The following is a 72,089-nucleotide window of genomic DNA, read 5'->3' as shown; positions in this document are numbered from 1 at the left end:
CTCCATGTTATCAATTTAGTGGCCCACAGAGGTGTGGGTCCTTGAAACACAGGGCGAGGGTTTAGGTTTGGGTTTTGTGCAGCTGGGGGTAGGTTGTTGACTTCTGGCTCCGAGTCGGAACTATCGGAAAAGCCCTCAGCATGGTGATCATCCAAAGGGATTGGGTGATCATCTTCTGGCTCTGCCTCTAGCCAACCCGCATTGCCTTGGTTCGGGAAGTACGGATCGCCATGGTGAAATCCAGCCATTTTAATCTACGCGAGAAAAGGGATATAAGAAATAGCTAAATAGACGAACTAACTAAGATAATTACAGTAAGATCAAATACCCATATGGTATTCCTTTATGGTTGTGTTGGTAAGTTTTTAGACTTGTTGCCACTTCACAACCATTCTTGGGCATATGCTAATCACTCCTTGGACCAGCATAGTTGATCAGGCTATGCTATTCCCAAGACTGACTATATATCCCCAGGCTCACTTGTGATGTTCAACAATCGTAATACTTTTGTTCTTGTCGTTGTGACACTGGTTTTAGTATGAATGCAGGCACGTATACTTTGTTAAATATTTTATTATTTAAAAGTATATCTCTTAGACAGAGTGTTTTACTCCCATGTATTTATAGTTAGCATATCTTTTATGGGTTGATATACTATATTCACTATAAACAATGCTCTGATACCAATTTGTCACACCCCAAAACCTCGAACGGCGGAAACGTTCAAGGGTGGAGGACGTCATGTACAGTATCACAACAGTGTAATATAATAAACAAGTAACAACATCATCCATTGCATTATAAGTAAAGTTTTATACATGTGTGTTCTTTATATGTAATAAGACACCAAAAATATACAATCAAAATAAAAGACGAGACTTGACTGCTCTGTCTTCTCAAAACCTGGCCTCCGTACCTGTCTACTGGCGACCTGAGAATACAAGTTATTTTGAAAGCGAGTATCAGCTTTAAAGCTGGTGAGTTCATAAGTATATAAGTGTCATTGCTTTGTTTGTGAAAACCTACTATGAATGCCATGAAAACCTTTAAGTGAAAATGTTGAGGTAAGTATGAAATCCCTAGAAAAACCCTTATTTTCTATAAGTATGAATTGTAGTCTTCTACCAAGACTCGAATGTTTTGTATAAATGAAGTGTAGTCTTCTACCAAGACTCGAATGTTTTGTATGTATGATGTGTAGTCTTCTACCAAGACTCGAATGTTTTGTATGAATGAAGTGTAGTCTTCTACCAAGACTCGAATGTTTTGTATGTATGATGTGTAGTCTTCTACCAAGACTCGAATGTTTTGTATGTATGATGTGTAGTCTTCTACCAAGACTCGAATGTTTTGTATGAATGAAGTGTCCCTGTATAGAATTCATGTAGGTGTGTTCATGTAACAAGTAAGTATATGTAAACATATTCATGTATCATACAATCCTAAGTACGTGTACTCATGTATCATGTAAGGCATTAGTATAGACTCATGAATGAACTGACTCTTGTTTGATATCTTCTAACTATCCCTATGATAGCTAACTGGAAAGTATGTGATTGATCAAGTAGGTTTTTGAAAGATATCTAAGAGCTTTGAACGATAATTTAAAGTGACTTGAAGTCATTATACAATTCAAAACTAATACTTCTGTTGTCCAAGTATTTTAAGATAGAAAACCATTCCACGTGACTCCCTTTGAAATATGTGAAATCTACTGAGTGAAAACACAGTTATAAAATACATGAAACTGATTTAATAACATGTTTGTTTCTACTTGTATTCCCCCCCCCCCCCATTAAAGCATTTAAAATCCTTTAAAACATTGATTACGGGGTATGAACTCACCTGTAGTTGGTGATTGGAATGAACTGAACGGTATCGGATTGCTAGGTGTCAAGCGAGGACTTGTGCACGCACTACGATCCTAATGAACATATAATCACACATATATGCACTCAATTAGACACAAAAGACTAATTGATAATGTTTAAGACATCCTAGACATAGATAACACTTTATGTAAGTGTTTTAAGCCATAAGGACTTCATCTAAGCTATTGTGGGACAGGGTACTTGAGTTTAGGGTTTCCAAAGGACCCTACAAGAGAGTTTACTCTCCATAATCCATCACACATGGAGTTTATGGTTGTAAACTCCAAAACATGTGTGTTTGGTGTGTTTTGAAGTCCAATATGCTTTCTAGAATTATTCTAACCTAGTGGCTATGTTCTTGGAAGGGTTTAAGGCCTAGAAGTACTCCAAATAGGAGTTTACGGCCTCAAGGACATTTCCCCTTGGAGTTTACGGCCGTAAACTCCCTTGGGGTGATTCCTTGGTTGTTTTTAAGCCTCTTGTACTAGTGGGATGTGTTCTAGATTTTTAATCCTAGCATATGAAGGCATTAGGCACCACTTAGTGCCCTTTTTAGGAGTTTACGGCCCAAGAACAATGTCTTGGCCGTAAACTCACTTGTTTAAGTGATTTTGGTGTGGTTTGGTCCTTCCATTTAGTGGGTAGAATTTCTTGTAAATGGCTAGGGCCTTAGGTGTCATGAAAACACCCTTTGTGACCATTTACATGGAGTTTACGGCCTAGGAGAGTTCTGGGTCGTAAACTCACTTTCATTTGAGTTATTTGATGTGTTTAAGACCTTAAGCTACTTGGGAGAACAACCTAGATGCAAGCCTTAAAGTCCTTAAGTCCTTAAATCACCATTTAGGGCTATGATATGGAGTTTACGTCCTAAGAGAGTTCTGGGCCGTAAACTCCCAATCTTGGGTGGTTTTGTGTGTGATTTCATGTCCCTAATAAGTTTACCTAATGCTCTAAGGCCTTATCCTAGCACCAATGTCGGTTTTGGCTTTGATTCGGGAGTTTACCGCCCAAGAACACCTTGGGGAGTAAACTCCTAGATCTCATGATTTAGCCCACTAAATCATGTTATAAGCATCTAATAAGTATTGAAACACATTTAGTAAAGTAGACTCACAATATGGGATGAAAACCCGAAGATCCGTCAGAGAGAATATGGCTTTTCTCTATTTGGAATTGTGAAAAATGAATTAAATAAATTCAGAAAACTATTTATAGTCCTGAAATATTTTGACAGAAATTATTTTTATTCCTGATATTGGACTGTAACATTATGAAACTTGAAATGTCCAAATTTCACAAACTCAGGAGCATCCACTCTCCTGATATCTCCTAAAGTGTAAACCCTAATGTACACAAACTTGTTCAGAAAAGTATGAAAATCACTGAAATTGGACTGACTTCTATTGAATAGATATTGTTCGTACGAATGGAAATTTCGGGTTGTCACAGCTTGCTTACCATATACATATCTCGTGATACTTGACATGACGTCCTCCACCCCTGAATGTTTCCGCCGTTCCGGTTTTGGGGTGTGACACTTTAGATCCACCATAAGGGATGCTTGTCGCTTCTACGTGACTTTTACAGATGATTATAGCAGATATGGATATATCTACTTAATCAAGCAAAAGTCGGAAACCTTTGAAAAGTTCAAAGAGTTTAAGAATGAAGTGAAGAATCAGCTGGGCAGGAAAATCAAGATGCTTCGGTCAGACCGAGGAGGAGAGTACCTAAGCCTTGAGTTTCACGACTATCTAAAGGAATGCAGAATTGTTTCGCAATTGACGCCTCCGAGGACGCCACAATTGAATGGTGTGGCTGAGAGACGTAATCGAACCTTGTTTGACATGGTTCGTTCTATGATGAGTCGGACTTCGTTACCAATAGCTTTCTGGGGGTATGCCTTAGAGACTGCCGCCCATATCCTTAACTTAGTTCCCACCAAGAAGGTTACCAAGACTCCTCACGAGATGTGGACAGGGAAAGCTCCCTCGTTGGCACATATTAAGGTTTGGGGTTGTGAGGCTTTTGTAAGACGAGAGACTCACGACAAACTCGAACCTCGTAGTGAGAAATGTTACTTCATCGGCTATCCGCAGAATTCTTTTGGCTATCTTTTCTACAGACCGAGTGACAATGTTGTCCTCGTTGTTAGAAGAGGAGTTTTCCGAGAAAGGGAATTGATAAGCCAAGAAGACAGTGGGAGGCAAATTGAACTTGAAGAGATTCAAGATCAAAGCGATGAAGGAACCTCTGACACTGGCACTCAACTTGAGGAGGAAACTCCTGTTGAACCTATTAACGAGTCCTTACCTCTTCAACGTTCCACTAGGGCTAGTGTTCCACCCCAATTGTATGGATTTCATATTACTACTAAAGGGGATACATTTATTAGTTATAGTACACTAGTAAATTTGGACGAACCTATAAGCTACAAGGAAGCCATGGCAGGCCCGGAGTCTGCGAAATGGAAAGAGGCGATGGACAGCGAGATTCAGTCCAGGTACGACAACCAAGTTTGGAATTTGGTTGATCATGTACCGGGTCGTAAGACATTCGGTTGCAAGTGGATCTTCAAGAAGAAGACAGACATGGATGGGAAAGTGCATACTTATAAAGCAAGATTGGTTGCGAAGGGCTTTACTCAAACTCCCGGAGTTGACTATGATGAGACCTTCTTTCCAGTTGTGAAAATAAAGTCTATTAGGGTAATGCTTGCAGTAGCGGTGTTTCATGATTATGAAATATGGCAGATAAACATGAAAACTGCTTTCCTTAATGGAAAGTTGGCTGAGGATGTTTATACGAATCAGCCAGAGGGTTTTTTCGATGCAAAGCATCCAAATAGAGTATGCAAGCTTGAGAAATCCATTTATGGATTGAAACAAGTGTCTCGTAGATGTAATATTTGTTTTGAAGAGAAAGTTAAAGAGTTTGGCTTTCTGGGAAGCAAAGATGAATCTTGTGTATATGTCAAAGCCAGTGGGAGTATAGTGAGCTTCCTCGTATTGTATGTCGACGACATACTACTTATAGGAAACAATGTCCCAACCTTGCAGGAGGTCAAGTCCTGGCTTGGGAAATGTTTCGCTATGAAGGACCTTGGAGAGGCTGCTTATATTCTGGGAATAAGGATAGTAAGAAACAGGGAAAAGAGACTGATAGGACTCAGTCAAGATACATACTTGGACAAGGTACTAAAGCGTTTTAGTATGGAAAATTCCAAGAAAGGGGGGTTGCCAATCCAAAACAATACCAAGCTGAGTAAGACTCAAAGCCCGAGTACAGAGAGAGAGATAACTGATATGAGCTGATTACCTTACGCTTCCACAGTAGGCTCTATCATGTATGCTATGACTTGTACTTACCCTGATGTGGCCTTCGCTTTGAGCATGGTCAGCAGATATCAAGGGAACCCTGGTAGAGCCCATTGGATTGCAGTTAAGAATATTCTTAAGTACCTACGAAGGACCTAGGAATGGTTTCTAGTCCTCGGTGGGAGTGATGAATTAAAGGTACGAGGGTACAGTGACGCTAGTTTTCAGAAGGCTGGGTCTTTACCCTAAATGGAGGAGCAGTGACATGGAAAAGTTCCAAGCAAGAGACCGTAGCTGATTCAACGTGCGAATCAGAGTACATTGCGGCAAGCGAAGCGTCAAAGGAGGCTATATGGTTGAAGAACTTCATTGGAGACCTTGGAGTTATGCCATCCATAAAGGAGCCGATGGAAATTTTCTGTGATAATGAAGGAGTGGTTGCCTTGACCAAGGAACCAAGAGATCATGATAGATGTAACACTGTAAATTTCAAAACAATTTTTCGCATTTTATAAAAACATAATTCATTTATTATTCATAAAAACATCATTGTTTGAAACTCAAATTCATAGCATATAACAATCCCGAGATCTCATAATATAAGAATCCCGTGTGTGTACTGATCAGGCCGGTGCCTTCCCGCGATCCTCACTAGTACCTGAAACAAATAACACCAAACACTGTAAGCACAAAGCTTAGTGAGTTCCCCAAAATACCATATATAACACATATTAGCCACTCGAGGCTATAACTCTTTGGGTCCGTGCACCCAACTCTATGAACCCTCAGGCTCTATCTCTGTGAACCTTCTGGTTTTAACTCTGTAGCATGCACAACATAAATCACATAGAATAATGCAGTGCAACACATAACACATATATAGCATACAATACTGTATCACATAACTCTAATTACCTACTCAAGGTAAAGTATAGTGAGAAGACTCACCTCGCGTATCTCAGTAACTCGTAAATCCCGGAAATCACTAGTGCTCGATCTCCCGAGCTATAGTCCTCCTATAACACAAGTATATCTCTAATTAACACTATCCCAACTATGGTTGACTAATTCTACCAATTCAACACCGATCAACTTTGGTTAATGGTCAACGGTCAACCCAACTCGCCGAGTCTGGCGTGGACTCACCGAGTCCCTACGGGGACCCGATTCCTCTGAATCCCTTCCGACTCACCGAGTCACTCACCCAACTCGGTTACTCAACCCCTGGTTCGAAAAGACGGAACAACTCACTCCAACTCGTCGAGTCTGCCTATGGACTCGACGAGTGCATTCCATGCACAACCCCCAAACGACCTTCTGAGGTCAGATCTGTTCCACTAACTCATAGATCCAGTCTTTCCAAGCTTATTTATCACGTAAAGTTTATGTCTTGGCGCTCATATCACACCTATTGACTCATAAATGGTGTTTTAACCTCAAATACAATGATCCCAAACCAAAACCTCCATAGACTCATATAAAGCCTGGACAAAGAGGCACTCTGGACCTCCATGGGTCCAAATCCAGAACCTAACTCGCTAAGGGACCATGGGAGCACTAGATCTAGTCACAAAAGGGCTCAATAAGCCCTAAATCGACATGAACATCACCACAACAGAAAATGGTTCGAAAATAGTACCTCAAACGTGATGTTCTGGACCTCAGATCTTCAGGAAGTTAACCATCTTGCTTCCTCTTGGCTATAGCTTCCTTTCCCTTGCTAGACAACACCTCCAAGGTCGACAATGGCTCCTTCTCTCACTCCAAACGCTCAAGCTCACTAGGGTTTCGCTCTGGGGGCTGGTGAGCACAAATGACGGCCATAAGGCCCTTTAAATAGGTCCCAAACCGGAGAAATTAGGGTTTCATTAAACAGCACGGACTCGCCGAGTCCACCAATGCGACTCGTCGAGTTCGGTCATTAATCCGGGTGAGAAATCGCGTCTCTACTCGGCGAGTCTATGCACCAACTCGCCGAGTTCTTCCACAAAACTTGAAATAAAATGAATAGATAGAATACCTGAAATTCTGGATGTTACAGTAGATCTCGACATATCGACAGAAAATACCATTTTATCAGAGATCGGGTAGAAGAGGGACTCCTCGTTGTGAAGAGGGTATCATCAGAAGAAAACCCAGCAGATCCCCTTAAGAAGGGACTGAGTAGGGTCAAACACTTGCAGCACGCTAGGAGCATTGGACTGAAGAATGATATAAGTTTGGATTAGATAGGAAACATGTAATAGATAGTTTGTACTTGACATTTGATGAATAAATAAAATAGTGTTATTTATGAGTAAAGCTACTATCTTATGTTGGTTATTTATCTATTGTTTCAATATTGCATGTTTTGACTTCCTGAATGATAGGATTATTCAAACAGTCCACAGTCGGTCATATTTTAGAAGTAGATATGAATGAAGACTGTCATGAATTTTTTGTAGATTGTCTAAAAGGTTTTGGGCACAACAAAGGTTTGCTGCAAAGTTCATGAGTGCTTATGAATATGATTTGAGCATTGGAATAAACCCGCATTTGCTGGTATCACTTCGTGGTGTTTTACCTTAAGTGATCGCAAAGCGATAATATCATATAGTCTTAAAACTTAGAGATATGGTTGTTGTTTACTGGTTGGTTATGCATTGATGATGTGTAAACGCATCAGTAACTTGATGTTATAAAACACATTGTTGTGCATGATTCAATTTGTGAATAATAGATGCATATGAGTCGAAGTTAATCTATTACTTTTATTCCATGAAAATAAGAGTGATACCTTGGCCACTTGATGATTTGGTTTGACTTATGTGCCGGGCCCGGTCAGAATGAAGTTGATGTGTTCAACTAAATTCTATGTTAAAAAAATCGGAAATCGAGGAACAAATGTTGGACAATAAGCATTGTCAGCATGATATCTAGAACGGAGGATTATACAATCCCTTATCTGAAGGACAAGTTGATGACAGTTGACAGTGAAGTATAAGAGCTACGATTGCTAATCGGATTCTGAAGTCATATGTGAGATATAGTTACTAGACTTATCCAAGTGGGAGACTGTTGGAATAGTGTCTAAGCTCGTAACTATATTTGGTATGTACTTGACCCAGTTGTGCATGATCCTTTTGGGTTGCCTTCTCCAAAGCAACTTGACAAGGTAATTTAAGGAGAAAGAGAGAATATTATGGTTTATTAATATATTATAAGAATAATATATTAAAGGAGAAATCATATTTATTTAATTAGTATTAGTCATAAATTAATTAGGAATTAATTTGGTGACTAAAAGAGATTAATTAAATAAAGGGGTATAAACTGTTAAATGTATGATAGTTGAGTTTTGGGTTAAGGAAACCTAATGGAATTAAGGGGGAATGAAGTTATGATGGGGATCCATCATATTTTCGTCCAAGGCCTTATTCCAGAAGGTTCCTTGGGCTGCTTGGTGGCTAAGCTGTCCATTAGGGTTTAGACTGAAACCCTAGTAGCCTGCAAGTATAAATAAGACCCCTAGGCTATGGAAATCGGCTACACTACATTCCAAAGGAACCCTAGGGCTAATTTCTAGCACCTTTCACCCTCTCTCATATTGCCTTCTTGCTTGTGGGGTTTGTGAACCATTAGAGGAGTTACAATTGTGACTCTAAGCTCAAGATCAAGAAGATTACAAGGATTCAAGCTACTTGAAAGAGGTAAACCACTTAGATCTGTTTTCTTTATGATAATTTCGAATTATATATGATAGATCTAGGTTTGTAAGTCTTGGAATCAAAGCATGTACAATAGAGAAACCTAGATCCAAGCATTAGGGTTTGTATGAGCACATAGGATTGTTCTTATGCATAAAACCCATTAGGAAGACCATGGTTAGATTCAGACATCTACAAAACGGGAGAAAAATCAAGTTAGTTGATTGATCGAGCCCTTAACAAATCACACAAATGAGATATTAAGGTTAGGATCCAACACAATACTCCACAACTTGGGAGAGGGATGTCGTAACCCAAATTGCATAACATTTGAAGGTAAGTGAATGACGATTCACTAATTTTCCATCATGAAAGACTAAAAAAATTAAGTTTTAAATGTATTGAAAACTCCTATATCCTTTAAGATTCATTGAACTTTTCAATGGCATGTTTAAATCTCGATATGCCCCTCAATTTGTGACTGGGATGCCGAGGATCACAAAACAGGATGTGAATAACCATGCAAACTTACATGTTGCCCCCAATGTTACAGTCACTTATTCGATGTGCCGATTAACCACACACACTCCACCAAACTATGACAAACATCGAGTCACCCTTTGCTACCTTTGCTTAGAACCATTTAGTGTGCCGGTTAACCACACACGCTCCACTAACGTCTTCGCAAGGGTACAAAGTGTAATTTCATGGAATTGCATCAAATTCACTTTTGTCTAAAGTAACTAAGATTGGGAATTTTGTAAAAACATTTAGTTACTTTATACTTCATTATACTTTTAATGGAAAGGGTTTGCCCTATCCTACCCGTTCGGCTAACGACCCACCACCAATCAAGGACGCGGTGGGTGAGAATGGACACCCATTAAACGGTCATTTTATAGGCCATAACCTTATACCCCCCTTATAGATCGGCTTCGTGAGTGAGGCCTACTAACGGTAAGACTAGCAGTTTAAGTTATACATATATAATATTATACCTTTAATGTTATATATAGTATAAGGGTGTATTTTACACTTTTAAAATACTAGGTGGTCTAATTTAATAAATTACACTTTTAATTTAATTTAATGTAAACCATATCACTATGGATTTATTAACTCTCTTTTAATTATACACTTAATTAACTTTAATAAAACCATAATGGTGCAATTTGAACCTTTTTCAAAAATTAGGGTTTTAGAATTTAACAATTTAAAATTAAACTTTTAATCAAACAATCTTAAATTCCAAAACTTGAGGGCAAGTCTTGAAACATTTCAAAACATTAGGGTTTAGAATTTAAATATTTCAAAATTAAACTTTTAATCTAAAATTTAAATTCCAAAACTTGAGGGCAAGTTTTGAAACTTTTCAAAACTATTAGATCAAAATACAAATAAGGCAATTAAACAATTAATTGGTGATTATCTAATTATGAACTAATTCAATTTCATGCAAAATAATGATCAAATAATCCAAAAAATTAACATTTATCATATAAGGAAGTAATTTGAAATTATCTTTTATTTTGGTAAAGATAATCATCCAATATCAATAAAATTCGTAATTTATCAATAAAAAATGATTTGGCAATTATCCCACAGCAAAATAGGCATGAAATCTCGAGAATCCCTCTTTCTGACAGCATGACTTGCCGAGTTCCCATAGGGACTCGCCGAGTTCATCCTACTCGACGAGTTTGTCAGTCAGAGGAGCAAAAAATCGATTTTCTAAGCATGAATGAAACACAAAGAATCAATACAATAGAAACCAATCAAGGCTCTGATACCACTGATGGGTTTTGGCCATAAGAACATGAACTTCCTCCTTAGAGCCATTGGATGATTTCTAATGGGTTTCCCCATAGAATTCGTCCACTCCTCTAATATGGAGTCCATTAGCCCAATATTCAACTATCAAACAATTGATAGTTCTAGCCCCTTAAGTTTAATTAATCTTTCTTAGCCACAAAATTAATTCTTAATTAATTATTAACTAATATTAATTAAACAATATGATTTCTCCTTTAATATATTATTCTCATAATATATTAATAAATCACAATTAATCCTCTCTCTCCATAATGCATCCTATCAAGTTGCTTTGGTGAAGGCAACCCAAAAGGACCATGCACCATCGGGTCAAGTACATACCAAAATAGTTATGGACTTAGAAACTAATCCAACAATACGGGTCATTGGTCAACATGATAGTTGCTTATGGTGTCCATGGATGACATACGTGTCATTGGTCGACATGGTAGTTGTTTATGGTGTCCAAGGATGACATATGGGTCATTGGTCAACATGGTAATTGCTTATGGTCTCCATGGATGATATAGTTACTCTTTTACCCTAAACATGTAATTAGACTTATGGGTTAAATTTTTTGTTTTTTACCCAAAACAACAGTCTGTTTAAGGCTTGATTTTTCCCTCTTAAATCCAACCAAACCAGGTTATGAAACCATGATCATGAAGTCCAGGTCAATACCTTTTTAGGGACTACTTACACACATTCATACGATGTTTCCACAATTTATGATGAATTTTACAAAACTATATCTCATAGCAGCTCATTTTAGACCAGTCTGGAAAAATGGTCAGTTTCTCCTTAGTTAGGGTCCATATCTGGGGTGGAAAAAAATTAGGGACAAATTAGATTCAATTTGTAAGCTTTAGGAGCTTACGGATCCTAATTCTGACTCCTAGTGTTTTTTCTAGATCTTTTACAAAACATGGACATAATAGGCATTTTACATAATTTCACTGCAATGTTCTTTTTAGGTTAATTCAACCTCTTAATTCATTAAGTCATTATGAAAATGACCCAAAGTTGGAAATTATAGACTTAACATATTCTACAACATATTTAGGTAAAGAGACAACTAGAATTCCATTCCCCTTCTCAAAATATGATGCTAAAAGAAAATCACAAAGTGTATTGCCATTTTGATAACCTAATTAGGGTTAGGTTTTCCTCCAATTCGTGAACTTGCAAACGGGAATCAACACCAACCATCTCCACCCTAGGAAGGAGGCTATAATTGGTTATAAATGCCAAAGGTGGTGTTCTCGATTAGAGTAGCAAAAACAAACAAGATAAGATAAAGGAATCCAATAATATACCCTTAGTTGATCCTCTAGCCAAAACTTCCTCCAATTTTGATCTCTTCAGCCCTTCTTCCTACTTGAATCGCCACTCCACACCTGCTGCTCCTCCTTCTCGAACACCAGAAAACCCTCACTCTCAATTTCTCAGATTTTAGGGCACCAAAAAACCCTCACTCTCACTTTCTCAACTTTTAGGGCATGACACACACACTTCACACTAAATCAGGGTTTGGGCTAAGGATGATCTAGTAATTCCTAGGAATGGCCGAATATGAAGGATTGACCTGAAAATAAATAGAATCCCATCACTTTGGAGGGCCAAATGCAAGAATTTCGAAATTGGCAATATTAGTCCCTCAAATTCCCAAAAAGGACACTTTTGGCCCAAAAGGCAAAAAGTTTGGCAAAAAAGAACTCTTTAGATTTATCTTAATTAATTATCTTTGACTAATATTTTTTATATTACTTATATTATTATTTTTTATTTGAATTTATACATATCATTCTTTTATTAAATAATTAAACGGAAAACACGGCGTTACAAGTGGTTAGTGTTGGTTTATCTTAAAGATTTTAAATAGAAAGCTTAAACTTACGTTGGTAACGTATAATTAAGTTTTCACTTGTTTATTGTCAAATTAGGCAGATTATCAAATTAGAGGAACGCATGCATGTTGTGCATGTTAAAATAATGTAGTTATTTACATTAACTATGAAAGTAGTGTTCCTTCGAGAAGTTAACTCGGTTGAGTCAACCGTCTTTTTTTTTTTTTTTTTAATTTTCTTGATTATCTAATATAGTGAAATTCGTGTTCTAAATTTATTTGTTTGTTTTTTATTTCTGGTGAGTGATACTAATATTATGATTGTGAAGCAGGTAACTGAGTCAACTTTTTTTTCTTTAAAGTCAATGTATTATTGTAATTTGTGAAGCAAAGAAACAATTTTCTGATTTCTCTAAATCCTTCTTTATAAAGTTTTTCTACTTTTCTTATTCTCGAGATAATTTCTAGTTAGCAGTTTCAGTTGTTGAGGAGCTTAGGATTATAAACAATGTTTAATCTTATTTTCAGCTTCATTTTCTCATTGCAAATAGTTAACCAACTAACGGTTTGGTCTTCCATTGGACACGAAAATCACATTAATTTTCCCGAATATGATCATTTACAAGCAGGTTATAAATGGAAGGTTTATTTCAATATAATTGTCAACATGGTATGTGTTGAACGAGAGAATTATGTTGAACGAGAGAATTAGTAAAGAATTCTGTTTTCAATTAATAATTACAATGAAAACAACTTTTCTGTATATACATTACAGATCTAACCGACTTATCTACCAGCTAACTAATCTGAATATATTTACAAACTAGTCCCTCAACTATGATAAGCTATACAAAAGAAACAAAATTATGTACATTAATTCCAACAGCCCCCCTCAAGTTGGGAGTTGTGAAACAAAACCCAACTTGCCAATAGCTTCTGCATGATCTTTACTTCCCAAGGCTTTTGTTAACACATCAGCTGGCTGTATTTTGGTGGGGATATGTGATAAAGAAATAAGACCTTCAAGAACTTTTTCTCGGACAAAATGACAATCAATGTCAATATGTTTTGTCCTTTCGTGAAATACAGGATTCTTTGCTATATATATAGCAGCCAAATTATCACATTTAAGAGGAATGGGTGTAATATCTGGAATCTCAAACTCAGCAAGCAATCTATTGAGCCATGTTAATTCAGAACAAATTCTTCTCATTGATCTGTATTCTGCCTCAGCGGATGACAAAGAGATAGTAGATTGCTTCTTTGATTTCCACGAAATAGGAGTTCCTCCCAAGGTGATAAAAAAACCACTAACAGATTTCCTTGTATGAGGACAAGCTGCCCAATCACTATCACAAAAAGCTTCAAGCTTGAAATTATTTGTGTTGTTGAATAATAAGCATTGAGAGATAGTTCCATGGAGATATTGTAATACATGTGTGGCAGCATTCATGTGAGTTTGTGTAGGTTGACTATTGAATTGACTCAAAAATTGAGTAGTGAAAGCAATATCGGGTCTAGTATGAACAAGGAAATTGAGTTTGCCAATTAATTGCCTGTATGAAGTCGGATCTTGTAAGAAATCGGATGAAGAATGAAGATCTTTGATTTTGGTGGGAAGAGGTGATTTCACATTAGAAGCTTCTTGAATACCATACTGTTCTAATAGATCTTTGAGAAATTTATGCTGATGAACAATCATTCCATCAGGGACTGTATTGAATTCAAGGCCTAAAAAGTAATTGATTTGACCAAGATCTTTGATTTGAAATGTTGTGTGAAGAAAGTGTTTGAGATCTGAAATTTCGGATTGATTATTGCCAGTCACCAAGACATCATCGACATAAACAGCAACAAGAATAAAAGAATCTGCAGCCTTCTTTTTGAATAGTGAGTAATCATTTGTTGATCTTTTAAATCCTTTTTGAATAAGAGCAGATGACAATTTATCATACCACTGTCTAGAAGCTTGTTTGAGACCATATAAAGACTTCTTCAACCTACACACATGATTTTTATTTGAAGTTTGCATACCAGGAGGTAATCTCATAAACACTTCCTCATGAAGATCACCATGCAAGAAGGCATTGTTAACATCAAATTGATGAATTGGCCACCTTTTCTTGACAGCTAAAGCAACTAAACATCTTACTGTATTGAACTTGACCACTGGAGAAAAGGTTTCGTGATAATCTACACCTTCTTGTTGAGTAAAACCCTTTGCTACAAGACGAGCCTTATACCTTTCCACAGATCCATCAGCTTTATATTTAACCTTGTAGACCCACTTACAAGCTATAGGTTTCTTTCCTTTTGGTAAAGAAACAATTTCCCAAGTCTGATTGGCTTCTAAAGCTTCAAATTCTTTCTTCATTGCTTCTTGCCATAATGGATCATTTTTGGCTTGAGAATAAAATGAAGGTTCAGTGATTTTGGTATTTGTATGAAAGGTAAATGAAGATACATGATTGGATGAATGAAAGTGTTTGATATCAGGTGAATGAATAAAGAAGTTTGTAATTGTGTGATAACAAGAATCGGGGGCATTTTGGTCATTTGTAACATTATAACAAATGTAATCTTGTAAATGAACAGGAGGATGATGAATTCGTGATGTTCTTCTTGGTTGAATTGAATCAACCACATTAGGAGCTTGAATATCTTCTGATTGAGTTGATTGATCGGGGGTAATATTGTCATTTTGATGAGAAAAAGTTCTTGAAGGTCTTATTTCTTTATCACATATCCCCACCAAAATACAGCCAGCTGATGTGTTAACAAAAGCCTTGGGAAGTAAAGATCATGCAGAAGCTATTGGCAAGTTGGGTTTTGTTTCACAACTCCCAACTTGAGGGGGGCTGTTAGAATTGTCAATAACATTCTGAACAGTAGAATCTTGTCTCTTAGATTTGGTAAATTTAAAATCGGATGGAAAGCCATTGATCCTGTAGCATGTTGCTTTGACATGACCAGATTTCTTGCAATGAGTGCACTGCAAATTCTTCTTATTGAAAGAATTGTTTGAATTTGAAGTTTGATGATTAACATTCATTGCCATTGAATCAGCAATTATGTTAGGGATTGAATTGATATCACGTTGTCTCTCTTCATGAATTAACAAAGAATGTACCGTAGCAATGCTAGGAAGAGGATTCATCATCAAGATCTGACCACGAGTTGACTTATAAGATTCGTTTAATCCCATAAGTAATTGAATAAGTCTTTGTTCTTCAATATACTTCTTGATCTTGGCTGTAGAACCACATGTGCAAGCCGGAACTTCTTGAATCATGTTCAACTCATCCCATATCTTCTTCATTTTTGTAAAATATGATGAAAAATCTTCAGATCCTTGAGTAGTTGAGAACAGCTTCTTCTGAATTTGATAGACCAACGCACCATTTGCTTGTTGATAACGCTGATTGATTTCATTCCAAATATCACAAGCAGTTTGTAAAAACAAAACGCTTTCAGCAATGTCTTTTGAGAGAGAATTCAACAACCAGCTGATAACCATAGAGTTGACTCGATTCCAGGTTTCAAATTGATTTGAATTCTCATCTGGTTTTTGAATAGTTCCATCGACAAAACCAATCTTATTTTTAGCAGATAAAGCTAGAGTCATGGATCTTTTCCATGAGGCAAAACCAGTTCCATCAAAAACTTTTGAAACTAAAATAGTGCTCGGATTATCAGATGAAGCTAAAAACAGAGGATTAGAAACTTCAATGATAGATGAAGAAGATGATTGAGAATTCGAAGAAATCGGATCACTTCTATTTTCAGACATGATTGAAGCAATCAAAACGAGAAACAAAAATGAAGAAGAATCATGAATTGATGAAAATCAAATAGAATGCAAAAAAAAAAAAATCAAGATCACGAACCGCTCTGATACCATGTTGAACGAGAGAATTATGTTGAACGAGAGAATTAGTAAAGAATTCTGTTTTCAATTAATAATTACAATGAAAACAACTTTTCTGTATATACATTACAGATCTAACCGACTTATCTACCAGCTAACTAATCTGAATATATTTACAAACTAGTCCCTCAACTATGATAAGCTATACAAAAGAAACAAAATTATGTACATTAATTCCAACAGTATGGTAATACTATTTTTTGATGTTTCTTGCAAAATCTCATTACTGTAAGTATATGGTTATAGACAAGAATATACAACCAACATATATTAAGAAATTCAAATTTTTTATGTTTGCATTTTGATTCAACCACTAGGCAATCTATCACTTTTGATATTTCAGACTTCAACTTGATCTAGTTGTATATGGGACGATAAGCACCCCATGATTACTTCTATGATGAGCCATGACTAAGTTTTATGATACTTAAGTACTAATAAACAAGTTAAGGACGGCAATCCTTAAACGAGAGCGGCAACCACCAAAGCATAGACGATGAATCCTATTATCTAATTGGTTGCTTTGTTATCTTAGTTTAGAATGTAAAAGCCATTGCAATTTCTCTTTTAGTGCTGTGTAAATTAGAAAAATATCTATGTAACATTTCAGAAATTTTCATCCCATTTTCACACCGGTTTTCATCTAAACTGTAAGGTCTCGTTTGTTTTTCTACAAAAGTACTTTTTGAGCATTTTTCCCTTCTGGCGGGTAAACGTTTCGCAAGTGCACATCTTCTTCCGCAAACTTGAAAAAAGACAAAAGACATTTAACCACTTCCAAAACAAACAGGACCTAACTGTCCTTATCGTATAGAGTTTTTGTCTAAAATCCAATTTTTTTTTTAACATAGCATCCGGTTTTCAAACCAATTCGCGTCGGGGTTTTAGAGCATTAGGTATGAGTCACGTTATAATATCAAGTTCATATGTCACCTCATCTATAACACCACCGTAACACCAAGGGGGATGTTAAGAAGTAGAGAGAGAAAGAAATAAAATGATTTGATTGGTTGATAAAGGCAACAACCAATTAAACTTCCTATTGCTTTTTGTGCTCGTCACAACAATATATGTCATAACATCCTCTTAACAAGAAGGAGCGGTTGTGTTTATCTTGTTATGACTAGATTATGAGGTGCTATATCTAGAGGTGTTCGTTTGGATGGATCGGTTTAATCCGATCCGATCAAGTGAATCCAAATTAATTTCGGTTTTCAAAACGTAGATCCAAATAGTCCAAACTAAATTCAAATCCGATCCGATCCAACCAAATTATAATTTGGTTTGATCGGTTTTTTACAATTCGGTTTTCAAGAATTAAGACATTTCAACAAATATATAACTTTAATATTAACTTACTTTATAATATAAACTAAAAAATATTGTTTAATTAGTTGTGAATTAAAACTTATAAATAATTATTAATAAAAATATATTATAATTTACTATTTTATAGACAATTTTTTTTATAAGAAGTACATATTAAAGTATTATAATAGATAAAAAATTTTAATATACTAAAAGAATAATTTAATAAATTTATAAATTATTAAAGATATATATTAAAAAGAACAAAATAATAAATTGCAATTCGGTTTTTTTGGACTATTCGGTTTTTATTTTATAAACCAAAACCAATCCGAAATCCAAAATAATAATTCGGTTTTGCTAAAAACCAATCCAAAAATCCGAATATCCGAACCAAATTGTCCGATCCAAATTGTCCAATTGGACAATTCGATTTTATCCAAATAGTGAACGGTCCTAGCTATATCAGCAAAAATTACATTTCTCGTTGCCCATACCGTATACACTTAAAAAAAAAAACCAATTTATGACTAGATAGAGGCCCATATTGTCGAGCCCATCTATCTCTACAGATCCACAACATCCCGATGAACCCTATTTTTAGCTAATTAAACTATGGCTACCGCTATTTGGATCGGTATCTTTGCCGAAATTAGGTCATCTGAGACTAACAAATACCAGAAGTACAGAACACACCAACAATAAGGATCACGGGAGTCGAAAACAAGAACAGCGACATAGGAACCTTGAGTCATCTTACAATCCGGCAACTGATTCATCTCGCGCAGCTATAGATTTTTGCGAGAAATTGTCACGGCTGTGTAGATCGTTGTTGTTGATCAGGTACGTTGGATTGATATTGAAAAAATAGCTGAAAAATAGAGAAAGAACAGATGGATAACTGTGTGGAATGTGAAGTTATAGCTGATTTCTGGTTTCTTGAGATCCTTGATGTTGATTTTTATGATTTACCTTGCATATTTTGTAGATACATAATGATTTGATGACAAAAGAATATCAAGAACTTAAATGAACAGAGAAATCTGTACTATTTTCTGGAACGAATAGAAAAGTACACTCAACCAACATATACATACACGAGCCGGATCCAGAATAGAGTCCTTGAAGCGGAAAGATTATTCAAGAAGCTTCTAAAGGTTTTTTTTTTTAGTGAGAAAAATATGGCGATTGATTTTCTTAAACTAATGGTTGGAAGGTATTATAAGATTGATGTGGTTATATATTATATATATGATTAAGGAAAATGGCTGCACCTATAGCCATATGCTTAATGGCCTTTGCATGTTATTTTGTTGGAATTATATCTGTAAATTCTTCAAGTAAATGGAGGACAATGAGATCTCCTTAATTGTGCACAACTTTAACATATTACTCTATGAAATTTGCAAGGAAATGTAAATGGTTTTATCAAGTAAAAGATTATTTATTGCCGGGTATTGTTAAAGCATGTAATGAATAAGCAATAGAAGTTTTTTCATTAAATGAGGCATTTCACTTGATGTTGTTACTTACACTACTTGTTTAATAAACTATTGTAAGTGATAATATTAGGGGTCATGCCTTTAACCTCATCTAATCCAAAACTTCTTGCCTTTTCATTTTTCATTGTAAAAATAGTCATCAATAAGTAAACACCATGCTATGACATTAGAAATCTTTCCACTTAGATACCAACCTTTGCATCTTACAAATTTTTTTATTGCAAAAGTGTTAATAAGTGTTTACATCAAAGGAGATCCCATTGTTCTCTTTTTCTTTGAGCATTTTAGAAATGTAATTCCAACGATATAAGATACAAAGGTCATGAAACATATAGCTGTAAGTGACAATCTCTGATCAATGATGGTACTTTATGTGACCACATGAGGTTTATAACAAGTTCCAACCATCATTTTAAGCAAACCGTGGACATATTATATCATTTTCGCCAAAATTGCAAAGCCTGTAATCATGATCCTGTACATGATTAACCTCTTTGACCAGCTTCTTGAATAATCTTTCTGCCTTGAGGACTCGGTGTTCTAAACAAAGTCCATGTAACAGCGTACTAAAGGTGCAAGCATTCGGTCTAACTAATCCGTTGAAGTCATAGTGAAGGACTGCAAATCCTTTGTTGGTGCGGGAATTTTTCGTTCCACTTGATCATAATGCTAATGGTGTAGACATTCAGTGTTCATTTTTTTTAACAATCGATGCCATTGTCATTTCATTTAACGTATTGACCTCAACATCAAAGGTTACTAATTTGTTTTTAAGAATTTGATGATTGCTGTGGTTATTTTCAAACAAGCCACAGTTTTTTTTTTCTTTTTTTTTCCAGGTCTTTGTTACCATTTTATCTAGTAATGATGGAGAAGGTTGTGCATTCGCTTAAGTAAGACTCCTTTGTTTTATTTCCGCCTGTTTAATGAAACTCTATGGTCTGGAAGATAGAGTCTTGTTTTCAACTGTTTGTTAGTTTTCTATTGAGACAATATTTATGTAGCTTAAATGTAAATGCAAAATACAAAATAAGAAATATGAAAATGATTATATCCACCGCATTGGTAATTTGGTATTGTCTTGCAACTTCAAATTGAAGAGCTTGAATGGCCATTTGAGTTGCAATTGAATGGCTTGAATCGCCATTTGAGCTTTCTAGAGGTCCTTTTGGAGTTTTGGTGCTCTCTTCCTTTTTCTTTGGTGCTCTAATTTTTGTTTTCATACTTGTGTTTTTTGAATTCCAATTGGTTTTTGTAAGTATCAGCGAACAAGTTTATGTTGGCGTGAAATTTCATTAAACATTTCTTCTGATAAAATCGAACTTTTTGATGATGATGTTGGCTTTCTTGCGGCTTTTCTTTGTTTATCCCTCTGATAGGGTGTTGCGGTTCTCTTTCTCCATCAAAATCTTTTGAGTGACTATGATGGTTGGTGGAGTGCGAAAAGTTTTGCTTCGTTTCGAAGGTGGCTTAGGGTGAAGATTAAGGTCTTGTTTCCACTTTGGCAAGCTTTTAACGATATTATGAGGTTCTATTTGCAAAAAGGCAACCCATTGTTGTCAAACAGTATACACCTAGAGCTTTCTTGAAAATCACAGATTATCCCTGTTTTTTCGGATCGACGATAAGTTTGTAGTAGATGTTGGAAAAGTTTGACATTTTCAAGTTCAAATCCTCCCACCTTGTAGTCATTTGGTATTTCGGTCGATACAGTTTGACCTCCATCATTATGTAATATTTTTCTTCGACAATGTTCCAAAATTTATCTGCTTTCTGAGCATTCCCGTCTTTTGAATCCTCCATATACTCAATGCATGCGATTTGTAACACATCCTCTTATTTTGGAGTTCGCTTTGCTATTCTTGTTTTTTTTTTTCAATATTTTTTTGCCCAAATTTATCTTTCATCTTCCCTCTGGTTTGGGTTGTGGTTAAGTTGTGTTTCAAGTACCCACACATCTTCATCATCTTGTGTTGTGTTATATGGGGGACACTTGGGGTTGGGATAAAATGACAGTACGGGTTGGGATTCTAAAAGGATTTGAAAATACTTCATGGTGGCAAGTAAAATGGTGTTACCATATGGCATTAAACCTATTGGTGCGGGGCGATTCAATATGTACATATTATAGTTGTGGTCGATTTCGAAAGTAATTATATTATTATATATCATTTTAGTATAAGAGTTATATTATTTTATAGATAATACGAATATTATAATTAATTTCAACGTTTGCCAAAATTTTAAATATATCAATTTATTTCGTATAACAAACAAGGATTCACTTGGTTATAAATAAATATGACTCCAATATTTATATAATTTTTGTATTTTATTATTTCTATTATTTAAAATTATATTTATTTAAATATATACCGGTCTTGACATGGAAGATGTTGGTTGACGTACAAACCAACAATTACTAAGACCCAAGGAGTGGCCTCGACAAGGTGCTCGATTAAAGCTGGTGAAGCTGATCTGGCACGACAAATGCTGCTCTCCATGCCAGGAATGCGCTGAGTTTTCAGGTGTCCTTCGCAAAGCTGAGTAAACAACAATGCTTAAACAAGGCGACAAATACTATTTTTTTCGAGCATGTGAATCTGATCCACTTTTAAGTTAATATCTAATTTCACTTATGTCCATGACGGGTCTTGAACCCTCTCTTGCAAAGAGGGAGGACACCAACTAATGCTGTTGGGCTAGATTTTTTTTTTTTAAAACTACAAATCTAATCTACTCCTAAACTACTCTTTAATTTCACATATGTCCACTGCGGGACTTGAACCCTTAATCTCAAGGAGAGAGAACACCACCAGATATTGTTGGGCTAGAAGCCCTTTGGTGACATGTACTACTACCAAAACAAAGATGACGTATGCCATTTTCACACACTTTTCATCTAAACCATAACCGGTCCCTATAGAATAGACTTACTATCCAATTCAACTTGGTCTAAAAACTGGATTTATGACGAGATTGAGGCCTATATTGTCGAGCCCATGTATCATGTAGCAGATCCACGACGAAACCCACATTTAGGCTAAGTGGAGTGGTCACAACCAACCCATTAAAAAGTGTTGTCAACTCAGCACCACTTCAGCTCCACTACAAACTCACCACCAAACCCCTAACCATTGGAAATGGTTACCACTCTACAAACATTCTCCTTTATTCATTTAACCAATGAAAAAAAGATTTTTTTTACTCTAACCTCACAAAAGCCTTTATTCATTTAACCAATGAAAAAAAAGATTTTTTTTATTTATTCTAACCTCACAAAAAGAAACGGTGAAAAAAATTTACCCAATCAAAGGCAACGTATTGGTTCGTCTTAAGCATCACTACAACCCACTTCACAGTCAACCCACTAGCCTCTGGGGCGGTGTTCACTAGTGGTGTCACACCCCGAACCGGGACGACGGAAACGTCCGGGGAAGGGTGACTTTATCTTGTAATATCATAATAATTGGATATAAATGATACATCACAACCAAACATCATACATTATAATATCCCAACATTCATTGTTTACAAATTGTACTTATTTTTCGATTACATAAAAATAAAATAAAGTATGATGTATCAAAAGGTAGCAAAATATCCAGTTCCAAGGCTCGAGTACCTGTTCACTAAGTCCCTGAGAATACAACTCTTTTTGGAAAGAATCAACATAGAACCTTGCTAGACATGGTTCGTTCCATGATGAGTTGAGTTTCGTTACCAATCTCATTTTGGGGGTATGCCTTAGAGACTGCTGCACATATCCTTAATCTGGTCCTTGCCAAAAAGGTTTACAAAACCCCTCACGAGATGTGGACAGGGAAGGTTCCCACATTAGACCACATCAAAGTTTGGGGTTGCGAGGCTTTTGAGAGAAAAGAAACTCATGACAAGCTTGAACCTCAGAGTGAGCGATGTATTTTCGTCGGTTACCTGCAGAAGTCTTTTAGATATCTCTTCTATAGACCGAGTGACAATGTTGTATTCGTTGCAAGGATAGGAGTCTTTCGAGAGAGAGAACTCATATGCCAAGAGGACAATAGGAGACAAATTGACCTTGAAGAGCTTTAAGAGTTAAGTGATGAAGGAACCTCAAACACTAGCACTCAACCCGAGGAGGAAACTCCAGTTGAACCAATTGACAAGTTCGTAGCTCCGAGGCGTTCCAGTAGAGTTAGTGTTCCACCTGTGTTATATGGTTTTCATATAACAGTTGAAGGTGATACATTTATTAGTGATAACACACTGATAAATTTGGATGAACCTAACAACTACAAGGAAGCCATGGCAGGCCCCGAGTCTGCTAAGTGGAAAGAGGCTATGGACAGCGAGATTCAGTCCATGTATGACAATCACGTTTGGAACTTGGTTGATAATGTATCGGGCCGTAAGACAGTCGGGTGCAATGGATCTTCAAGAATAAGACCGACATGGATGGGAATGTACACACATATAAGGCGCGACTGGTTGCGAAGGGCTTTACTCAAACTCCGGGAGTTGACTATGATGAGACCTTCTCACCAGTAGCGAAGATTAAATTTATTAGGGTTATGCTAGCCATAGCTACACTTCATGACTATGAAATATGGCAAATGGATGTCAAAACCACTTTCCTTAATGGAAAGTTGGTTGAAGATGTTTACATGAGTCAGCCAGAGGGTTTTGTCAGTGCAGAGTACCCTAATAGAGTGTGTAAGCTTGAGAAATGCATATATGGATTGAAATAAGCATCTCGCAGATGGAATCTTTGTTTTGATGAGAAAGTCAAAGAGTTCGGATTTTCGAGAAGCGAGGACGACTCCTGTGTATATGTCAAAGCTAGTGGGAGCATAGTTAGCTTTCTGGTGTTGTATGTTGATGACATGCTACTAATAGGAAATGACATCCCAACCTTGCAGGAGGTCAAGTCCTGGCTTGGGAAGTGTTTCGCTATGAAGGACCTTGGAGAAGCTGCCTATATCCTAGGGATAATGATATTGAGAAACAAAAGTAAAAGACTAATAGGACTTAGTCAAAGTACCTACTTGGACAAGGTTTTGAAACGTTTCAGCATAGAGAACTCCAAGAAAGGTGACTTACCTATCCAAGGCAATACTAAACTGAGTAAGACTCAGAGTCCGAGTACAGAGGCCGAGATAGCAGAAATGAGTCATGTGACATCCCCAAAATCTCGGCCAGAAAAGACCGATTTTCATTTATGCTTTTAAATATTTTCAGAGTAAATCCTTTTTATTTGAAAGAGTTGCGGAATTTGTTCCCAAAACAAAACATGATAAAATAATATTTATCAAAGCATTTCATCAAGAGATGCATTTCATTATATAATCAAAACTCGGGATGTCATGTTCCGATACAGACCATAAAGCATAAACGATAAACATTACAAGTCATTCAACAAATATATACATATACAGACTTGTAAACAAAACAACAAGATGATCCATCCATCTTACGCCCTTGCGCCACTTCCTGTAATACAAATAAAACTGAGTGGGTCAGGCTTGGGAGCCTGGTGAGCATATAGGGTTTTCAACCCACAATAAATAAGTTATATTTAATTTCACCAACCAATCACTATCCCGATTACCCATTCCCGTTATCCTCACTTTACGTCCCTAAAACAACTATCTCAAGGGACCTAATCTAGGATTTTCATCGGGACGGACATCACTGCGAAGGGGTTTCCTCAACAATAGATATCCTAAAGGCAACCATGAGGGGGATAGAGTACACCGGTGAACACATCGTTCACAACACCTACAGGTTATGAACCTGCTAGTGTTCCACTGGACTGTCTAGAAAGAGTCCGTGGTCGTTATCCATACTCCGCTGAATAACTAGATCAACAACAACAACAACATCGAGGCCTCTCATCTGTTTATTACACACCAACTATCTACCCATGTTCTACCCAACATATTAGTAGATAAAAATATATATTTTCATACGTAGTTTAAAGAAAACCTGTATAACATGCTTTAATCAACACATATGTCACATAACAGATGAGGCACACACACATAACACATATCTCATAAAGAAATAAGCAGATCTATAAGATAGAAGAGAGTGAATACTCATTCACACATAACACAACCAAATATATACATATAGCACGTATTTTTATATAAAATACTTCGTATTATTGTATTAGAAGAAATAGCTACACACTCACTTGATCAGAAGACGATCCGACAGCACTACGGCTTATAGAAGTAGTAATCCACAGCAGATCTGGAAGATCTCCTCGAAAATCGAACTTCTCGCGGGCAGAGCTTCGACTCGGGAACCGCGCTTCTCGGGATCTTCGGGATCTCGGGACTTGCCTCGGGGCTAGAGTATGATACCGGGGCTTCGGGGTAGCTTCGGGGGTAAAAATGCAGAGCTTCGACACGAAAATGAGAGGGAATTGGCAAAAATACCCGGAACCCTCGCATCCTATTTATAGGATGCTGGAGCCTCGGAGTACGCGGGGCGTACTGCGTTACGCGGGGCGTACTGCCCAAAACGTCATTGCTTACGTATCCGAAGTGCTCGAGTGCGAGTGTCGACATCCCTCGGAGTACGCTGGGCGTACTCGAGTACGCGGGGCGTACCTCGGATCAGATCGGTGACTCCTTCGGATAATGCTTCCGAATTTCCAATTAAATTTAAATACAAAATATTAAATAAACTTCGGAAATTCATATCTTCTTCATACGAACTCCGTTTTCGACGTTCTTTATATCCACGCGAAGGTGAGACTACGCTCTACAACTTTCGTTTAGACTCCGTCGGCTAGTTTCGAATTTATTTTTATTATTTATTTTTAATAGGTCGCGACAGAAACTTTCGTTATAAATTCATAACTTCTTCGTTTGACGTCCGTTCTCGCCTAACTTTTTATCGCTTTGATACCAACAACGAGACCTTCGATCCTCGTTTAGATTGCTTCGGCTAAAAACCGCTCGATCTCAAATCGAGTATTTCGGGCTGCACACCGCTAAGCCGGAACTTCGATAAATCATAACTTCCTCATACGAAGTCAGATTTGGGCGTTCTATATATATTCGGAAACCTCGTTTCAACTACTACAACATAGATCAAAGATATTAAGTTTATTTTACACTTAAATTTTGACGCTTATTTTTATTCTTAATTAATCAGACCACATAATTAAGCAATTAAGCACAAAACACATAATACTCAAATAATACAATCTTATTATTTCAAAACAGGTTACAAAGGTTAACCTAGACTATTACATTGCTAAATATGGCAAGCCCGGAAACACAGGCGTTACAATTCTCTCCACCTTAGAATGATTCCGTCCCCGGAATCACACATCAACAAACAAATGCGGATAGCGACCCATCATGTCACTCTCCGTCTCCCAGGTGAGATTCGGCCCATTCGTGTGTTTCCATCGGACAAGCACTAACCCAACCATCTTGCGTCGCAATTTCTTAGTCTTTCGGTCAACAATTGCCTCTGGTTCTTCAATCAACCTTTTGTTCTCATCAATTCTCAATTCAGAAATTGGAATTATGTCGGGAACTTCTCCCGTGAACTTCCTCAAATAACACACATGAAAAGTGTTGTGAATTCCATTCAGTTCTTCTGGTAGTTCGAGCTTGTAAGCTTGGTTCCCAATCCTCTGAAGAACTTTAAACGGTCCAATAAACCTTGGACTCAACTTTCCCCTTTTACCAAATCTTATAAGTCCCTTCCACGGCGAGACTTTAAGCAAAACCGAATCTCCAACCTCAAAAGTCATCGGTCTTCGCTTCTTGTCAGCATAGCTCTTTTGACGATCTTGAGCTGCTAACATTCTTTCCCTAATTATTTTCAACTTTTCAGCAGTTTGATGAACCAACTCCGGTCCCATAAACTGCTTTTCCCCAACCTCAAGCCAACAAGACGGCGTACGACACTTCTGTCCATACAAAGCTTGGTAAGGTGCCATCTTAATGCTCGAGTGGAAACTATTATTATAGGAAAATTCTACCAACGGTAAATGTTCATCCCAATTACCTAGGAATTCCAGAGTACATGCTCTCAGCATATCTTCAAGTGTTTGTATCGTTCGTTCGCTCTGACCATCAGTCTGCGGATGGTAAGCTGTACTTAAACACAACTTGGTACCCAATTCCTCTTGTAGACTTTTCCAAAACCTCGATGTGAAACGGCTATCACGATCCGACACAATCGTTAACGGAACACCGTGAAGCCTCACAATTTCCTTCACGTAAGAATTCGCAAGCTTCTCCATAGACCATTTCTCCCTGGCCGCTATGAAATGCGCACTCTTAGTGAATCGATCAACGACCACCCAAATCATGTCGTGACCATTCTTTGTTCTGGGCAGTTTAGTGACAAAATCCATAGCAATGTCTTCCCACTTACCCATAGGCACAGGCAAAGGTTCTAAACTCCCGTACGGTTTCTGATGTTGTGTCTTGACTCTCGCACAAGTCACACACTCGGCCACATACTTTGCAACATCAAGCTTCATCGTCGGCCACCAGTAGTAGGGTTTCAGGTCCCTATACATTTTAGTGCTACCCGGATGAATCGAGTACATGGTCTTGTGAGCTTCTTCCATCAGAAGATCTCTGACTCCTCCTGTCTTAGGTATCCAAATCCGATCTTGGAACACCTTCAGTCCATGACTGTTTACACCGAACACCAACGTTTTGCCCAAACGTTCCTCCTTTCTGTCATTCTTCTCAGAAGCTTCGCTCTGAGCTTTCTTTATACTTTCCAAAATAGTTGAGACAACTTCAATTCTCAACGCTCTTGGCCTTTTCCTTTCGGGATTGACTTTCCGACTGAGAGCATCAGCAACAACATTAGCTTTACCGGGGTGGTAAAGTATCTCACAGTCATAGTCTTTAAGTAATTCTAGCCAGCGTCGTTGCCTCATATTCAATTCTTTCTGATTAAAGAGGTATTGGAGACTCTTATGATCAGTGAAAAGTTTGCACTTCGTGCCATAGAGGTAATGCCTCCATATTTTCAGAGCGAAAACTACCGCTGCCAACTCCAAATCATGAGTCGGGTAGTTCTTTTCATGCTCTTTCAGCTGTCGAGACGCATATGCTATCACCTTTTCTCTTTGGGTCAAAACACAACCCAAACCAACACCAGACGCATCGCTATAGACAGCGAAGTCTTCAACTCCATCGGGTAGAGAAAGTATCGGTGCCTCGCATAGCTTCTTCTTTAGCTTCTCAAATGCTTCCTGATGCTTCTCACCCCAAGCATAAGTAGCTCCTTTGTGGGTCAAAGCTGACAATGGACTAGCGATCGAAGAAAAGCCTTGGATAAACCTTCGGTAATATCCGGCTAATCCTAAAAAGCTTCGAATCTCCGTGGGACTTTTCGGTTGTTCCCACTTCGTCACAGCTTCGATCTTCGCTGGATCAACCATTATCCCTTCTTGGTTGACCACGTGACCCAAGAATTGGACTTCACGAATCCAAAAATCACATTTGGAGAACTTAGCATACAGCTTCTCCTTCTTCAAGACTTCCAACACTTCTCGCAAGTGTCTGCCATGCTCCTCCTGGCTTTTCGAGTAAATCAGAATGTCGTCTATGAACACTATCACGGATTTATCAAGGAACGGGTTACAAACCCTATTCATCAAATCCATGAACGCTGCCGGAGCATTGGTTAGTCCAAACGACATAACCAAGAACTCGTAGTGTCCATATCTAGTTCTGAATGCAGTCTTCTCGATATCTTGCTCTCTTACTTTTAGCTGATGATATCCTGACCTAAGATCGATCTTCGAGAAATAGCTCGAACCTTGCAATTGATCAAACAGGTCATCAATCCTCGGCAACGGATATCTATTCTTTATTGTTGCCTTGTTCAGCTCTCTGTAATCGATGCACATTCTCATACTTCCATCTTTCTTCTTTACAAATAACACCGGAGCTCCCCAGGGCGATGAACTAGGTCTAATGAAACCTTTGTCCAACAACTCCTGAAGTTGCATCATTAGCTCCTTCATCTCCGTCGGTGCTAATCGATAAGGTGCTTTTGCAATTGGCGTCGTTCCTGGCAACAAGTCAATACGGAATTCCACTTGTCGATCAGGCGGTAATCCAGGAAGATCTTCGGGAAATACTTCCGGATAATCACACACCACTGGAATATTCTGCATCACCTTCTTTTCCTTCTTAGCATCAATCACGAATGCTAAAAACGATGTACACCCCTTGGTCAAACATTTTCTGGCTTTCATCAATGAAATGATTCCAGAATTCACTCTGCGTTTATCTCCATACACCATAAACGAATCTTTCCCAGGCGGGTTTACTTTGACTATTTTATTCTTGCATAAAATTTCGGCGTCGTTGGCGCTAAGCCAATCCATTCCCAATACGATGTCGAAACCATTAAGTTCGATAGGCAATAATTCCTCGTGGAACTTATTCCCATTCAGATCAATTAAGATGTTTTTCATGCGATAGCTAACAGGTACAAACTTGCCACTAGCAACTTCGACTAATAAAGCATTATCTAGTCTAACAACAGGCAAAGCTAGCTTTCTACCAAATTCATGCGATATAAAGGAGTAGTTGGCTCCAGAATCAAATAAAATTTGGGCAGGCAATTCGTTAACGAGAAAGGTACCTGAAGCGACATCAGCTTCATCTTTAGCAGCTTCCAGTGTCATCTGGAATGCTCTTGCCTTTGGCTTTGGCGGAATGCTGGGTCTAGCTGCCTCCTTCTTCTTCGGGCAGTCTCTCGACATATGACCCTCCTCACCACAACCATAGCAAACTTTCTTTGTGAGGGTACACTCATTGGCATAGTGCCCTGGCTTTCCACACTTGTAGCATGTGTTCGCCACCTCACATCTTCCATGATGCTTCTTCTTACATTTGTCGCACCATTTCGCTTCACCTCCACCTCCCCTCGAACCAGACTTCGAGAACTTGTTTTTCTTGTTGGACCCTGAAGTTCCATCGAACTTCCTCTTTTCTCCAACATCTATTCTTTCCAGACCCTTTTCCTTCTGCTGGGCCTCCACATTCTTAGCTGCACGAACAGCCGTTTTCAGAGTGGTTGCCATTTTGACTGTCGGACCAAAGTCAGCAGGCAGTCCGTTAGCAAACCTCTCAATCTTGGAGAGTTCCGTTGGCACTAGGTACGGAAACAACTTCATCTTCTCAGTAAATGCAGTAGCATAGTCATCTATGCTCATCTTCCCCTTCTTTAAGTTTTGGAACTCATTGTTCAGATCAATCAGATCTATCTCCGAACAATACTGCACCCTTAACTGTTCCAAGAACTCCTCCCATGACATTTTCAGGGCTTCTCCTCGTGGCATAGTATCTGCCAACAACTTCCACCAACTCAAGACCCCAGTCTTCAGTTGTCTAACCGCAAAGACGGTCTTCTGTTTGTTGCTACAGTCGCAACTTTCAAATACCATTTCCATTTCGGAGATCCAATCCATTATCTCAACAGGCTTTGGGCTCCCAGAAAGACTTGGCGGTTTGGCGCCCAAGAAATTCTTGTACATACGCCCATCCTTGTTGTTTCTCCTTTCCGGATTGTTCCTTCGTTCCTCTTGAGTCCCAACTTGACTCACCATGCGACTATTGTTCCCTTCCTCCGATTGCTCGGGAATCAATTCCGGTTCCTCAATAGGTATGATAGGTTCATCCCTATTATTATGCAACATTTGTCGCATCTCCTCCCTTTGTTCGGCTAGCATAGCCCGAATCATGGCTTGCACCGCAGCCATTGTTATTGGTTCTGGTGCTGCTGCTACAACAGGTATTTGCTCAATCACTGGCGGTTGATTCCTGTTTTCATCTGCGTTTCCAACGCCACTCCTTGTTCTCACCATTTTTGATCTACACACCGAATAATTTCACCTTATTACTCCAAACGATTACATGCTAGTTCTAATATCGTATACATACGCTTAGAATCCTAAACACATAAACCTTCAGATCCGGTTGGCAACAAACCGTAGATCCGAACAAACAATATCATATATGGCAACATATAACATTTAGCACATAAAAGCATTTTAGGCAACCTTCCTAAAATAAACTAGTGCTCGTGTCTAAAACTTATCAGACACACATCTCACAATCTCCACTTAGCATACTAAGCTTAAGTCTAGAAATCCTACAAATTCCTAGTTCGCTTAAACTAATGCTCTGATACCAACTGTGACATCCCCAAAATCTCGGCCAGAAAAGACCGATTTTCATTTATGCTTTTAAATATTTTCAGAGTAAATCCTTTTTATTTGAAAGAGTTGCGGAATTTGTTCCCAAAACAAAACATGATAAAATAATATTTATCAAAGCATTTCATCAAGAGATGCATTTCATTATATAATCAAAACTCGGGATGTCATGTTCCGATACAGACCATAAAGCATAAACGATAAACATTACAAGTCATTCAACAAATATATACATATACAGACTTGTAAACAAAACAACAAGATGATCCATCCATCTTACGCCCTTGCGCCACTTCCTGTAATACAAATAAAACTGAGTGGGTCAGGCTTGGGAGCCTGGTGAGCATATAGGGTTTTCAACCCACAATAAATAAGTTATATTTAATTTCACCAACCAATCACTATCCCGATTACCCATTCCCGTTATCCTCACTTTACGTCCCTAAAACAACTATCTCAAGGGACCTAATCTAGGATTTTCATCGGGACGGACATCACTGCGAAGGGGTTTCCTCAACAATAGATATCCTAAAGGCAACCATGAGGGGGATAGAGTACACCGGTGAACACATCGTTCACAACACCTACAGGTTATGAACCTGCTAGTGTTCCACTGGACTGTCTAGAAAGAGTCCGTGGTCGTTATCCATACTCCGCTGAATAACTAGATCAACAACAACAACAACATCGAGGCCTCTCATCTGTTTATTACACACCAACTATCTACCCATGTTCTACCCAACATATTAGTAGATAAAAATATATATTTTCATACGTAGTTTAAAGAAAACCTGTATAACATGCTTTAATCAACACATATGTCACATAACAGATGAGGCACACACACATAACACATATCTCATAAAGAAATAAGCAGATCTATAAGATAGAAGAGAGTGAATACTCATTCACACATAACACAACCAAATATATACATATAGCACGTATTTTTATATAAAATACTTCGTATTATTGTATTAGAAGAAATAGCTACACACTCACTTGATCAGAAGACGATCCGACAGCACTACGGCTTATAGAAGTAGTAATCCACAGCAGATCTGGAAGATCTCCTCGAAAATCGAACTTCTCGCGGGCAGAGCTTCGACTCGGGAACCGCGCTTCTCGGGATCTTCGGGATCTCGGGACTTGCCTCGGGGCTAGAGTATGATACCGGGGCTTCGGGGTAGCTTCGGGGGTAAAAATGCAGAGCTTCGACACGAAAATGAGAGGGAATTGGCAAAAATACCCGGAACCCTCGCATCCTATTTATAGGATGCTGGAGCCTCGGAGTACGCGGGGCGTACTGCGTTACGCGGGGCGTACTGCCCAAAACGTCATTGCTTACGTATCCGAAGTGCTCGAGTGCGAGTGTCGACATCCCTCGGAGTACGCTGGGCGTACTCGAGTACGCGGGGCGTACCTCGGATCAGATCGGTGACTCCTTCGGATAATGCTTCCGAATTTCCAATTAAATTTAAATACAAAATATTAAATAAACTTCGGAAATTCATATCTTCTTCATACGAACTCCGTTTTCGACGTTCTTTATATCCACGCGAAGGTGAGACTACGCTCTACAACTTTCGTTTAGACTCCGTCGGCTAGTTTCGAATTTATTTTTATTATTTATTTTTAATAGGTCGCGACAGAAACTTTCGTTATAAATTCATAACTTCTTCGTTTGACGTCCGTTCTCGCCTAACTTTTTATCGCTTTGATACCAACAACGAGACCTTCGATCCTCGTTTAGATTGCTTCGGCTAAAAACCGCTCGATCTCAAATCGAGTATTTCGGGCTGCACACCGCTAAGCCGGAACTTCGATAAATCATAACTTCCTCATACGAAGTCAGATTTGGGCGTTCTATATATATTCGGAAACCTCGTTTCAACTACTACAACATAGATCAAAGATATTAAGTTTATTTTACACTTAAATTTTGACGCTTATTTTTATTCTTAATTAATCAGACCACATAATTAAGCAATTAAGCACAAAACACATAATACTCAAATAATACAATCTTATTATTTTAAAACCGGTTACAAAGGTTAACCTAGACTATTACATTGCTAAATATGGCAAGCCCGGAAACACAGGCGTTACAAGTCATATACCATATGCTTCCGCGGTTGGTTTGATCATGTATGTTATGATTTGTACTGCCCTGATGTGGCCTTTGCTTTGAGCATGGTCAGCAGATATCAAGGGCAGCCTTGTAAAGCCCATTGGACTGTGGTTAAGAATATTCTTAAGTACATGCGAAGGACTAAGTACTGGGTCTTTACCCTTGGTGGGAGTGATGACTTAAGAGTGACAAGGTATAGCGATGTAAGCTTTCAGATCGACATAGATAATTTCCGCTCTGAGTCGGGTTGGGTGTTTACCCTGAATGGAGGAGCAGTGACATGGAAAAGTTCCAAGTAGGAGACTGTAGGTGATTCAATGTGTGAATCAAAGTACATATCAACAAGCGAAGCAGCGAAGGAGGTGATATGGTTGATAAACTTCATCGGAGACCGTGGAGTTATTCCATCCATAAAGGAGCCTGTGGAAATTTTCTGCAATAATGAAGGGGTGGTTGCCTTAACCAAGGAAACGAGAGATCATGGAAGATCCAGACATATCGACAGAAAGTACCACTTCATAAGACATCAAGTAAAAGAAGGGCACCTCGTAGTGAAGAGGATATCGTCAGAGGACAACCCAGCAGATCCCCTTACAAAGGGACTGACTAGGGTTAAGCACTTGCAGCATGCGAGGAGCATTGGGCTAAAGGACGATATTAGTTTTAGTGATTAGATAAACTGAAACTTGTAATAGCTAAACTGTAATCGACATTTGATGATGAATAAAAGGAGTTTTATTTATAAGTAAAGTTACAGTCTTGTGTCAATTATTTACTATTGTTTCACTTTGCATGTTTTGATTTCCAGAATAAATAAGATTTATTCAAACTATCCACAGTCGCTCATACTTTGGAAGTAGGTATGAAAGAAGACTGTCATGAGTTGGCTTGTAGGATTGTCTACGGAGTTAGGCATTGCAACAGGTTTGCTGCACCGTTCATGAGTACATCTGAAATAAGATTTGAGTATTGGATCATCCAACTCGGCGGGTTCATGCCTATCTTCATATTACTCATTGAGTTGACAATGCGACTCGCCGAGTCCCTTCAGTCCTTTAACCATGCAGACACTTTTTAAGCCATGCCAAGGTCCCAAATTGCAGATCCAACTTCCTTAAGCATGTTTATCACGTAAAGTTACAAACTTTACGTGCATGCAAGGCTTTAAGACTCTAAAATGACCAAACTAAGCTTGCAATGAAGTCAAATCCTTGAGAGAAAGCTCATACTAGCCAAGGCTGATAACTTTATGAATCTAGAAGCCAAAGGGAGTCCAGATCTGAAGTTTCAACTTCAGATATCAGCTTAAACACAAGAACCCTTTCTTAAACTCATGCACAAGAGGGTTTAGGAGAAAATGAGCCAAGGGAAAACGACCTAATACCTTCAAAAGGGCCCTTGCTGATGCAGAACTTGAAACCCACAACTCTTTCTTTAACTAGCTTGCTTCCCAAGTGATTCCTTCACCAAAAACCTTCCTCCAAGCTTAAACTTCCAAAAAATACACACACACACACACTTGAGTTAGGGTTTTATGGACTCTCAATGGACTGTAAAGAGTCCAAATGAGGCTTGTACTTCTTTAAATAGGGTGCAAAACCCCGGGATTTATGGTTTCACCTGTCAGCTCCTACTCGTCGAGTCCCCTCTTGGACTCGGCGAGTAGGTCATTAAAACACGTGGACCAACCCACTACTACTCGACGAGTAGGGCGACCAACTCGTCGAGTAGACCCAAAGACCAAAAGATTCAACATAAATCAATACCTGAGAATCGGGGCATTACGTTTTTATCTACATTCATAAAATTCATAAGCACCAATATATCAAAGAATGTCACATGGAAGTGGTAAAAGATGCAAACTTCACAAAATAAAACATTTTCTATGAAATAAGTAGGATCATCCTAGGTAATTTGGTGAAAAATCCATGTAAAATATTATATCTCACACCCAAAACATAAATATTCATAAGTAAAGAAGCTAGGTAGAATGAATGTTTTGAAATAAACAAATATCTGTTACTTTGTTACCTTTTTATTCTTTTATGCCATCAATATTTTGAGGCCTTCACATTGACATCCGTCTGAGCATCTAACGTTAGTCTATTAAATTAAACTTCATTAGTCTAATAAAATCGGATATAAAAAAGAAATAAAATGTCGAAATACAGCTGACCATTACATCCCTCATGCTAAAATATATGTAATAAACTAATAACTAACAAATTTAATATATTAACTGCAACCATTTTGATTTTAATCAGAGTTTTAGAGGAATATATATTTTAGTATCAGATTAAAAAAACAATTTTTTACTTATTATATGGAGGTTCAGGGGAATATCCGACCACAATCATAGACCATACCATAAGAAGGTGTTGATTCACTCCCTAATATAACTGGCTTCCCTAGAAGTGTGCCTCTTAAGCTTGAAGAAAGAAAATATCCATGAGAAGATAATGGTTTCTAATCCAAAATAATAGGAAACTTCACCTTATTTGATGTTGCCAGCACTAAAAAGAATATATATAGAGAGAGGGGAGATAGGTACCATCACCTTTTTTGTGCTTTGACCTTTAACTTGCTACTTCTGATTAAATGATCAACAGAGATTTTTTCTAAAAAAAAGGCAAGGTATGAGTTTAATGAGCAAGATAATGAAAGATTTGGGCGAGATTACTGGCATGATAGGAGTTACCATTTAAACTAGTCACATTTTATCTTTGCATTGTATGATGGTACTTATGGTATGGGGCGAGATAATATTGTATTCTCTGTTGTTAGGAATTAGAGCTAAATTAATAACCTGAATGCCAATAAGTGAACATTTTATCTATATTAGAGCTAGATTTTCCAAACTTTCATCATTGAAGCATTTTAACAAACAGTTGACACGGATAAATAAAACACATATAATCAGTGTCGTTTGTGTTACACAACAAAACTTATCAATGTTTGTTTTTAGAATAGGAAGTAACTGAAAGGATAAAGGGAGTGTTTTCATATACTAAAAAACAACCAGTACTGATATAAAGACAAACTCAAGAAAAAATGGATGATTTTCTTTGTAGCAAATGCCACAGATGAAATCAGAAAATAAAACAAATGAAAAATCAAAATAAAAACAAATTGAAAAATCCAGAACAAAGAGCAGGCTATTACCTTTGAACACATAATTTTTGATTTTAACCTCTAAGTAAAAAACTAAGAAATCGTACTGTATAGTCAGAGAAATCGTTCTTTGCTTTCCGGTTCAACATGGATCAAGATGTAGCAGTGATGAAAACCTAAAAATCCTAAATGTTTGGAACTTGCAATTGTCGAAGGGGGAAGGTAGAATTAGAAAACCTAAATCTCAAACCTCATGATTTCTAGAGCCAAAAGAATAAGGATTACATGATCAAAATCTTACCTCATTCAGAAGGAGAATTCGTCAGCGAGAGTGGTAAAATAAGAAACCCGATTGAAAGAATGATGGAGGGGAGATGGTGGTGGAGATGACCGACGTAAAATTTTGTTGAAAGAGAGAGATTTTTGAAAACCTAATCACATCCATATACAATTTCATGAGCAAAAATGATTCAACTCTGGTTCTTAGTAGTCTCTATATTATAGAGAGAAATAGGAAGATAAATAAGGAAGTGATAAATTGATTTTTGCGGATTATTTATTGCTGTTTTATAGGGATTCCGTTTGAACTTTGAATTTGATTTGAGTGTGGAGAGGAGGAAAACGAATAGTAGGGTTATTGTAGAATCGGAAATTCACTTAGATGGAATTGGCGGAATAAATCAATTGGGAGAGACTAATAGAATGTCACCTGTAAAATTGTACTTATTTATTAGATAAGAGGATTTTTAGATTTAGAAAAAAGCTGAGTAGATATGTGATAACATATAACTATCTATATTAAAAAATTTTAAAAATTAATTTTTATAATGATATCGAAACAAAACATTAATTTAAATAAAATCAAAATAATGATATTGAAACAAAACTTTAATTTAAATAAAATTATTAAAATACTTATTAACCCGAGCAGGGAGGGCAGACCATCCCCCACATTCCCCTCTCCAGTCTCCACCCAGTTCCTCCCCTCCTCTCCAGCCCTCGATATTCACACCTCTAAAGCTTGGTCACACCATGCCTAATTCAGAATCGCTTGCCGCCGACGGCGACCAAGCAACGCCGATTACAATCCCGTCGGAGTCCGAAGATCAGGTTGTTACACCAGACCCACTTCTGGGATCCGGATCATTCATAGATCCGAACAACGGAGGAGACCAGAATCAGAAGCAGAATGCCTCCAAGGAAACAGAGAACGCATCAGCAAACCCTGACTCCATTCATCTGAAATATACCCGGCCTTCATGGCTGCCGGAAAATTTTGAAATGATACTGCGAAAACGTACTTCTGGTGCCACCGAGGGCACCGTTGACAGGGTCGGTAATCAATTTATTTTCTCGTATACACAACTTTCATTTTTAGATGCTTAATTTTAGAATCGTTTAATGTTAACCCTATATATTCATACAACATTCCTATAATGTATTCTAGTTCTTCATATGCTAGCTGTAGTTAGTTTAAGATTGATTTTTGGAAGGCTGTTTAAGTTGTTTAGATAATGTATAAAGGGAGAGGAGGGCAAATTTGAAAGAGAATTAGTATTTGCCCAACGAAGTTCGATATTCAGTTGAGATTATGAAGTATAAAATCATAAACTAAATACCCTTTAAGATGCTATTTTCATGGTGCAAATTACTATGATTTGGTTGGATTTTTACTAGTTAGTTAGGAATATATGAGGAGGACAAGTGTTAAACAAAAGATTTACCTTGTAATCAACTCAATAAGTGATATCTTATATAAATCTTTCACTTATATAATTCCACATTTATCTTAATAATCTGTTTTCTTATAGTATCTTGTTATGTGTTTCTTGCAAATCTGATTATTCTGAACCCCCTAAATAATGAAAAAGTATATACGTATTGATGTTAAGTGCATATATCATACTTATAAAGATAGGGCTAAATGCAAGAAGTTGTAATCTAGTTTTAACTTGTTTATGTATTAAAGCATCCTAGGTCCATTTCTTTTTATTGCAATATTATACTTACAATTTTTTTCTTATTAAGGCATTGCACTTTAACAAATTTAGACAGTTATAGCATTGTAGTTATGATCTTTTACTTATAAAGACATTATAGTTTGAAAAATCCATCTAATTATGGCAATGAAAATTACATGTAATAGAATGACACTGCTATAGTTGGATGGAGTGTTTAAAGACAATGTTTTTATAGGAAGAAATGCAATTATATTGCTATAATAAACAAATCAATGAAAGTACTTTGCTACTTTAATTTATTTGCTTAAAGAATTGTACTATAATTGCTACATTATTCCACCAATCTTCTTCTTATTAAGGCATTGTACTTTGAAAATCTATCTGGTTACAAGTACCAACATATTTTTTCTTATCAGGACATTAGACTTTGAAAAATCTATCTAATTATAGCAAATGAAAATTATTTGTTTCCGGATGAAATTGCAGAAATACAATGTTAGAACAAGAAATGAAAATATGATGATGCTATAATAAAAAACTCCCTGAAAGTACCACTTTAATTGTTTCGTTTATTAGAACATTCTATTTTAATTTCTTTTGTTACAACATTATACTTCCATTCTTTCTATTACAATAGTGTACTTTAAACATTCTATCTGGTTATAGCGATGTCTGTCTAAATATAAATAGTTTTCATTTCTTTCTATTACATCAGTGTACTTTAAAACTATTTGTATTTAGACAACATTGCTATAACCAGATAGAATGTTTAAAGTACACTACTGTAAATACGTAATAGAAAGAAATAGAACTATAATACTAAAAAACTTATAACAAACAAATCAACAAAAGTACATTGTTATTTTTTAACATCCAACAATATATTTTTCATGTGAACTTCTTTCAGTACTATATCGCACCATCGGGCCAACGTTTGCGCTCCAAAAACGAAGTCCTCACCTTTCTTGAAACTGGGGCCAAGCGAAAGAAGACAACTCCAAGTACTCCAAATTCCGATGATGCGGTAAAACCTAATGACCACATTATTTCGTTTTTCATTTTTCACTTTTCATATCTTTAATATTTATGTTTGGCAGACATGCTGAAAAGCTAGTTGTCAGATGAAAAGCTAGTTACCAACTTATAATCTAGCCGACAAAAAATGTCGTTTGGTAAAAAGTAGCTAATAAGCCCGATGGAAGATATAAAATGACATAAAAAGACATTTAGAAAAAAATGTTTTTTTAAAAGTTAGCTTATCAGCTATTTTTTGATTCGCCAAACACGACAATTTTAATAAGTTCAAAAAATAAGTTATCTTATCAGCCAGTTGTGGTGCGCCAAACACGATCTGTGTATTTGTATATTAAATGATAAATGATATTGTTTGTTTTAAGGCATCCGAGGGTTCGGCGCCTCGTAGTAAAAAGAAGACAAGTGCAAGGAAAAAAGTTCATGCTGCTTTCAGTTTTGATTTCCGGAATCCTCCGGAAAAAGTTAGTTGGTGTTTGACATATGCGACGGAGGATGTTTGGTCTCCTAGGATTGGTGATTGGGAACTACCGCTTGCCACTAAGCAAGAGTGGGCCTCCGTTTTCAATCATGTATGCCAAAGTTAAGTGGATGGAATGTGGTGTTGGTAGTGTTGTAGGTAATATAGACTTAGTGAAACGGGTAATATGGTTTGTAATTTTTTGTTATTTTTGTTTTTTGGATGGATAATGGAAGGATTTAGAGTAATGTTGTTGGATATAGCCTATGTGTTTGGCTATTTGATGTTTTTTGGGAGGTGGTTGGGTTTTCTTAAAGTTGAGTTTTATGGTGAAAAAGGAGGCGGGGAGTAAAAATTCTAAAACTTAGAAAGGTATCCACATGCATGGATCATTTATATCCGATATTAGCTTACTTGTCCTACATATAAGCAAAGAAACTAACTCATCAAATGTTACACAACAACTAGGTTGCATATTATCAAAATATGTGAAAACCAAATGTGTCCCTCAATCAATACGATGATGTAACAGGTTTGTTGGAAACATGTTTTTCAACAAGTAGGTTGAGGGTTCAAAGTCGTTTGATGGACAAATGATATAAAATTAGGAGTTGGTTTAATGGGTGTTCGAGTAGTTTTAATTTTTTTTTATATATATATATATATATATATATATATATATATATATATATATATATATATATATATATATATATTAAAAAAAAATTAAAACTACTCGAACACCTATATATATATATATATATATATATATATATATATATATATATATATATATATATATATATATATATATATATATATATATATATATATATATATATATATGTAAGTTGGTTGTCATTGTGGATTGGAAATAAAATATATTGTTTAATAATTGATAAGAATAATAAAGTATAGTGTTTATGATGATATATATTTTGGAACTGATTCGTACATAACAATTTTTCTCGATACATAACAATTTGTGTTTTAAAATATTGTATTGTAAACTTTATTAAGCATAAATTTATAAAGCATAAATTATTGTATATTGAGAAAAACTGTTATATACGAATCACTTTCCTATATATTTTCCCCATTGATAACTTTATTAATTGGCAATATACATAAACATTATAACAAAAGTATAGGGTAAATACAAAAGAGACCATGGGCCCGAAAATTATACGAAGATAGAATACACTAACAGATAAAAATTTGTCAAACAAAGCCAAGGGTGCCTTTTCGTAAAGATTCAGCAAACTGGATTGATATGGTGTTGTTGTATGTGCTTGTTCACAACGTTTTTCATGACAATCAACAATGCTCTTCCAATAAGTCCGTGAAAATCCAGTAATATTAGTATTTATTGCAAAAATTTAGTATATATATTCGAATCAGTTTATTTGTAGATAATATAGGTTCAAGCAACTGTCTATATAAAATTGTTTTTTTTATAGAATATTACCCAGAATATTTTGTAATGATTCTTAATATTTTGGAGATTTTATGTGGTTGTTATTACATATGGGTACTTATGTTAATATTCAAGTCTTTAATGCAGTAGGCATAGAATAATCAATGGTGGTGTGTGTGGAATTAGCTGTTAGGTTTTGTGGAGTTTGGTCAATGAATAACGCGTTTTCATAATTTAGTTTGCTCATGTGGATGGGTGTCTAGATTATTTAACGCTTAATAGTTTAATAATGATGCACTCACACTCTTTTTAATATACTCTGTATAGGGATGGATTGAAAATGTTTATACAATTTTGTTTTATGTAATGTTCATAAATAAATACTTAATATAATATAATTAATCAATTCCTCTTTTCAACTTATCTAGATGTGAATATTTCAAATGTTATTTATTCCTATAAATAGAAAGACTTGTTTGGTAAATTTCAAAAAGGTGACTATTCATAAGACTTTGACTGAGTGGAACTTTACAGGACCAAATATTACGTTTATAATGCGTATTACTATATTTATATTTGGTAGAGTAAGTTGCATAAATCATCCCTCAGTTTTGTATCAAAGGGTAATAGTTTTGAAATTTATTTATCAAAATGGGGTGGTTTGAAACATATTTTATATACAGGGAATTTTTATCTACACCTTAGTCTATTTTCAAGATACAACCTTATCTAGAGTTTGGTTACTTTTTATTTGGAGTCAACTTGTCTTTTTATATTTTTTTTATAACTTTTAATTGGCACCACTATACAATAATTAGGCTAGAATATAGTAATAGATTAAGATGTATTTAACAACAAATTTTGCTATGGATCTTCGGTTTAGCAGAGAAGAAATGACCCGGAGATGGGAAGTTTTAATTTTCTTTTAGTATTAGTTAGGTCTTAAATAAATTACCGTTTATTAGTATATATTTTCTAAAATGTACTATTTTGGTCAATATTTTTTTGGAGTAAGTTATAATTTTAGTCCTTATGGTTGGAATCTTTATGTATTTTTTGTCATAGTCTTCAAAATTTTGCATGGATGGTCATCATCAGTGGCCGTCCTACAGTGGGGCAGCTGCTCCCACAACAAAAAAAAAATTAATTAAAAAGTAATTCTTTTTAAAAAAATATTATATTTTAATCCTTCAAAATTATATGTTTTGACTTTAGAAAAATATTTGCATCCATAAAACATTATAAAAAAATATTTGTCCCCTTTTTAGAAAATTCTTGGGTCCGTCCCTGGTCATCATGATTGACAAATATTGAGCTTTTGGTGATTGATGCTATTACAATCTAGCTTCTTCTTCTTCTTCTTCTTCTTTTTTTTTTTTTTTAAAATACATGAAATATTATTTTACGATCACCATCGTTAAAAACTAAATTATCCCAATGGTATATTATTCCATTTTTTTGAATCTAACGTGGTCTCTAAAATAAATACTTATATACTTATCCATCTATCTTGATGGCTTTTTCGTATAATACAATTAGAATTTTGACTAAAAAAATCAAATCAACCAATTCAGGTTTTTTCTTGGTAAAAGTCATAATGTTTGTTTCCTTGTGGTCTTTTTTCTTCATTTTTCGGGTTTTATATGTGTTTTTAATGAATCATTAGGATATATTTAGCAAAAGACTATTTGTTCGCTAAAAATGATGCAAAAATAATTTAACACATGTTTTTATTATTTTACTATTCAATGAAAGTTTTAACTTACATTACTAGTTAATTTTTGACAAACTACATAAATGTTTCTATGGTTTACCAAAAGTCATTAATTTAATCATTGTTAATTTTTTTGATAAACATGGTCTTGTGGTTTAATAAACTTTTACTGTTGGTCCTGATCCATATAAAAAGACTTCTTTATCCTTTTTATTTTCTTTTTCAATTATTTTTGTTTAAATGCTATATACAAAAAAATAAATAAATAAATAAATAAATAAAAACATTCCACCCATACCCGATACCCTCACCCCTCCCCCCTATCTCTCTCTCTCTCTCTCTCTCTCTCTATATATATATATATATATATATATATATATATATATATATATATATATATATATATATATATATATATATATCCCGCATCTTCATCTCCACTGTTTCTTCTCAATCGAAGATTTTTGGAGAATTAATCACAAAAGCTAGTGGAGAAATTCCAATCATGGTCGGAGACATCATAGATGGACATGAAAATAATGGTAACAATAATAAATTAGTGGCCAGAAGCAAGGAATAAACCACATCATATATTAGGGTGGATATGAGCTCAGTAATCTTGGCATTACCAGGACCAAGAAACGATGATGGATGTATTGGGTTAGTTTGGGAAATCTTGTAAGAACTTCATCTAATTTCCTCAAGGCAAGAATCGACCAAATAAGAATGATGCTTGTTGAAGGAGAAGCTAGATGATAGAAACAAACATCTTGAGCATCATCAGTCTTTCTCGGATCTTCATCTCAACAAAGAACTCGACATGAACATCATCATCATTTACTTCATCTTTTTCATATCATGCTTTAATATTTTCCATACCTACTTTAATATGCCCTCATCTCAACAAAGAACTCGACATGAACATCATCATCATTTACTTCATCTTTGTCATATCATGCTTTAATATCGTCTATACCTACTTTAATATCCTCAATGAATCCATTATTTGCATCAAAATCTTCAATTGTATCTTCTTTTCCTTTAAAAAACATAGGAATAAGGGTTTCAATAAATAAATTATACTTGTGAATATGGTTGCTATCACAAAAAGAAGTTGATCTAGAGCTCTCTTAGGACTCAAAAAGGAAAACACCAAGGAAACCACCTTCGCCATTGAACCAAACCCGTCACCTCTACTGCCCTTCTCTAATATTGGGTGAGTTGTCGTCACCATCAAATCATAAATGAAATTAGATTACCTCTACGAGATGGGGAATTTCAACACGATACTTAACTATGAAGGAAAATATATGGAAGATGAAATCAGAACTTCACCGGAGTTGGTTTCCTGTTGCGTTCATCTCACCTCATCCTTCACTGTCGAATACCTTTTAACCTTTTCTCAATTTGAAGATCATTCACAACCATTTCTGATTTGCTCATAGATATTGAACCTATTTCACCCAATTTTACATTCTTCTTGTATGAAATTAGTTGGCAGGGTGTCGATTTCTGGATTTATGTATGTATTTTTTGGTTCAATTTCTGAAACTTATGTCATTTTCTAGTGAAGTTCTAGCCATTAAAGACCTCACCCACCAACTAGAATGGGTTGGTTATAAATTGGGTAACATTACAGAATCGAAAGAAGTGGCCAAAGATGTGATAACTAAGGTTGTACTTGATCAGGTTAGTGAAAATGCATTCGGGAAATGTGGGAAATTGTTCATCTTAATGCATTTGTCTAATAAACATCAACATCCATAGGAAGATCTTGATTTACCAACAAGACAATATAGGATGGATGGAGGGAAGCAATGGTATTGGTTGTTTAGGAGCGACAATTTAGGGATAAATTAGTGTGGTCGATGGGGAAAGAATCAAAATATGGGTGTGAGCCAGAGAGGGAACATGAAGAAAGAAGTGGGGGTGAGGGCTTTTTATTATATAATTAAATTAAGTTTAAGAAAAAGATAAAAACAAATTAAGAAAGGGTAAAGAAGTCATTTCAATTAGATCAAATACTATTGGTGTAAGTTTTAGAAACCACAAGGACTATTCATGAAAGTTTAGAAACCATAATGACCATTTTGTTGGATTAAGGTGTCTAAGGTCTTAACTAAATTGGTATAATCTTAGTGAATAAAAGTAAAGACCTTTTTCGGTTTCCATCATAACCAGAAAATAGTTTGGATTGGTATTAAGAGAGAGATAGAATGATTTTTTTAAATATATTATATGACTAGTATACTAATTAGAAATAGTTAACAGTTAATTAAGAATTAATCAAAATTAACTGGAAATTAATTTTTGATTAATTAAAATTTATTAAGGGTGCAAGGGTTGAATTGTAATTGTTCAACTATTTCACAAGAGAGGCAATTATAGAACCTCCCTTAGTTGGACGACTTTGAGAGGTTCCATGTATATTCTAGAAGCCTCCAATATTAGATAAGGAAACATATTTGAATAAAGATAAAATACTATTATTTATTATTCAAATCAGGGTTTCTAGCAGCTATAAATAGGGACATACCCTAGACAAAATCAACACTATACACATCCCATAAAGAATTATGTTTTCTTCTCCTCCTTTCTCCTAAATTTCAATCCTAGGATTTTCTAGGGTTTGGGTGTGAACCATTTGAGATATTCACATTATTGATGCTGAATTTCCAAGGAAGAATTCAAGAGGATTGTTTGCATTATTCAAAATTTGAAAACATTATGTATTCTAGTTATGTAATTTTCAATTTTCATAGGTTAGAACTTTGTTTCATTAGTATGCTGATAATACTTAAAAAAACCATAGTGTTCTAGGTTGCATGTACCCATAATTTGATTATGTTTCCTGTAGCGCCCTAAACATTATAAGTGGAAATTTTTTTTCTTTTAAATCAACCAAAACAACTATTCATTCAGTTTGAAATTCCATCAAAGTATGAGAACATGTCATATAATTTTCAAAGTACAAAAAAAAGAATCAAATCACACGAAACACTGATGGATGCGGTACAATCACGTCGAACTCTTCCCCTTGGAACCAGAAGTATCTGAAACCATAAACATAAAACCGTAAGCACAAAGCTTAGTGAGTTTCTCAAAATACCGCATACCATACATAAGCTCGGGCCCCGCCCAACATATATAACGGGCCCCGCCCAACAAATGAGACAAACCCAACCCAATATACAGATAAAATGGTCTAGCCCATCATAAAAATAAATGTCCCAACCCATCATACATATTCAAGGTCACAAAGACAGCTAGGATAAAACCTAAAACAATCAAATATGCTGACATTGTTGCCTTCGATCCATGAGTACAATAAAGAGACTCACCTCAATCGGTCAACGAATAAATCTCACACATGAGCTGTTGGTGCTGAAGTCTCTCCCACTGAACATATCCGAAACCAAACCCTAATTAGCAATTAGGTTAAATCCCCAATCTAGTAAGTCTAAATACCATAATAGGTCCTTATTTAGGCAAAAGACCATTTTTCCCCTCTAAGTCCTTAACCCACACAGTTGACCAAAAGTCAACGATCAAACCCTCCTTCCTTGACTCTCACTTCGTGGCTAACTAAAGGTCACATCATGAAAAACTAATTCCCCTCGATCCTAACTCAGTCACGGGTTAACTTAGATCGGCCTCAACCCTAATGATCTGAATCACTATCACCTTGTGACAATGTCAGGCCAAAACAATCGGGCACTTCCTTCTGATGGGTTTGAGCCATAAGAACTTTCCTGTGTGCACATGCAAACCCTAATGCTTGGATCTAGGTTTCTCTAATTGAACATGCAATGTATCCAAGACTTTGATTGAAACATATAATGTAAACATTCAATTCATAACATATGAAATCAGATCTAAAGGAATACCTTGAGTTGCTTGCTTGAATCTTCTTGTCTTTGGAGCTTAGAGTCACAATTGTCACTCCTCTAATGGCTTACAAACACCAACTAGCAAGAGGATGATAAGATAGAGAGAGGAGGGTGAGAAAATCGGCCTAGGGTTACTCCAATAACAAAGGTGCCGATTTCCTCAACCCTATGGGTCTATTTATACTAGTGAGCTCCTAGGGTTTCACCCTAAAACCCTAATTAGATAACTTAGGCCCTAAAAAATCCAATGATCCCTATAGGCTAGGCCTTAGACGATTTCTAGGATCTTCCAAACCCTAAAATCGTCCTCCCCTTCATCCATAAAGATTCATAGCCCAAAATACAACTATCACACAATTGACAGTTTATGCCCCTTTATTCAATTAACCTCTTTAAGTCACCAAATTAATTCCTAATTAATTTATTACTTATATTAATCAAATAACAATATTATTATTCCTTATATTATTCTCATAATATATTAATAATATTTCTTCTCTCATTACAAATCATCCTGTCAAGTTGCTATGGTGAAGACAACCCAAAAGGATCATGCACAACCGGGTCAAATACTTGCCAAATATAGTTACAGCCTTAGACACTATTCCAACAGTCTCCCACTTGGATAAGTCTAGTAACTATATACACAAGCATAATCCGATTAGCAATCGTAGCTCTCAAAGATGCTGTTAAACTTTGATCCTATCAGTCCTGTCCTTTAGATAAGGGATCGTATAGTGCTCTGTTCAGACATCATGCAGACATAATCATAGTCCAACGTTTAGTTTCTCGATCTTAGATTTATTCGACATAGAACTTAATCGAACACATCAATTTAGTTCTAACCGGGCCCGGCACATAAGTCAAATCAAATCATCGAGCGGCCGAGATATCGCTTTTACCCTCTTAGGATAAAAGTAACAGATAAACTTCGACTTATATGCATTTACTTATTCACCAATCAATTATACACAAAAATGCGTTTTATAACATCAATTTACTGATGCGATTTCGCATTATCAATGTACAACCAATTAACAAATAACAAACCATATATCTAGGTTTTAAGACCATATGATATTATCATCTTGCGATCACTTACAATATATATATATATATATATATATATATATATATATATATATATATATATATATATATATATATACCTTAAGGTGATTCCAGCAAGCGCGGGTTTGTTCCAATGCTCAAAACTAGTTCATAAGCACTCATGAACATTGTAGCAAACCTTTGCTATGTCTAATACCATTTAGACAATCTACATACCAATTCATGACAATCTTCTTTCATATCTACTTCCAACATATGAACGATTGTGGACCATTTGAATAATTCGATTATTCTTAATAACTCAATTATTCAGGAAGTCAAAACATGCAAAGTGAAACAATAGTTAAACAATCAACATAAGACAATAACTTTACTTATAAATAATACTCATTTATTTAATCATCAAATGTCAATTACATTTATCTATTACAAGTTTCTAAAACTATCTAATCTAAACTAATATCATCCTTCAGCCCAATACTCCTAGCATGCTGCAAATGCTTAACCCTACTCAGTCCCTTCGTAAGCGGATCTGCTGGGTTATCTTCTGATGATATCCTCTTAACCACGAGGTGTCCTTATTCTATTCGATGTCTAATAAAGTGATATTTTCTGTCGATATGTCGAGATCTACCATGATCCCTTGGTTCCTTGGTCAAGGCAACCACTCATTCATTATCACATAAAATTTCCACAGGCTCCTTTATGGCAGGCACAACTCCAAGATCACAAATGAAGTTCTTCAACCATATTGCCTCCTTCGACGCTTCGCTTGCTGCAGTGTACTCTGATTCGCACGTTGAATCAGCTACGGTTTCCTGCTTGGAACTTTTCCAAGTTAACGCTCCTCTATTAAGGGTAAAGACCCAGCCCGACTGCGAACGGTAGTTGTCCCTATCGGTCTGGAAGCTGGCGTCACTATACCCTCGCACCTTTAAGTCATCACTCCCCCCGAGGACTAAAAACCATTCCTTGGTCCTCCGAAGGTACTTAAGGATATTCTTGACCGCAATCCAATGGGCTCTGCCAGGGTTCCCTTGATATCTACTGACCATGCTCAAAGCAAAGGCTACATCAGGGCGAGTACAAGTCATAGCATACATGATTGAGCCAACTGCGGAAGTGTAAGGTACTCGGCTCATTTCTGCTATCTTGGCTTCGGTACTCGGACTTTGAGTCTTACTCAACTTGGCATTACTTTGTATCGGCAATTCTCCCTTCTTCGAATTTTCCATACTAAAATGTTTCAGTACTTTATCTAAGTAAGTGTTCTGATTAAGTCCTAGTAGTCTCTTACTTCGTTCTCTCACTATCCTTATTCCTAAAATATAGGAAGCCACTCCGAGGTCCTTCATAGCGAAGCACTTCCCGAGCCAGGACTTAACCTCCTACAATGTCGGGACGTTGTTTCCTATGAGTAGTATGTCATCGACATACAAAACGAGGAAGCTAACTATACTCCCACTGGCTTTGACATATACACATGATTCATCTTCGCTTCGTACAAATCCAAACTCTTTGACTTTCTCACCGAAGCAAAGATTCCATCTGCGAGATGCTTGCTTAAGCCCATAAATGGACTTCTCAAGCTTGCACACTCTATTTGGATGCTTCGTATCGACAAAACCCTCTGGCTGAGCCATGTAAACATCCTCAGCCAACTTCCCATTAAGGAAAGCGGTCTTGACATCCATCTGCCATATCTCATAATCATGAAATGCAACAATGGCCAGCATCACTCTAATAGACTTTATTTTCGCAACTGGTGAGAAGGTCTCATCATAGTCAGCTCCGGGAGTTTGAGTAAAGCCCTTCGCAACCAATCGCGCTTTATATGTGTGTACATTTCCATCCACGCCGGCCTTCTTCTTGAAGATCCATTTGCACCCAACGGTCTTACGTCCGGGCACATTATCAACCAAATTCCAAACTTGGTTATCATGCATGGATTGAATCTCGCTGTCCATTGCCTCTTTCCATTTCGCAGACTCCGGGCCTGCCATGGCTTCCTTATAGCTATTATGTTCATCTAGATTTATTAGTGTACTATCACTAATATATGTTCCCCCTTCGGTAGTAATATGAAAACCATAAAACTGGGGTTGAAATCTAACTCTTTTGGAACGTCTAAGAGGTAAGGACTCGTCAATTGGTTCAACCGGAGTTTCCTCCTCAGGTTGAGCGCCAGCGGCAGAGGTTCCTTCATCACTCGATTCTTGAATCTATTCAAGCTCGATTTGCCTCCCACTGTCTCCTTGGCTTATGAGTTCTCGCTCTCGGAAAACCCCTCTGCTCGCAACAAAGACAACATTGTCATTCGGTCTATAGAAGAGATATCCAAAGGATTTCTGTGGGTAACCGATGAAAATACATCGCTCACTACGAGGTTCGAGCTTGTCGTGAGTATCTCGTCTTACGAAAGCCTCGCAACCCCAAACCTTGATATGTGCCAACGAGGGAGCTTTCCTTGTCCATATCTCGTGAGGTGTTTTGGAAACCTTCTTTGTAGGGACTCGGTTAAGGATATGGGCGACAGTCTCTAAGGCATACCCCCAGAATGAGATAGGTAGTGAAGCACGACTCATCATAGAACGAACCATCTCTAACAAGGTTCGATTACGCCTTTCTGCCACACCATTCAACTGCGGTGTCCTAGGTGGCGTCAATTGCGAAATTATTCCGCATTCTTTGAGATAGTCGTGGAATTCAAGACTTAGGTACTCTCCTCCTCGATCGGATCGAAGCATCTTGATTTTCCTGCCCAATTGATTCTCCACTTCATGTTTGAATTCTTTGAACTTTTCAAACGTTTCTGACTTGTGCTTGATTAAGTAAATATACCCATATCTACTATAATCATCGATGAAAGTCACATAGAAGCGGTTTTCATCCTTTGTGGTGGATCTAAAGGGTCCACATACATCGGTATGTATGAGATCCAATAAACCCTCACCCCTCTCACAAGTACCAGTGAAGGGTGACTTGGTCATCTTTCCAAGCAAACAACACTCACACGTGTCATCTTCCCTAAGGTCGAATGACTCCAACACTGTAAGTCCCTAATTTGCCTGTGTATCAGTCAGATCCGTTTGATGGTGCGGAATCCCAATCAAACAGATGATGTAAGATCAAAAATAGAAGAGAACGAGAAGAAGAATAATATGAATCTAGAATGTATTGATAATATGAATTAAGTTCCTTACACAAGATTCACCCACACAAACACACACTCTTCTCTCTGGCCGTAAACTCCTTCTAGTTCATCAATCTCTACTCCTCACCCTAACACCTCTATTTATACAAGGGAACATGGGATGGAAACAAATGGGCCGTAAATGAGTTTACGGCCGTAAGGTGTTTACGGCCGTAAACTCAGCCGTAAACTAGGCCATAAATTCATAAATATTACAGAGAAATACAATTGCCTAGAAAAGTAAAGTATAAGCCATATTTTGACCCAACAATCTCCCCCTTGGTTTATAGCTTTCTTTTCTTAATGACCCAACAAGCTCCCCCTAAAAGGTAGCTGGCTCTTCTTGTCAATCTTCAATGGGAACTTGGCTTCAGCAATAATCTTCAAATTCTTCACGACTTCAAGATGAACTTGATGAATCTTCAATGAATGACTTCATCTTGAGTAGTTGGGCTTTTCTTCAGAATTTGGCATTGAACGCACGTTGGGTGAGGAGGCTTGACATACTGATTCTTGAAAGATAATACTTTCAGCTTGAGAATCTTCAGAGAGAACATCAGAGAGAACAAATCTTCTAGATCATTTCACCAGGTACAACGATAGCAGCAGAATGCTTGAGAAGACTTCAATGCAATCCGTCACATAATCTTCAGGTTCAGCTTCACCTTGCTTCTGGGGTTGAAAGATTGAATGTTGAAAGAATAATCTTCATTTCTTGATCCTTCAAATGCGAATTCTTCAATGCTCACGGATGAGGCTTTAGCTCAGAAATCTTCAACACAAACTCAATGAGTCTTATCTATACCTGAAATCACTATTCAAGACAAAAACAAAACTAAAAGAAAACTTAGCACACAAATTAAAATAGAAACAAAAATATTTTTGGATTTTTGATTTTTCTGAACAAGAAATAAAACAGAAATAACACTATTTTTGGATTTTTAATTTCTTTGATTTTTCTTTGATTTTTGAATTTTTTTTAATTCTCCCCTAATATTTAAATTAACAAAAATAAAAATGATATCTAACTTTAAGAGTGATTTGGGATCAAAGTTTTTAGACAACCTTTATCCACTTGTCGGTACCTTTCATATTCACATCTTTGTCTGGTCGATCGTTAGTATTGTTGTCCACTTAAACACGAAAAATTGTGACTTATTTAGGACATACTATTTGTTACAAGACAAGGTGAACTTAAGTTCCTAAAAATTATATATGATCCTAATTCCTTAGATACTATATCTTAAGGACCATTCGTCTGACGACGACCAGGGATATTGTTGTCCACCTAAATCGAGCAGCGAGATCTACAGACAATCTGTATGAGTTCAATTTTAAGTGTACTGGAACGTGTTTCCCGCTTCCTGATATGCCCCAGCCATCAAGAACTTCCAGAGTACTCCTTACACCGGGTGAGCAGACAACCATTCAGAGAGAGGAGAGATTCAGAATTCTATTGCTAACTACTTCAGAGGGGTTGATAAGAAGAAGGTTACATATGCTGTGTACTAGGTCGGATTAGATGTCGCGCAAAGGAGACAATATATGGCTAACAGAAGAGAAGTATTTCACACATATATTCCACACACATATATATATCCTGCAGAGAAATAGAGTCGCATATGTTGTGTACCAGGTCAGATTGGAAGTTGAGTTCGAAGCAACAGACTCAGAGCTCAAAGAGACATTTGTTTGTTCAGAAGAACTCTCCTTGTTCTCATCCTCTGCTACTTTACCTGCACATGTAACAGAAACATCAATATTTTCAACATTAATAACTCCTCCTGACACAAATCCAGCTAGTTTTCTGTATTTAAGATGTGCCTCCCTGTCAATTTCTTCTTGTTTCATAGGGATGGATGTGTAGTTATGATTGTAAGGAGGAGGTACACTATCATACCCTAGACCCTTGTTTTGATTCCTTTTAAACTGCATGCTTTGGTCTATCATATCTGCAACCACCTCACTTGAGAAATCATATTTTCTAACATCAAGTTTGGCGGTTTCAAACTTTCGTTTGAAAGATTCAACTTCAGCCACAAGCTCAGCATTTTGTTTGACTATATAATCATAGTTTTCATATTTGTTACTGTAGTCTTCCTGAAGTTTCCTAAAGTCCATGGTTTTAGCTTCTAACTCAGCCTTAAGGGGTTTCTGTCCTTTCCTGAGTTGATATCCTTCATATCTCAGGTCCTCAACTTCTCTTTTAAATAAATCAATTTGATCTCGAAGAAACTTAATCGTATCTTCACATGATTGAGAACATGAAACTTCACATGAATGAGAACATGACACTTCATTGACCGGAAGGTTTACATAACTCTTTAAAGCGTCAAGCTCTTCAATTACTTCAGCAATACTAAGACGATTGAGATCTTTTGTCTTCTTGATGACAGCTACTTTCATATCCCACGATTTCGGAAGTGAATTTAGCAGCTTTTTATTTATCTCTGATTTGGACAAGAAGATCCCGGTTATATTCATCTCAGTAGTGAGTGTAGTAAATCTCTACAATTGAGTTTCGAGGGTTTCTCCAAGGATATAATCGAAAATGTTGAAATTTTGTCTTAAGATATCCTGACGACTCTCTTTCATTTTTTCAACTCCCTCGTAGATCTTAAAATCAATTAAAAAAAAACTAGAAGCTAAAATAAAATATAAAAGTCAAAATAAAAAAAATTAAACTCAAAAGTCAAACATGAAAAAGTCAACCTTGAAAGTCAAACTTGAAAAGTCAAACTTGAAAAGTCAAACTTAAAAGCTAAATTTAAAAGTTAAACGAAAAAGTCAAAGTTTAAAATCAAAGGTCAATCCTGAAAATCAAAATTTAAAGTCAAAAGTTAAAAATAAAAATAAAAAATAAAAACAATTTTATTATTATTATTATTTAATTAATTAATTTATTTATTATTTTAATTTCTTTTATTTTGGATGAAAAAGGAATTTAAAAATAAAAGAAATTTAGTTTTTGGGCAGAAAGTGTAAATAATGCGAAACTTGCTGCGACTGGGAGAGGTTAAGTTTAATATTTCGGGGAATTGAAACAAAAGTTCAGTTGGTCGAGTTGGCTAAGCACGCTTGGTTTGTGAGCAAGAGGTCGTGGGTTTGATCCCCGCCTCCCCTTAACTTCGCGTCCTTTATTTTGCTGAAGTGCCAATGCAAGCCGGCTGCTGAGCCGAGATCCACCGAGCCGATCTGCCGAGCCGAGCCGCAAACTCCGAGCCACAAGCTCTAGAACCCTAGCCGCAAATACGAACTCCGCCGCCGGCCGTGAACAGCTTCCGGCCGTAAACTCCGGCCTTGAACTGTTTCCGGCAGTAAGCTCCGGCCGAAAACCCTTCAACGATTACGTGAAAAACAACGATTTTTCGACTTTGAAGCTCCAAAACTCGATCAAAAAACTTTTTTTATGAAAAAAACACGAAGAACAAACCCCCCTTAATTTTGCGAGACCTATCCAAAAACGCACAAATATTTAAAAAATAAGATCAAATAATGCTCCAAAATAGAGTTTACAGCCCAAGAATCTAGACTTCACGGTTGAAGAATTTGACTAGTTTGCGGCCGTGAACTCAGTGTTTACGGCCGTAAGCTTGGACCGAGAACACAGAAACTTCGATTTTAGGATGAAACAATAAATCATTTTGACTGATACAACTTGGCTCTGATACCAATTGTAAGTCCATAATTTGCCTGTGTATCATTCAGATCCGTTTGATGGTGCGGAATCTCAATCAAACAGATGATGTAAGATCAAAAATAGAAAAGAAGGAAAAGAAGAATAATATGAATCTTGTGTGTATTGATAATATGAATTAAGTTCCTTACACAAGATTCACCCACACAAACACACACTCTTCTCTCTGGCCGTAAACTCCTTCTAGTTCATCAATCTCTTCTCCTCACCCTAACACCTCTATTTATACAAGGGAACATGGGCCGGAAACAAATGGGCCGTAAATGAGTTTATGGCCGTAAGGTGTTTACGGCCGTAAACTCAGCCGTAAACTAGGCCATAAATTCATAAATATTACAGAGAAATACAATTGCCTAGAAAAGTAAAGTATAAACCATATTTTGACCCAACAATCTCCCCCTTGGTTTATAGCTTTCTTTTCTTAATGACCCAACAAGCTCTCCCTAAAAGGTAGCTGGCTCTTCTTGTCAATCTTCAATGGGAACTTGGCTTCAGCAATAATCTTCAAATTCTTCACGACTTCAAGATGAACTTGATGAATCTTCAATGAATGACTTCATCTTGAGTAGTTGGGCTTTTCTTCAGAATTTGGCATTGAACGCACGTTGGGTGAGGAGGCTTGACATACTAATTCTTGAAAGATGATACTTTCAGCTTGAGAATCTTCAGAGAGAACATCAGAGAGAACAAATCTTCTAGATCATTTCAGCAGGTACAACGATAGCAGTAGACTGATTGAGAAGACTTCAATGCAATCCGTCACATAATCTTTAGTTTCAGCTTCACCTTGCTTCTGGGGTTGAAAGATTGAATGTTGAAAGAATAATCTTCATTTCTTGATCCTTCGAATGCGACTTCTTCGATGCTCACGGACGAGGCTTTAGCTCAGAAATCTTCAACACAAACTCAATGAGTCTTATCTATACCTGAAATCACTATTCAAGACAAAAACAAAACTAAAAGAAAACTTAGCACACAAATTAAAATAGAAACAAAAATATTTTTGGATTTTTGATTTTTCTGAACAAGAAATAAAACAGAAATAACACTATTTTTGGATTTTTAATTTCTTTGATTTTTCTTTGATTTTTGAATTTTTTTTAATTCTCCCCTAATATTTAAATTAACAAAAATAAAAATGATATCTAACTTTAAGAGTGATTTGGGATCAAAGTTTTTAGACAACCTTTATCCAGTTGTCGGTACCTTTCATATTCACATCTTTGCCTGGTCGATCGTCAGTATTGTTGTCCACTTAAACACGAAAAATTGTGACTTATTTAGGACATACTATTTGTTACAAGACAAGGTGAACTTAAGTTCCTAAAAATTATATCTGATCCTAATTCCTTAGATACTATATCTTAAGGACCATTCGTCTGACGACGACCAGGGATATTGTTGTCCACCTAAATCGAGCAGCGAGATCTACAGACAATCTGTATGAGTTCAATTTTAAGTGTACTGGAACGTGTTTCCCGCTTCTTGATATGTCCCAGCCATCAAGAACTTCCAGAGTACTCCTTACACCGGGTGAGCAGACAACCATTCAGAGAGAGGAGAGATTCAGAATTCTATTGCTAACTACTTCAGAGGGGTTGAGAAGAAGAAGGTTACATATGCTGTGTACCAGGTCGGATTAGATGTCGCGCAAAGGAGACAGCATATGGCTAACAGAAGAGAAGTATTTCACACATATATTCCACACACATATATATATCCTGCAGAGAAATAGAGTCGCATATGTTGTGTACCAGGTCAGATTGGAAGTCACGCAAAGGAGACAACATATGACTAACAGACGGAAAGAAAGAAAATGATATTCTACAGACCTAATTTATCGGAATTTACCAGTCGCCCCATCCAACCAGAATTAAGGACATAATCCGCACATCGAGGAAAAGTTAAGCCACGGTTCCAAGTACGGGTTCAATTAATGTGACGAGTAGATTCTGATGTTTATCTCCCTGCTCAACCTATCCGAGCGTCGTGACATCAGGTTAAACGGATCTAACTAGGTCAAAGTTTGTCGAGTCCTCAAATTCATTAGGTTCAACTTTCCTAGTCAAGTCTATTTTAAAATCTTTCGTGCCTACCAGCACATCGAGTACAGAGCGTAGACGATTCAACTTAGGTACGTTACGCCGATTCAGGTTACCCTTTATCACTTGTTAATTTCATTTCCCATCACAGTACTTACAACCGAGGTTGTCAACAATAAATTTTAAAATGCTGAACAGAAATGACACTATTTTTGGATTTTTTGTAATTTTTTGTTGTTTTTGGATTTTATTTCTCCCCCTAAATTTGTGCATGGGTGAGAATACGAAACAAAATGCGCAAATTTAAACTATCGTAAAACAAAAATTAGTCTTTAAAGTGAATCATCTTAAGAAAAATTCAGGAGTATAGAGAAGAAAACGCAAACCGTAAGTCACCGATTGAATTTGCATCCAGAAGGTCTGAGAACAACACGCGTAATCTCAGAACAGATCCAAAAATTCTTCATGTCGTTAAGCACAAACCCCATGTGATCCCTTCTTTTCTTCCTTTCCCGCAAAAGGACACATACTCTCAAACAAAGGTATGAGTGTTGTACAGTCGAGAGATGTCCCCTATCAAGTGCCAGGAACAGCCACTACCAACGAACCGAAGTCTGATGATATGCCTCCATAGCTGCTCCGACACAGAGCGGAATTAGTTGGTCTTTGGAACCCAGTCCATTTTGAAACTGGGTCGACCTTTGTCATCCTTGCACGATACCCTCTCCCATGACATATCCTGCTTGTCACAAACAGAAGATGTAGAAACGTTAGAAGCATTAGGAATTTTGGGAGTTTGAGCCTTCGGAACCCATTTGTAGTTGGGTTTAACCCATTTCTTTTTCGATCTGATGGGTGGCTCAGTACTTGCTTTTGATCTTGATGCCGACTGCCGAGATGACTTTGACCTAACCAGTCTTGGCTTCACTAGAGCATCTCTTGGATTGGGCTTCTTGGCCGGCATTCCCTTCTTGCCCTTGGGATTCAAATTCTTTGCCTTGTGGGTTGGATGCTTGGCCTTGGGAGTTGAATTCTTGGCCTTCTTGGCGTTCCAGTCGTCAATGTCTGATCGTGATCTCGAGGGGTATCTTTTGGAGTGTCTCCCTCTTGACGCGTTCTGCCAGCCTTGTGCGTAGTAGGGAACATACGCGCGATTAGGACAATTTCTGGCAATGTGTCCAGGTGTTCCACAGTGAAAACATGTCCTTTTCTTCACTGGGGAGTTGTCTCTTCCTGCCCCTGGTGGTGTATCTTTGCCTTGTCTCTGATTATTTCCACATGAACAATTGCAGGAGGCACTCTGTTTCGCTGGAACTGGTGGCCTGTATTTCTCAACAGCAGGTTGATCAGAAGCAGTTGAGTTCGAAGCAACAGACTCAGAGCTCAAAGAGACATTTGTTTGTTCAGAAGAACTCTCCTTGTTCTCATCCTCTGCTACTTTACCTGCACATGTAATAGAAACATCAATATTTTCAACATTAATAACTCCTCCTGACACAAATCCAGCTGGTTTTCCGTATTTAAGATGTGCCTCCCTGTCAATTTCTTCTTGTTTCATAGGGATGGATGTGTAGTTATGATTGTAAGGAGGAGGTACACTATCATACCCTAGACCCTTGTTTTGATTCCTTTTAAACTGCATGCTTTGGTCTATCATATCTGCAACCACCTCACTTGAGAAATCATATTTTCTAACATCAAGTTTGGCGGTTTCAAACTTTCGTTTGAAAGATTCAACTTCAGCCACAAGCTCAACATTTTGTTTGACTATATAATCATAGTTTTCACATTTGTTACTGTAGTCTTCCTGAAGTTTCCTAAAGTCCTTGGTTTTAGCTTCTAACTCAGCCTTAAGGGGTTTCTGTCCTTTCCTGAGTTGATATCCTTCATATCTCAGGTCCTCAACTTCTCTTTTAAATAAATCAATTTGATCTCGAAGAAACTTAATCGTATCTTCACATGATTGAGAACATGAAACTTCACATGAATGAGAACATGACACTTCATTGACCAGAAGGTTTACAGAACTCTTTAAAGCGTCAAGCTCTTCAATTACTTCAGCAATACTAAGACGATTGAGATCTTTTGTCTTCTTGATGACAGCTACGTTCATATCCCACGATTTCGGAAGTGAATTTAGCAGCTTTTTATTTATCTCTGATTTGGACAAGAAGATCCCGGCTATATTCATCTCAGTAGTGAGTGTAGTAAATCTCTACAATTGAGTTTCGAGGGTTTCTCCAAGGATATAATCGAAAATGATGAAATTTTGTCTTAAGATATCTTGACGACTCTCTTTCATTTTTTCAACTCCCTCGTAGATCTTAAAATCAATTAAAAAAAACTAGAAGCTAAAATAAAATATAAAAGTCAAAATAAAAAAAATTAAACTCAAAAGTCAAACATGAAAAAGTCAACCTTGAAAGTCAAACTTGAAAAGTCAAACTTAAAAGCTAAATTTAAAAGTTAAACGAAAATGTCAAAGTTTAAAATCAAAGGTCAAACCTGAAAATCAAAATTTAAAGTCAAAAGTTAAAAATAAAAATAAAAAATAAAAACAATTTTATTATTATTATTATTATTTAATTAATTTATTTATTATTTTATTTTAATTTCTTTTATTTTGGATGAAAAAGGAATTTAAAAATAAAAGAAATTTAGTTTTTGGGCAGAAAGTGTAAATAATGCGAAACTTGCTGCGACTGGGAGAGGTTAAGTTTAATATTTCGGGGAATTGAAACAAAAGTTCAGTTGGTCGAGTTGGCTAAGCACGCTTGGTTTGTGAGCAAGAGGTCGTGGGTTTGATCCCCGCCTCCCCTTAACTTCGCGTCCTTTATTTTGCTGAAGTGCCAATGCAAGCCGGCTGCTGAGCCGAGATCCACCGAGCCGATCTGCCGAGCCGAGCCGCAAACTCCGAGCCACAAGCTCTAGAACCCTAGCCGCAAATACGAACTCCGCCGCCGGCCGTGAACAGCTTCCGGCCGTAAACTCCGGCCTTGAACTGTTTCCGGCAGTAAGCTCCGGCCGAAAACCCTTCAACGATTACGTGAAAAACAACGATTTTTCGACTTTGAAGCTCCAAAACTCGATCAAAAAACTTTTTTTTATGAAAAAAACACGAAGAACAAACCCCCCTTAATTTTGCGAGATCTATCCAAAAACGCACAAATATTTAAAAAATAAGATCAAATAATGCTCCAAAATAGAGTTTACAGCCCAAGAATCTAGACTTCACGGTTGAAGAATTTGACTAGTTTGCGGCCGTGAACTCAGTGTTTACGGCCGTAAGCTTGGACCGAGAACACAGAAACTTCGATTTTAGGATGAAACAATAAATCATTTTGACTGATACAACTTGGCTCTGATACCAATTGTAAGTCCATAATTTGCCTGTGTATCATTCAGATCCGTTTGATGGTGCGGAATCTCAATCAAACAGATGATGTAAGATCAAAAATAGAAAAGAAGGAAAAGAAGAATAATATGAATCTTGAATGTATTGATAATATGAATTAAGTTCCTTACACAAGATTCACCCACACAAACACACACTCTTCTCTCTGGCCGTAAACTCCTTCTAGTTCATCAATCTCTTCTCCTCACCCTAACACCTCTATTTATACAAGGGGACATGGGCCGGAAACAAATGGGCCGTAAATGAGTTTACGACCGTAAGGTGTTTACGGCCGTAAACTCAGCCGTAAACTAGGCCATAAATTCATAAATATTACAGAGAAATACAATTGCCTAGAAAAGTAAAGTATAAACCATATTTTGACCCAACAATCTCCCCCTTGGTTTATAGCTTTCTTTTCTTAATGACCCAACAAGCTCTCCCTAAAAGGTAGCTGGCTCTTCTTGTCAATCTTCAATGGGAACTTGGCTTCAGCAATAATCTTCAAATTCTTCACGACTTCAAGATGAACTTGATGAATCTTCAATGAATGACTTCATCTTGAGTAGTTGGGCTTTTCTTCAGAATTTGACATTGAACGCACGTTGGGTGAGGAGGCTTGACATACTGATTCTTGAAAGATGATACTTTCAGCTTGAGAATCTTCAGAGAGAACATCAGAGAGAACAAATCTTCTAGATCATTTCAGCAGGTACAACGATAGCAGCAGACTGATTGAGAAGACTTCAATGCAATCCGTCACATAATCTTTAGTTTCAGCTTCACCTTGCTTCTGGGGTTGAAAGATTGAATGTTGAAAGAATAATCTTCATTTCTTGATCCTTCGAATGCGACTTCTTCGATGCTCACGGACGAGGCTTTAGCTCAGAAATCTTCAACACAAACTCAATGAGTCTTATCTATACCTGAAATCACTATTCAAGACAAAAACAAAACTAAAAGAAAACTTAGCACACAAATTAAAATAGAAACAAAAATATTTTTGGATTTTTGATTTTTCTGAACAAGAAATAAAACAGAAATAACACTATTTTTGGATTTTTAATTTCTTTGATTTTTGAATTTTTTTTAATTCTCCCCTAATATTTAAATTAACAAAAATAAAAATGATATCTAACTTTAAGAGTGATTTGGGATCAAAGTTTTTAGACAACTTTTATCCACTTGTCGGTACCTTTCATATTCACATCTTTGTCTGGTCGATCGTCAGTATTGTTGTCCACTTAAACACGAAAAATTGTGACTTATTTAGGACATACTATTTGTTACAAGACAAGGTGAACTTAAGTTCCTAAAAATTATATCTGATCCTAATTCCTTAGATACTATATCTTAAGGACCATTCGTCTGACGACGACCAGGGATATTGTTGTCCACCTAAATCGAGCAGCAAGATCTACAGACAATCTGTATGAGTTCAATTTTAAGTGTACTGGAACGTGTTTCCCGCTTCCTGATATGCCCCAGCCATCAAGAACTTCCAGAGTACTCCTTACACCGGGTGAGCAGACAACCATTCAGAGAGAGGAGAGATTCAGAATTCTATTGCTAACTACTTCAGAGGGTTTGAGAAGAAGAAGGTTACATATGCTGTGTACCAGGTCGGATTAGATGTCGCGCAAAGGAGACAGCATATGGCTAACAGAAGAGAAGTATTTCACACATATATTCCACACACATATATATATCCTGCAGAGAAATAGAGTCGCATATGTTGTGTACCAGGTCAGATTGGAAGTCACGCAAAGGAGACAACATATGACTAACAGACGAAAAGAAAGAAAATGATATTCTACAGACCTAATTTATCGGAATTTACCAGTCGCCCCATCCAACCAGAATTAAGGACATAATCCGCACATCGAGGAAAAGTTAAGCCACGGTTCCAAGGACGGGTTCAATTAATGTGACGAGTAGATTCTCATGTTTATCTCCCTGCTCAACCTATCCGAGCGTCGTGACATCAGGTTAAACGGATCTAACTAGGTCAAAGTTTGTCGAGTCCTCAAATTCATTAGGTTCAACTTTCCTAGTCAAGTCCATTTTAAAATCTTTCAGGCCTACCAGCACATGGAGTACAGAGCGTAGACGATTCAATTTAGGTACGTTACGCCGATTCAGGTTTCCCTTTATCACTTGTTAATTTCATTTCCCATCACAGTACTTACAACCGAGGTTGTCAACAATAAATTTTAAAATGCTGAACAGAAATGACACTATTTTTGGATTTTTTGTAATTTTTTTGTTGTTTTTGGATTTTATTTCTCCCCCCTAAATTTGTGCATAGGAGAGAAACAAAAGTAAATCCTTTTGACTGATACAACTTGGCTTTGATACCAATTGTCAGTCCCTAATTTGCCTGTGTATCAGTCAGATCCGTTTGATGGTGCGGAATCCCAGTCAAACGGATGATGTAAGATCAAAAATAGAAGAGAAGGAGAAGAAGAATAATATGAATCTTGAATGTATTGATAATATGAATTAAGTTCCTTACACAAGATTCACCCACACAAACACACACTCTTCTCTCTGGCCGTAAACTCCTTCTAGTTTATCAATCTCTACTCCTCACCCTAACACCTATATTTATACAAGGGAACATGGGCCGGAAACAAATGGGCCGTAAATGAGTTTACGGCCGTAAGGTGTTTACGGCCGTAAACTCAGCCGTAAATAGGCCATAAATTCATAAATATTACAGAGAAATACAATTGCCTAGAAAAGTAAAGTATAAACCATATTTTGACCCAACAAACACTCCATCCTTTTGGAGTTGGGCTATGCGCTTCTTGTTGACATGTCCAAGACGACAATGCCATAAACATGATTTATCCATACTATTGGAAGAATCCAAGCATAAAACATTATTTCCTAGGTTATCTACAATCATAACAGTTTCATAAATTTCATTACAAGGCATTGCTTCAAAATATAAAACACCATTTAGGTAAGCATAAATGAAACCATTCTCATTATTAAACGAATATCTAAATCCTTGTCTAAACAAACCATGAAATGAAATGATGATTCTTTCCATATCTGGCGAGTAGCAACAATTATTTAAATCTAAACTTAATCCATTACTAAGCTCTAAAGAATACACTCCAATCTTGGTTACAGGCGACGATCTTCTGTTTCCCATGATTAGATTTATTCTTCCACGCTGCACATCCCTATTTCTTCTTAGTCCCTGCAATTCAGAACAAATGTGGTAACCACACCCGGTATCAAGAACCCATGAAATAGCATGAGATGAATCATTAGATTTAATTGTGTAAATACCTGCGAAAGACGGCTTGATCTTTCCATCCTTGATGGCTTGTAGATATTCTGGGCAGCTTCTCTTCCAATGCCCTATTTTGCGGCAATGGTGGCACTATGCATCCTTCGGGTTAGGTTTGGGTTTAGCAGGATCAACCTTGGTCCCACTAGAAGAGGAACCATCTCGGGACTTTCCCTTGCGGTGGCTCTTTGACGGAGCCTTCCTCTTCTTTCCCCTTCCCTGCCCAATAGCCAAAACAGGAGCAGCGGGTGGATTGGGAGTTGGTGCAACAGACTTGTCCTTAAGGTTACTCTCAGCAACCCTTAGGAGCCCTTGGAGCTTGCTTAGGGTGACCTCTTCCTTGTTCATGTGGTAGGTCATCCTAAATTGGTTGTAACACGGAGGCAAGGAGTGAAGGACCATGTCGATAGCCAAATCATCCCCAAAGTCAACATTCAACTTGCAAAGACTATCGGCATACCTTTGCATCTTTTGCAAGTGTACGATTAGAGATTCTCCATTTCCCAGTTTAGTAGTGATCATGTTAGTGAAGATCTCGTAACGTTCTTGCCTCGCGTTTTGATGGTATCTCTCCAACAAGTCTTGATGCATCTCGTATGGATACATGTCCTCATAGGACTTTTGGAATTCGGCGTTCATTGTGGCTATCATGATGCAATGAACTTTCGTTGCATCACGCTCATGAGTCTCAAAGACAGTCATTTCAGTCGGAGTAGCGATTTCTGGATTGATCTTTTCGAGCTTCTCGTCGAGGACATACTCCTTGTCCTCGTAGCGAGCAATCGTGCGAATGTATCTTATTCATTCGCTAAAGTTCGTTCCATCGAAAGTCACTTTTTGGCAAAGGCTCATTAATGTGAATGAGCTAGCAGCAGCGTTGTTCGCATTCGACATCTACAATTAGAAAGGACAAAGTTTGATTAGAATTGAATCCCTAATTATCACCCAATATGAAAAATTAGGGCTAGGATCCAACAACATTGTTTACACATTAGAAAAGGGATGCCGTAATCCGACATGCAAACAATTTGAAGGTAAGTGAATGACGATTCACCAATTCTCCACCATGAAAACATAACCTTAAGTTCTAAATGTATTGAGAATTCGTAGATTTTGATGAGATTCATTGAAATTTTCAATGGCATGTTTAAATCTCGATATGCCCCTCTCGTTTGTGACTGGGATGCCGAGGATCACAAAGTGGGTGTGAATAACCATGCAAATCTACGGTGCCTTCATTATTACAATCACCTATTCGATGTGCTGGTAAACCACACACGCTCCACCGAACTATGATAAACAATGAATCACCCTTTGCCACCTTTGCTTAGAACCAATTAGTGTGCCGGTAAACCACACACGCTCCACTAACTTCTTAGCAAGGGTGCAAAATGTAATTTCATGGGATTGCATCAATTCACTTTTCCTAAAGTAACCAGGATTGGGAATTTAAAAAAACATGTAGTTACTTTGTATTTTAACATTATACTTTTAATGAGGAGATAGAGTTGCCCTATCCTACCCGTTCGGCTAACGACCCTCCACCGGTCAAGCAAGCGGTATGTATGAGTGTACACCCATTAAGCGCCATTTTATAGGCCGCAACCTTATACCCACCTTATAGACCAACTTCGTGAATGAGGCCTACTAACGGTAAGACTAGCATTTTAATTATACGTATATATATATATATATATATATATATATATATATATATATATATATATATATTAGCCTTGTAATACTATATTAGTATATGGTTGAATTTTAAACTTTGTAAAATTCTAGGGTTTGAAATTTAAATTGTTCAAATTAAACTTTTAATCACAAAACTAAATTTCAAAACTTGAGGATTAGTTTTAAACTTTTCAAAACACAAGGGATCAAATAACAAATAATATAAATTAACCATTTAATCTCATAATTATCCATATTTGATTTATTTAAATGTTTCTTGCAAAACAATTCACCAATTCAATTAAAATAATCAATTAATATCATATGAGGAAATTATTATTCAACTAATTGGTAAATATCTTTTGTTAGGTCAAGAATATATTCACATATATGTTAAAATTCAGATTTTATTGACCCATAAAGATTAAGGAAAGTTTCCATAAGAAAAACAGCAAGAAATCCCGAAACTAGCTCCATCTGACGCTCGAACTCGCCGAGTACCACACTAGACTCGCCGAGTCCACTATGGTACTCGCCGAGTTCATCAGGCAGATGGACAAAAATCGAATTTTGCAATCAACAAGCAATCAACCAATGCATTAATTCAATAGAAACCAATTAAGGCTCTGATACCACTGATGGGTTTGAGCCATAAGAACTTTCCTATGTGCATATGCAAACCCTAATGCTTGGATCTAGGTTTCTCTAATTGAACATGCAATGTATCCAAGACTTTGATTGAAACATCTAATGTAAACATTCAATTAATAACATATGAAATCAGATCTAAAGGAATACCTTGAGTTGCTTGCTTGAATCTTCTTGTCTTTGGAGCTTAGAGTCACAATTGTCACTCCTCTAATGGCTTACAAACACCAACTAGCAAGAGGATGATAAGAGAGAGAGGAGGATGAGAAAATCAGCCTAGGGTTACTCCAATAACAAAGGTGCCGATTTCCTCAACCCTATGGGTCTATTTATACTAGTGAGCTCCTAGGGTTTCACCCTAAAACCCTAATTGGATAACTTAGGCCCTAAGCAATCCAATGATCCCTATAGACTAGGCCTTGGACGATTTCTAGGATCTTCCAAACCCTAAAATCGTCCTCCCCTTCATCCATAAAGATTCATAGCCCAAAATACAACTATCACACAATTGACAGTTTATGCCCCTTTATTCAATTAACCTCTTTAAGTCACCAAATTAATTCCTAATTAATTTATGACTTATATTAATCAAATAACAATATGATTATTCCTTATATTATTCTCATAATATATTAATAATATTTCTTCTCTCATTACAAATCATCTTGTCAAGTTGCTATGGTGAAGGCAACCCAAAAGGACCATGCACAACCGGGTCAAATACTTGCCAAATATAGTTACAGCCTTAGACACTATTCCAACAGCGTCCTCACGTCATGACCCCCAAATGGTCACGTCGTGAGTTATGCTCAATGAACATCTTAAAGCATTCAACCCTAATCCTTTTACTTATGTATTCTAACTTTCCAAAAAGGTCATATAACTTCAAAATCAACTTAAAACTTGGTTCGTTATGGATATGTATGCACAATACATGTCTAGATCTCAAAATTGGGTAAAAATGTAGAAAATATCAGTTTAGTTCTTATGCAAGGACTCAAACTCAACCATTTACTATATTTGAACTATATATCCCTCTAGGGACCCTTAGAACCCATAAACTTGTAAACTTTATGGTTTCCTTTCATTAAATCTTGTTAAAACATAGAGAAAAGTGGGAAAAAACCTAGATCTAGCAATATTTAATACTTATAAGGGTCCAAAACAAGCATAGTAAGATGGTAACGATGTTCCCTTGCTGGATAGACCACCAAGACACCTTCTTCTCTTCTTCACACTACCAAAAACACCAAAGTGAGATCTAAAATGGAGTAGAAGGATTAGGTTTTCTCTCTTTCTGGTTTGGAGGTGATGAGCGCTGAGGGTAAAGGAAAACCTAACCCCCCACTTCCCATAAATAGGTCTAAAGCTTGAAATTAGGGTTTCATTAAATCAGGTCTCACGTCGTGACACCTATAGTGTCATGTCGTGACACCTTAATGATGCAACCCACATTCTATGGCCATGTCACGACATGAGGGTGCTACATTCATGTCGTGAATAGTCCAAAATTTGAAAATGGCAATATTTCTCATACCCAAGGACCCTGATGTTACATTTCCGCTGTGCAATTATTCTTGTTTGTAACCAAGAAAACCCATCAATGATATCATAGCGTAGGATTTTCTATTACTTATATATATATATATATATATATATATATATATATATATATATATATATATATATATATATATATATATGAAACTAGAAATTGATACCTAAAGAAAAAAAACTGACAATCACAGACCGCAACACGACTGACTATTTGTCGCAGCGCGGTTTTAGCTGCAGTACGGTTTCAGGATTTACTTGCTTTTTTCAAATTATAGGATAATTTTTAGATCTTAAATGTTTTTTTTATTTGATTAAAATTTGATCATTTAGATTAGATAATTATCAAACCCTAATTCGAAAATTGAGGAAGTATAAAAGAAATAATATTATTTAATTATAAGATAATTAGGATAATTTTTTAATCCTTGAAAGTTATTTATATAATTAATTAAGTGTTTATTTAAAATATAAATATTAAATCCAAATATGGTTTGAATATTAATTAATTAAATGTGAATTAAGTTAATTGAATTAAAACGTTGTATTATTAAAAGGTTTTAAAATACACCCTTACATATACATATAAGAGTTATATTGTATGTATAAGACTAATAAATATGTCACCAAACCGAGACTAGGCCTCATTCATGAAGTCATACTATAAGATAGGTATAAGAAAACGACCTACAAAATGACCGTTGAATGGGTGTCTTTTTCACCCACCGCTTCTTTGTATGGTGGACTGTCATTATCCAAAAGGTAATGATACAAAATTAATCACATTAAAAGTTTAATATAATGTACTAGAACTTTCCACAAAATCCTACTATATTTACTTTAGGAAGAATGTGAAATTATATGTTAATCCATGAAAACACACATTGTTTTTGTGTGAGTCGTTAGTGTAGCGTGTGTGGTTAACCGAAACACTAATTTGGGACCACAAAGTTGAAATTATGGTACAAATTGAAATTTATGATTGTTGATCGAGCGTGTGTGGTTAACTGACACATCAATGTAAGATCATAAATAACATCAAGGTGTCACGCAGGTTTGCATGGTTATTCACATTTTGTTTGTGATTCTCGGTATTCTAGATACGAATCATAGAACATCATTTGAGATAAAACATGCCATTGAAAATTTCAATGAATCTCGAACGATCTAAGAATTTCATACAGACTGAAATTGGTAAAATGCATTATCTACCTAAAATAAATTCGCAATTTGATTCTAGAATCTCTCTTCTTGTTACAAATTGTATTTATATGTAACATTCCAAAAACCATGTAATTTTTTTTTTATATAAAATGTAACTTTCCATTTTCACAACCAAACAATTTCATTTTTATTAAGGTAAAATCCCACATTTATAAAATCCATGTTAAGAAAACCATTTATTCCAAATTACATTTGTTGAAAATCAAAGTAATATAATAAACGCAGAATCATCAATGCTACTAATGAGTGTTTACAATCATGCCCTAACCTTCCCACAATAACCAATGGTACCTAAAAACATAAATAGATAGGTAAGCATGAAGCTTAGTGAGTTTCCCCTAAAATACCTTACACCACAAAACATATACATCATGCATACTAGGTCCATAGTCATCGAATTGGATTACCCTGGGTTTGTTGGCCGGCTCCCTCAACCTAACCGTTCCACCTGAGCCACCGTGCCTATGACTTACAGCCGGCCCACACCTGTTATCTTGGCCCATATCACACATAGGACCGCCTCAACCTCACCCACCACAATTTGTTGACATATAAACAAACAAGAAATCAAGTAGACACATAAGTATAGGCAACTACCAAATCTAATTATTGTACAGTTCGCTACCGCCTACTAGGACCCTCAGTCCTCACAGCACACTGCTCTGCTACCAACAAATTCCATGGAATGCATAGCCATATGTAACCAGAAGGTGCGATAGACACCCGATCAGAAGATCCTACTCTAGAGCCACAATGAAACAAGGAATAAGCAAGAAAGCCTAGATCAAGAGTTCTCAGGCTATCCTACATGGCTACATACAACCTATAGGCATTGCACTAAATGATAACCAGCCTACCAGTATACTACTACTCCCACATCCTAACACATAAGGATATATATATATATATATATATATATATATAGCAGATCACTGTAGCATAGCTACATCCTATACACAAGGATACATAACCAAATCTAATGGGCCGACATTGTTACCTTCAACCCACAGATACAGTGAGAAAAATTCCCCTGAATCGAAGGACCCAGAAACACTATAGAACGCTCCCCTTTCCGCATTGCTTGCTCCTACAAACCTACTAGCACCAGTCCATGGTAGAATCTTAATCAACATACTAAATCTTTCAAGTTTGACTCACATTCAAACTGGTCAAAAGTCAACGATCACTGGTTCTCATGACGTGACATTCTATTGGTCATGTCGTGACTAGCTAAAGGACAAAATAATTGAGACTCTTAATCTTCACGACGTGACATGAAACTAATCACGTCGTGAGAGCTAGCTAGAAGGCAATCTTAATGAGTTAATCCCTTAATCCATTAAGCCACGGACCCATCTCCTCTAGAGGGCTTCCTTACATCCCAAAGGCCATAAAAATTGATGCTTTAAGGTCTTGTATGCCTAATGCAAGTCTTGGGCTCAAATTAGGTCCCTAAATGAAGAAAAGGAGGTCAAACCTCAAGCATGAGCTCAAACATCACCCAAACTTCAGATCTACCACATAGAATCATCAAGGGACTGTAAGAACCCATAAAGTTGTCAACTTTATGGAATCCCAACACTCTAACTAATATAAACATGGAAAATGATTCATAAAACACTAGATATAGCAACAAGAAACCAAAAAGCATGAATCTTGAATACTCACAAAGGTCATGAGGGGTTGCTAGAAGATGCTAATGAAGCTTGTAAGTTGGATCTATGCACCAAAGATGATCCCTTCTTCTTCAAGTCACCAATTCAACAACAAAAGCTCAAGAACTCATAGAGGGGGCTAGGTTTCATTTGAAATGAGTGGAGGCCAGAGAAGATGTTGGATTAAGGTGTCTAAGCTAGTAACTAAAATGGTATATTCTTGTAATTAGAAGCAAAGTCCTTTTGGGGTTTCCTTCATAAATTGTACTTGATTATAATGACATTTATAGAGAGAGGATGATTTATTACATTATTATATGATTAATGATCTAATTGGAAATTATGAAGAAATGATTTATTAATATATTATATGATTGATATATTAATTGGAAATAGATAGTTGATTTATTAATTTATTATATGATTAATAAATTAATATGAGATCAATAGTTAAATAGGTTATTTGTTAATTTATAAGGTTACTAAGTTAATAAGAAATCAATTAGAATTAACTAATTATTAATCATAATTAATCTGTAATTAATTTGAGATTAATTGGAATTAATTAAAGGAGTATGGGATGAATTGAAATTGTTCAATAGTAGAACAAAAGAAGCAATTCTAGAACCACACAAGGAGTAGACGGTTTGGGAGCCTCCTTGGGGTTTCCTAAAGCCTCTTGGATGCATATAAGAAAAGGATTTAGATTGGGATTAAATCCATTCAAATCTTGCTTGGTCCCTAAGTTACCTAAACTATAAATAGGACCCCTTATAGGCTTAGTTTCAATCATGCACTTCTCATAAGCCTTAGGAATGAAGTTTTCCTCTACTCCTCTCTCATGAATTGTCCTCTAGTTCTAGGGTTTGCATGCGATCCATTAGAGGCATCATACTTTTATTTCTAGCTTTTCAAGCTCTTCTAAGGAAGGATTGAAGTGATTTGTTTATTACCACAAATCAAAGGTATGTAACCCTAATTCTTGTGTTTTTGTTAGTTTTTGTTGTTCATAGTATGTTGCATTCAAAGTGTAAGACATAGATCATTTAGGTACCGTTTAGCAGAAGAATTGGGTGGAATAGAATTGGACAGGACTGGGCTGAACAGGACTAGACTGGACATGACAAATGATTTGTATATCGTTTGGTAAGACTGAACAGAGCAGAACAAGTTATCTGAAACTGTTTGGTAACAATAGAACTGGACAAAACAAGGTGTAAAAATGATCATACTACCCTTTTGCAAAAAATATTCATAATAACTCTATTTAACATACATAACTTCATAATAGACATTTTTATTAAAAAAATATTTAAAATTCTCATATTGAAACAAGTTCTGATACCAAATAATCAAAATTGTTTCAAAATTAACAAAGTTATAAACCAAAATGGTTTCCAAAATCCTTAATTTTAAATAAAAAATAACAAACTTCA

The 72,089-nt window shown here is 36.5% G+C and overlaps 2 protein-coding genes and 1 long non-coding RNA gene across 4 annotated transcripts; 2 read left to right on the top strand and 1 right to left on the bottom strand.

Annotated features, from left to right (window-relative positions):
- Positions 1-15,335: 15,335 nt before the first annotated feature.
- On the bottom strand, positions 15,336-16,325 carry LOC128132922 (uncharacterized). The gene has a single exon (XM_052769929.1). It carries the CDS (start codon positions 16,323-16,325, stop codon positions 15,336-15,338), a length of 990 nt encoding a protein of 329 aa, XP_052625889.1.
- A 1,984-nt stretch (positions 16,326-18,309) lies between these two features.
- LOC111893920 (uncharacterized) lies at positions 18,310-21,075 on the top strand. Of its 2 annotated transcripts, XR_002851040.3 has the most exons (3): positions 18,358-18,614; positions 18,760-20,166; positions 20,653-21,075. It is a non-coding gene; the product is annotated as an uncharacterized LOC111893920 (long non-coding RNA). The 2 variants fall into 2 exon arrangements; XR_002851039.3 differs by lacking the exon at positions 20,653-21,075 and having other exon boundaries at positions 18,310-18,614; positions 18,760-20,330.
- A 16,576-nt stretch (positions 21,076-37,651) lies between these two features.
- On the top strand, positions 37,652-40,573 carry LOC111893926 (methyl-CpG-binding domain-containing protein 5). Its single transcript, XM_023890002.3, has 3 exons — positions 37,652-38,052; positions 39,589-39,705; positions 40,079-40,573. Exons 1-3 carry the CDS (start codon positions 37,753-37,755, stop codon positions 40,298-40,300), a joined length of 639 nt encoding a protein of 212 aa, XP_023745770.1. The 5' UTR covers positions 37,652-37,752; the 3' UTR covers positions 40,301-40,573.
- The last annotated feature ends 31,516 nt before the right edge of the window (positions 40,574-72,089 follow it).

This window comes from Lactuca sativa, chromosome 3 (genome assembly GCF_002870075.4).
Source record: "Lactuca sativa cultivar Salinas chromosome 3, Lsat_Salinas_v11, whole genome shotgun sequence".
NCBI lineage: Eukaryota > Viridiplantae > Streptophyta > Magnoliopsida > Asterales > Asteraceae > Lactuca > Lactuca sativa.
Note: the sequence above shows the minus strand (reverse complement) of the source record. Positions and strands in the feature narration are given on the sequence as shown.

Coding starts and splice junctions, on each gene's coding strand:
- LOC128132922 (XM_052769929.1), bottom strand. CDS start 16,325: ATGTCTGAAAATAGAAGTGATCCGATTTCTTCGAATTCTCAATCATCT.
- LOC111893926 (XM_023890002.3), top strand. CDS start 37,753: ATGCCTAATTCAGAATCGCTTGCCGCCGACGGCGACCAAGCAACGCCG. Junction 38,053..39,588: donor CCGAGGGCACCGTTGACAGG/GTCGGTAATCAA, acceptor AACTTCTTTCAG/TACTATATCGCACCATCGGG. Junction 39,706..40,078: donor CTCCAAATTCCGATGATGCG/GTAAAACCTAAT, acceptor GTTTGTTTTAAG/GCATCCGAGGGTTCGGCGCC.